The sequence below is a fragment of the Protomyctophum bolini genome (genome assembly GCF_963924005.1).
Source record: "Protomyctophum bolini genome assembly, chromosome: 3".
Taxonomy (NCBI): domain Eukaryota; kingdom Metazoa; phylum Chordata; class Actinopteri; order Myctophiformes; family Myctophidae; genus Protomyctophum; species Protomyctophum bolini.
The window spans coordinates 51302004-51374092 of record NC_137864.1 but is presented as its reverse complement, the minus strand read 5'-3'; the positions used below and the strand labels follow the sequence as shown (position 1 = coordinate 51374092).

The window sequence follows — 72089 nt, the reverse complement described above, 5'->3', positions numbered from 1 at the left end:
CCGGGTGACTAAAATGTGACTAAAACTAAGTGAAAACTATTCAAGAGACAAAGACTAAAACTAAAATAGAAATGTGCTGCCAAAAACAACACTGCGTAGAATAGAGCGTTATTAAAGGAAACACTGAGGAAAACCGCTTGAATCGTGACACATTTCTATAGCAGGGCTAATCATGCTTATAGCCTTCACTGCTCGCACCATGTGGAAAGTAACTATAGGTACACATTTACTTACAGGCAGGGGTGGACTGGCCATATAGTACGTATGTACGGGGCATATTCCCGCATATTATTTTATTTTGTATTTCTTTTTGGACAGGCAGGCCAATATAGGCGGCAGGCAGGCCAACCGGGAAAGGTCCGGGCGTGCTGCCGTTCTGCCAACATGATAATTAATAATATATAATATCACTGTACTGTACTGTACTGTACTGTACTGTACTGTACTGTACTGTACTGTACTGTACTGTACTGTACTGTACTGTACTGTATCAGTATCAGTGAGTGACAAATAAACCCTCTTCTATCTTGAATCCTTTTGCCTGCATCATCATTCTTGTGAGAGCCACAAAGAGTTGTGTAGTTGTCTGTTGGTTTGTATCATTAATGTTGTTCTGTAAAAGTGGTGGTATTATTATTAGGGGCTTGTATGTTTGTGTGTGCCTCGACGGAGCGGCGGTAGAGTTTCTGCTATCTGTGCGCTGGTTGTGGACGGTGGGCGGATTAGGAATTTAAAAACCCTTTCATTTTTTTCCCAGTCTTGTTAATTACCTGGTCGGCCCCAGAACGGTCTCGACCTGTAACGTTTTAGCTGCAGGTCATACATCATTATCCACATTACAGGTCACAACGCGCTGATTAGCCCTCTTAGACCGGAGGACCATTCTACTAAATGTTTTATGAAAAACCTCATGTTTCTATATCAGTCGTTCTAAAAAACAAATCTTTTTTTCCATGACCTTTCATGTCAAGGACACCCCCAAGATTATAATGTAATTGGCCGCCGACCCCTATCTGAAAATATGTAGTTCCAGGGACCCCCCACCCCTCTCACCCCAGAAGCAAAGATTTCAGTAAAAAAAAAACGTTCGCTCTGAAAGAATATATATTCAAAGATTTTGCACTGTACATTTTCACGAGTTTTCCAAAAAAATAGCAGACATATACAAGCTCGTAGCACGGCACTCAGTGCCGCGCTACGAGCTTATAGATCTGCTATTTTTTCAATAGCTAAAGTATAACATATTAATGCTTTTAAAGGGGTTTCCTCCCGGCCTGAATGGTTTAACGCTCAAGGTGAGCTCGGCATTAATTTATAGAGGCCATCTCTCGCCGCCCGGCACCTCTTGGCCTTGTTATTATTGCAACGATGCGTTAGCAGCTTGTGTTTATCGCCTGTTAATTAATCGTTGTTTAAACCATTCAATCCTGGAACCCATCTGTGTCGCCTTTATAGCTTTTTTAAAAAAAAACACTTTAACTATTATTTTACACGTTAGCCGTTGAAAAATAGCAGGTCTACAAGCTTGTATAGATCGAGCTTGTAGATCATGCTATTTTTTTTTTTTTATCGTGAAAACGTGTGCAAATCTTTTGTATAATTATATTCTTTCACAGCAGATGTTTTTAACTCAAATATTTGCTGGAACAACATATTTTCAGATGGGGGTCGGCAGGGCCAAATACATTGAGAACCACTGATATAGAAACCTATGTTTTTTTTAAGAAAACTGCCAGGATTTTGAAGACATTTGTTGTAGAACCAGCATGGTCTACATCTAGACCTGGTCTACATCTAGACCTGGTCTCAGGTCTAGATGTTTTAACGTGTGGGAAGAAGGAAGAAGGAAGGAGGGGGGGGGGGGGGGTGCGCTTGCTTGCAGTGATGTTTTTTTTCACCCCCAGACGACCGAGGCAAACATCTACATAGGTGGGCAGATTGTGTGGGATCCCCGACAAAGCACAGCTCGGGTGGTGGTGTGGTGTGGGCCCCCAGCCCGGCCCCCAGGAGGAGGACAATGCCCTTGGGGACCAGGACTGCATGCAGCCCAGGTAGTGTGGTGTGGTGTGGGGCCCAGCCCGGCCCCCAGAGGAGCATGCAGCCCGTGTGGTGTGTGGGGCCCGGTGTGGGGCCCGGCCCCCAGAGGAGCATGCAGCCCAGGTAGTGTGCATGGTGTGGGGCCCGGGGCCCCCAGGAGGAGGACAGTGCCCTTGGGGACAGCCAGGACTGCATGCAGCCCAGCCTGCAGGCCAGGATGGATGGCTGCATTCACATCCATAAATTCAACTGCTTTCTAACTATCTCATTCATCATGCACGTATACAGGCTGGCTCCTCTGCATCTAGAATATCCCCCACACACCCCCACCCCCCCACACACACACACACACACACACACACACACACACACACACACACACACACCCCACCCACACACACACACACACACATACACACACACACACTCCCACCCACCCACACACACACACACACACACTCCCACCCACCAACAACACCACCCACGCTCTCTCTCTCTCTCTCTCTTTCACACACACACACACACACACACACACACACACACACACACACACACACACACACACACACACACACACACACACACACACACTTCCTACCTCCCTGGTTTGCCCTAGTAAATAAGGCATGCACACACAGACAGAGATAGGGCAGTGTGTGTGTGTGTGTGTGTGTGTGTGTGTGTGGGGGGGGGGATACAGGAGATAAGTGCCTTTGCTCTGTATCTGTGAAATGACCATATGACAGCCGTACAGCAGCCCTCTATTTCACCTTGGAATGTGTGAGCAGCGTCCTCGTCAGCAGGGAGACATGTTAAAGCATCCACCACCTCATCCCTCTTCAACAGATAGCCTACATTTTCATATCTTTTCCCCCGCATGCATGCAGGCAGGCAGGCAGGCAGGCAGGCAGGCAGGCAGGCAGCAGCGCTGGGATGTTCTCCGCTGGTCAACCTTTATTCTAGAATCTCCACTGGGTCTTTAGATCTATAGGAGGACTGCCTGCCGAAGCAGCTGCACTATAGGTGGTCAAATAAATGACATGTCTATCCCATCCTATCCTATCCTGCACATACTCCCATCCGGGCAGCACCTGCTGCAACATGAAATGATAAATCTACTGGACTTGAATCAGCTGGTTATGAAATGTTGTGTCCTGCATTTTGATGTTGGGACATAAAAAAGGCCTTTTGGATGTACTGGGATGTGTGGACGTGATTTGGGCATTGATTTATTTGACTCTTTGCGTCCACTATAACAGAGGAACTTTGTGTTTGCTACAAGAACAAGACAAGAATAAAAATATACACTATATTTGAAGCAACCACTTCAAATATAAAAGTACGCTTTAAAAAAGCTAAATCTATGTGGGCGTAACGTAACTAGTATAAGGCATATAAGCTAAATATGTATTTTCTGTTCATCGTTGGTATACAAGAAGCACAACACTACAGAGAATCAGTTTTCCCATTATGCTATTGTTCCTGTTTTTGTTTTTTTCTGTTCCTTTTTTTCCCTTTCTTCTATTATTTGAATCAGTAATAAGGTGGGCATAATAAGCTTCGGCTTTTCAGTTAAACTGTAATTCTGAAACCCTCATTCTGAAATGTACTGTACTGTAAATGACTGAGATAAATAAACTAACTAACTAACTACATGGCCTGCCTGTCCCGTTGTAAAGGGATGTTGTGTATTTGTATTATATCCAGGTGTTATTTTGTGCAAAAGTGCATTATTGGCTATTTCCCCTAATATAAGCCCTCAATGGGGGTTTGTGCTAATTTGCTTATTTCCATTTAAATAAGTAGTGAAGTGTGCCGCTTGGGATACTATTTACATTATGAAGAGAAGATACATAAAAAATATGATTTTTGAGCGATGGAAATAAGCGAATTAGCACAAAACCCCATTGCCCCATTCAATTCAATGCAATTCAATTCAATACAATTCAATTCAATACAATTCAATGCAATTCATTGAGGGCTTATGGTAGGGGAAATAGCCAATAATGTGCTTTTACAAAATAACACGTGGACCTCTTTGATGGGGACGTAACAACTACACATAAAGGTAAGAAAGCCTTCTAGCATGGAATTCTCCTTTAATGTTAAAGTTTTTATGCATGGGCAGAACTACAACTGGACGCATCGATGCAGAAATACAACTGGACACACCGACGCAGAACTACAACTGGACACACCGACGCAGAACTACAACTGGACGCACCGACGCAGAACTACAACTGGACACACCGACGCAGAACTACAACTGGACACACCGATGCAGAACTACAACTGGACACACCGACGCAGAACTACAACTGGACGCACCGAAGCAGAACTACAACTGGATGCACCGACGCAGAACTACAACTGGACACACCGACGCAGAACTACAACTGGACACACCGACGCAGAACTACAACTGGACACACCGACGCAGAACTACAACTGGACGCACCAATGCAGAACTACAACTGGACACACCGACGCAGAACTACAACTGGACGCACCGATGCAGAACTACAACTGGACGCAGAACTACAACTGGACACACCGATGCAGAACTACAACTGGACACAGAACTACAACTGGACGCACCAATGCAGAACTACAACTGGACACACCGATGCAGAACTACAACTGGACGCGCTGACGCAGAACTACAACTGGACACACCGATGCAGAACTACAACTGGACGCGCTGACGCAGAACTACAACTGGACACACCGATGCAGAACTACAACTGGACACACCGATGCAGAACTACAACTGGACACACCGACGCAGAACTACAACTGGACGCGCTGACGCAGAACTACAACTGGACACACCAATGCAGAACTACAACTGGACACACCGATGCAGAACTACAACTGGACGCGCTGACGCAGAACTACAACTGGACACACCAATGCAGAACTACAACTGGACACACCGATGCAGAACTACAACTGGACGCGCTGACGCAGAACTACAACTGGACACACCGACGCAGAACTACAACTGGACACACCGACGCAGAACTACAACTGGACACACCGATGCAGAACTACAACTGGACGCACCGAAGCAGAACTACAACTGGACGCACCGATGCAGAACTACAACTGGACGCAGAACTACAACTGGACACACCGACGCAGAACTACAACTGGACACACCGATGCAGAACTACAACTGGACGCGCTGACGCAGAACTACAACTGGACACACCGACGCAGAAGTCAAGTCTGCTCCGATTCCACTTTTCTTTTCTTTCACGTCGCCGACTGTCAAATGATTTATGGGGACAGAAGCCCGTCTGCAATGAAGGTGAACAACCTTTTCATGTTCTCATTGCAGACAGAGAGCATGCAGGGACGTCTGACTGACCGCACTGATCACTGAAAGGTCCTGTACTCTAATGAATGTACCGGGAAAAGTACTAAGTAAAAGTATCAATGCTGCAATATATAAATTATACTGTTACAAAAGTGTGTTTTTTGGTATTCAGACAGCCAGCAATGAGTACAACACTCTGTGACACGAAATCACAGATTTACTGTCTAAAACAATCTTGACTAAATTGACTAAATTCTTTTCGCTCCTATGCCAACAAAATGTGGAACGCCCTACCAACAGTCATAAAGACATGTGAATCCCTTGACTCCTTCAAAACCGCTCTCAAAGGGCACCTATACGGACGGCTGCAATTCGAAACTGGCCTCTGTAAAATCTGAATCCCCCCCCCCCCCCTTTTCCCCTCACTGTATATGTATCTTTTCCCTTTTTGCTTCCTATATGATGAATTCCTGTTCTGTTCTTTAACTACATAGAAGTGTCTATTTGTCTCTAAATGTTTTGATGAATTGAACAATGTGGACCCTGTTGTAAACAAGTGTAATGCTTAATTGGGTCGTCCACTCACAGTTAACAGTCTTTGTATTGAGTTTGTGCTTGAAATGTTACTGTAATTCTACAAACTGTTAATAAATATTTCAATCAATCAAAAAACACATCTAGGAGCCACAATCTGCATTCAAAGATTCTCCTAGAAGTCATTGGTTGAAAAAGAAAATTACTAACCAATCATGAATTACAGGCATATCGACCAATGACAAAGCTTCTACCCATTGCTGGCTGTAATACAAAAAAAAAGTAATTAAAATTGACACATTGTTGCTTATTGCTGTGTATAAGTTAGCTTATAACTTTAAAGTAATAAAAGTACTCATATTGCAGAATGTCCCTTTTCACAAGTTCCAAATGTAGTACTAGTCGATGTGGTTAATTATTAATGTACCTTTTCTAATCTACATAGTAATTAGTAACAAATAATTGTAGTGTGTAGAGTAAAAGTACAATATTTGGACCTGAGATGTAGTGGAGTAGAAGTAAAAGTATATCAAATATTACAGTAAAGTAAAAAAAAGTTCACAATTGTACTTGGGTTAACCCTAACCCTAACCCAAAAGTACTTAACCCATTTTGTGCGGGAACCCCTTTTGGTGTTAGCATTGTGTTCTGCTTTAGCTATTGAAAAATAGCAGATCTACAAGCTCATAGCGCGCCACCGAGTGGCGAGCTATGAGCTTGTAGGTCTGCTATTTTTTTTAAATCGAAGAACGACTGACATAGAAACATGGCTTTTTCAGAAAACTGTCAGGATGTAGAAGAACATTTTTAGAATCTGATCTCAGGCCTAAATGGGTTAATTAGAAGTACAGTACTTAAGTAAATGTACTTAGTTACTTTCCACCACTGTAAGGCAGCTATACTAACAATAGTCCACAATTTTTGAAGTCACGTTTCTCTTCTCCTTGGGATTCTCTTTGTTTTCGTTATTTCACAGTGACCTGCAAATTGATTCATGGTCGTTGGCGGAAGACAATGCAGAGGGAAAAAAAAGACATTTCTCTCTTACAGTACAATTCACATTTCAAGCTTTTTTTTGCTACTATTTCATTATTAATTGTGTTATCTCTGAATCCATCATAATTAGTCTCGCAGTCAGCGAACAAAAAGGAGTTGAATAGAAGGGCCAGTTGTATAATATCAGGACAACTGTATGACGGTGTAGACAGCGTTACACTACTGCCCTCAAGTGTCCACTGTGTGAACTACACATTTTTACAGAGGCCTTTTCTTCTTTTGTATACTATTGAAATAGTTTTGTGGAAGAAATGCTGCTATTTGTCCCAAAATAACAGCAATAGATTATAGATTGCTGATATTATTTGTATGAAAAAGCTTCATATCCTGTCTGTATAACAAGTATATAACGAATACATATGCAATGTGACAACTCCGTTTTACTCAATGCTCAAAGTCTGCTCCCTCCTTAGAGGCCTTTAAGTCTTTACTCAAAACCCATTTCTTCTCCCTGGCTTTCAATGTTTGACCTAATGTAACCTGTGTACTTTTTGTGTTGCTTTGATTTTGTTTTACTGTGTTACTTGTGTCATGTTTCCTGTACAGCACTTTGGTTGGCCTCCTGGTCTTTGAAAATGTGCTCTATAAATAAATTTTGATTTGATTTGATTTGAACGCTGTGTCCCATCACTTGCTTTGGCACTACAGCGTAAACATGTTTTCTTATGCCAATAAAAAGCTCCTGAGTTTAACTAGTGCGGTCCCAAAACTCATACTGCATCACAGTGAAAATCAGCTCAGCATTGCATGGATTTCACTATTTCTTCCGTGTTACTTCTGACATTCACTCCTACCCCACAAGGCAAAGAGATCATTTTGTATTACCCTATTGTCGCACGTCAAATGTAGAGGCCCTCATCTATGGAACTCCCTATAGATGCTTCACTTAAATCCTCATTATCCTTGCCAATATTAAAAAAACCTCTAAAGAAATATCTTATTTCTTCCTCTCTGTAGATTACATGTTTTATTTTGATGCGTTATATTTTCTTTTGTGTGTTTGTTGTTGTATTGTTTATTTCAGTTTTTTGTCCAGTCTGTGTTTTTATTTCTTTACTGCACAGCTGCCCCCCTTTGACAACTTGTAGATTTATGTATTGTTCTTTATGAACTTTTAATCTGTTTAAACCAATGACCTCTTCCTACAGGAAAGGATTCCATATAAGCCTTCTGGCTTCTTCCTTTCCTTGCATTGTATTTTTGTTTCTTTGATATGTTATTGTCTATTTTTTGTACTACATGCTAAATAAATAAATCTAAACCTAAATGGATAAAATAGTCTTTTTCAAATGTCACACATTAAAAAAGGCACATGATAAATTAAATATAGACTATCACAAAAAGGGAACCTGACCTGACTTTGCGTCAGTTAATTGTTGGTGGGGTTGTTGTCACTGTAAATACACATAATCGTTGTTTCCATGTTGAAAGATGTTCACTTCATAGTTTAAAAAGCTTACGCTTCACTTTTTTACAATTTATGAAAACGTCAGTTTTTGTTTTGTTTTTAGAAGTTGAATTCTTGTCATGTTTTTTGTCCATTCAAAACCAGGATAAACTAGACTACTCCTAAACGCTATACATTATGCATAAATACATTGCACTTCAGCCATTATAGACTCCAAAAAGCAACAATAAACTCAGACATTAGGTGAGAACGGCCTCAAAGATTGCCGGAGTTAATTTCAGTAGTCTAGACCAAGTATTTAAAAATCAGTCCATTTGTACGGACAACTCCCGTCCCCTCAGCTCTGAGTTCAAGCTGCTTCCCTCTGGCATTCGCCTAAAAGTCCCAGGGGCCAAAGGCAACAGCTATAAGTTCTCCTTCGTGCCTGTAGCTATCAAGGCTCTAAATGCTGATAGGAGGTAAATTGTATTTGTATTAATTGTATACATTTTTTATACAACTTTCTGGAAAAGTTATGAATTGTAATGTTACACTGATACCTTGAACTGCCATCCTGTTTTAAATGTTCTATGTGTATTATGTGCCTATTTGCTGTGTTTTTGTGTTTCATGTTACCTGCCTGTGTTATGCCTTGCGGTAAACCAAATCGCCCCACGGGGACAAACAAATACATTAACCTGAACCTGAAAGTGCCCTGCCAGTTCAATCCTAAATTAAACCCTTTTTTATAACATAAATATTTAGTCCTTAAGTTATGTTAAGGATGTACAGCAGTGGCTCCCAGACATTTTCATGTCAAGGACCCCCAAAATGGACACTAATTATGCCGCAGACCCCCATTTGAAAAGACATGGCATGGACCCCCATAAGAGAAGATTTTAAGGGCTCTAGCAGTGATTCTCGACCCGTTTAATTTCAAGGCCCCTCTGCAGTTTGACATGCATTAGTCTACGGACCCCCATTTAATGGTGTTTCTATCTCTGACCCGCCAATGTATATTGTACAATCAATGTTAATTTAACTCTGAGAGTGTACAAATGGACCCGTTAGTTACCGAGTTACAGACCCTTCCATTTGGGTTCCAAGCTATCATTTAGCTGGGCAACCCCTGGAAGTCCCTCAAGGACCCCTGTGAGGGTCCCCGGACCCCACTCTGAGGAACCACTGATGTACAGTACAGTCATACGGCTGGTAAAGGCATTATATTCCCAGGCAGGGCTTCAAAACGTAGCAGAAGCATATTAATTTAAAGTGTTTTTCCTTTACAAGGAGGTAACACTTCAGCGCTGTGAAGCCATGAGGGAGTGCAAGACAGACTCTCTGTGCACTTAGCCTACATACAGTAAGTACAGCACTATGGATGGACAGTCTGAAACCTCCTCAACCAGTCCGATATGAACTGGACTCTTAGCCTACATACAGTAAGTACAGCACTATGGATGGACAGTCTGAAACCTCCTCCTCAACCAGTCCGATATGAACTGGACTCTTAGCCTACATACAGTAAGTACAGCACTATGGATGGACAGTCTGAAACCTCCTCAACCAGTCCGATATGAACTGGACTCTTAGCCTACATACAGTAAGTACAGCACTATGGATGGACAGTCTGAACCCTCCTCCTCAACCAGTCCGATATGAACTGGACTCCTAGCCTACATACAGTAAGTACAGCACTATGGATGGACAGTCTGTGAAACCTCCTCTAACAGTCCGATATGAACTGGACTCTTAGCCTACATACAGTAAGTACAGCACTATGGATGGACAGTCTGAAACCTCCTCCTCAACCAGTCCGATATGAACTGGACTCTTAGCCTACATACAGTAAGTACAGCACTATGGATGGACAGTCTGAAACCTCCTCCTCAACCAGTCCGATATGAACTGGACTCTTAGCCTACATACAGTAAAATACACCACTATGGATGGACAGTCTGTGCCTGAAACCTTTCCTCCTCAACCAGTCCGATATGAACTGGACTCTCTGGTGTGGTTTCAATAAAGAGCTTTAAGACATACATACAAAAAAAACCAATTCTTCTAAATTTTGAAATACCCGTTTCTGTATCAGTGGTGCTCAATATTTCATGTCCAGGACCCCAACAATGATATGTAATTAATTGGCTGCCGACAGCCATCTGAAAATATGTTCTTCCAGGGACCACAGAATACAAAATATATATATTCCAAATTTGCGCCACATTTTCACAATGTTTCAAAAATAGCACTTACAATGAGCTTGTAGATCTGCTATTTTTCAATAGCTAAATTATAACATGTTTAAAAGACCAAAAGGGGTTCCTGCCCAAAATGGGTTAAGATTAAAAGGGGACAGAAAGCCAGGCTTTTAACAAGTGTGTGACCGTGTACAGTACAGTACAGTAGCAAAGGCTTAGCTTTTTAATAGACTGGGCATCAAACTGAAAATACCCCAAACGGTCATAACCCATGCCTTGACCCGAGAAAAGATTCTACAAATGTATAAATCATGAGTTTTCTGACATACTTCACGTTTCTGTATCAGTGATGCTAAATATTTCATGTCAAGGACCACAAAAATGATATGTAATAATTGGCCACCGACACCCATCTGAAAATATGTTGTTCCAGGAACCAACCCCTCAGAAGCAAAGATTTTTAGTTAAAAAGGTTTCGCTCTGAAATAATATACGTTCAAGGATTTGAGCCACATTCAAGATTTTTCAAAAATAGCATACCTACTACAAGCTCATGATGTGCTATTTTTAAATAGCTACAGCATAACAATGCAAAAGACCAAAAGGGGTTCCCGGCCAGAATGAGTTAATGTAACTGTACACAAGACGTTAAAAAGTACAACCTTGAACCTGAATAATAATCATGTGCAAAATGTAATTCAGCAATTTAGCATCATGTCAACGTTATCTTCCAGCCATGCCTTAAAGAATCAGAGCTCATTAATTGTGCCCAGCGCTCTCTAGACGGGACGCCAAAACACATTTCCCCATTCACAAAAAACGCATGAGAAATGGCGATTAGGCTTTTAAGATGTAATAGGGCTTGAAGAGCGGTAATGCAGAGTAGCTGTGGGAGTGTTCCCTATAGCTTTCCCTCCCCGTGCACCAGAGATTCTAAATGATTCGGTTAAACATTTGTCAAATGCCAAGTCTACCAGCAACTAGGGGTGCAACGGTTCAGTTAGACCACGGTTCGGTTCGAACCTCGGTATGGGGGCCACGGTTTCGGTTCGGTTTCGGTACAGTAAAAAAAAATACCCCCTTGTGAAGTGACCCCCAGGAACGCGCCCTACTGTACCCTCTACTGTACTGTACTGTACTAGTGTCACTGTACTGGCACACACGAAATCATCATATATACAGTTAATAATGTGCGTGTGTGTTAGGTTGTGCACAGGTGGTGAAAAACAACCACGCTGTTTTCATGCTCATACCCAGCCAGCCAGCCAGGCAGTGGCTTGCACCACTCAAAAAAGTTTATTTATAGCATTTTCTTTTCTTCTCTTTTTTTAGCATATATTATTTTATTAGGCATTTCTGCCTTTTCATTATTTTAAAGGGGGAAAAAAACCTTATATTGCTATTTTAATGTGCCTCATCATTATTTCTAAGGGGAAATAAATGCACCTATGCGCTCACACGGGGCACATGCAGGAAAGAGGAGAGGAGAGTGTCTCCTGGGAGGGGAGTCATTCACAGTGAATGCGTCGTGTCTCAGAAAAATAGCCTACAAAAGTTTACAATAAGTCTACATGAGGATTTAAGGATATTATGCTTATATTATTAGAAGAAGGGCTTCTATCTACAGTCATGGATTGGACATGGGAGTATTTTGTTGGTACTTTTCTGACGGAATGAATGTCCTGCTGCGGGTTGTTTTTGCTCTCACTCTCCCTCTTAATTAGCACTCAAACAGCGAGTGCAGATGCAGAATCAGATCTGAACAAACTTACAACGACCGTGCTTAGAAGCCTGTTGGCGCGAGGTTACTCCGCTGTGTGTGTCTGTGTATGACGATCAATAATTATTCCAAGAACGACGTTTAAAGACGAGTGCTGGATTCTCCTCATCATGCCGTCTCTCTCTCTGTGTGTGTGTGTGTGTGTGTGTGTGTGTGTGTGTGTAGGGGGTGGGCCGACAGAGTGCTACACTTCTGTGACCGAAAGAGTGCTAGACTTCTTAGTAGGACGGTGTGTGACCGATAGAGTGCTAGACTTCTAAGTAGGCCAGTGTGTGACCGAGAAATACATTCTTCGCAGCTGTAATAAATTAATTAATGCAAACCGAAATAGCGCGGTTCATTAGAGCGCATTGAACCGTGTATGTGGAACCGAACGGTTCGGTTTTCGGTTGAAAACCGTTGCACCCCTACCAGCAACAGTAAAGGCTGCTGCAAATTGTGGAGAACACACTATTGGAAATCAAAAGGGCATTTTTTTTTTTTTTAGACTGTGGTAAAGACACTTTAACCCATTCTGTGCGGGGAAACCCTTTTGGTGTTTTAAACATTATGTTGTAAATTAGCTATTGAAAAATAGCAGAACTACAAGCTCAAGCTACGAGCTTGTAGGTCTGCTATTTTTTTGAAAAATCGCAAAGATATTTATTTCAGAAAACTGGAGGATTTAGAAGATTTTGTTTTTTTTTAATGTTGATGTTAGGTCTAAATGGGTTAAACCACTAAATGGAGGGGACAAAAGTATAGCTTGCTCACACAGCCATGTCATCTAATCATTACTGGATACTCTTTATGAAATAAGACAAAGCAGACGATAACAGTTCCCCTGGTTTTTTCTGATTTATTTTAACAGTTCTTAACACATTTTTTAGAAAAAGAATCCCAGGATCTTGCCTCCTGTGTGTTTCCTCCTGGCCTCTTCATGGTCCATGATGCCAGCAGAGGTGGTCAACACAATGTATCTGCAAAGAGATCACAGGGAAACGGAACCCGTTAGGACCCCCCAATATCAAATTAACCCATTAGGACCCCCAGATCACAGGGAAACGGAACCCATTAGGACCCCCAAGATCAAATTAAATAAAATCTTCTAAATCCTATCCTATGTTTCTATATCGGTGGTTTCTGAAAAGAGAAGGGAACCCTCACTCATAATTATGCTCCAAAAGATTAATTGTTATTGACGAGGTTTGGAGCCAAGGCTCTTCATCTGGTCAAAACAGAAGAGCCTTGGCTCGGAACGTCGTCAATAACAATTACTTTTTGAACCCAGCACCTCCACGAAGTATTTTACTACAGGTTCTCAGACTATTTGATGTCAAGGACCCCAAAAACTCTGTAATTGGCCTCCGACCCCCATCTGAAAATGTGTTGTTCCAGGAGCTAAACATGTGCTATGAAAGATATTATATATAAATATATACACACTCAAAGATTTGCATTACTTTTACCATGTTTTTTCCTTCCAAAAGTAGCAAACCTACAAGCTCTGTGCCACGCTATGAGCTTGTAGATCTGCTATTTTCCAATAGCTAAAGTCTAAAAATAATGGTTAAAAAGCTACGGTGACACAGATGCATTCCAGGACTGAATAAATGGGTCATGGTCCACTTCCACATTTCCTTTGATCAAAGTCACATTATTCAGTAGACTCTACACTCTACGATCTGTAGACTCATGGACCACCAAAAACAGCCATCTAGAAACTCTACAATCAGCCGTTTTGGGTGCATGACATGACGCTCAAAACCAACCAGTATGAATCAGACTTTTACACAAAGTGTAAATGTTTTACCCAAATTAACCTTCCCCTGCATGTCTCTCATCTTCTTGCTGCAATATCCCATCGAGCTGAATTAACAATTCTGGCATGATGTGCCATTTTAATTAAAGTCGAAGTTCTTAGTCCTGTCAAAAACACTGCATTCTGCAATACCTCAACGCAGCGTACATGTCAACAAGCCAAGTGGTCGCTGTAATGGAACAGTGGCTTTTGATTGTCATGGTTGCAATAGCTGCAAATATTTTAGTTCACCGAGATATCTGGCTGTTTGTCCATCACGTACTTCATTTATAGCATACTAATGTTGGGCATGTATGTACACTAAATTCCAATGAACCCATTCAGGACGGGAATGAATGCCGCTCTACGAGCTTGTAGATCTGCTATTTATTGAAAAAGTGGTGCAAATCTTTGAATATATAGTCTATCAGAGCGAACATCTTTAGCTCAAATCTTTGCTTCCGGGTGGGGGGGGGGGGGGGGGGCCTGGAACAACATATTTTCAGATGGGGGTCGGCTGACAAATACAGATATTTTTTGGGCTCCAGGATTCAAGACATTTTGTAGAATCTGGTCTTATGTCTAATGTGTAACAAACACCCAACCAACGAATCATACACGTAACGTTTTGTTGCAAATACAGAGCTATGGAATTTACAACTGACCCTGTTGAAATGTATGTAGAATGCAAAGCAATAGTTGTGTTTTCCGCCATTAATTATAGACTCCAAAAAGAAACCTCAAAAATTAGTATAGCCTTGCTTTGCGACCAGTTCAATCTAATGAAACCTTTGAGGCACCAATAAAATGTGTTTTGTCCTGAAGGTATGTTAAAGATGTGATGGGAACGTTTTCCTACTGCAGAGAGTCTCGAGTTCATTCCTGGGTACCCAGAAAACAGAGTTCTACACATCCCATAATTATCACCTGAACCAGACCTACTAGACAGCGACGGCAGGAGAATAAAATAATGCTTAACCCATTCTGACCTGAGATCAGATTCCAAAAAATGTCTTCTACATCCTGACAGTTTTCTGAAAAAGCTACGTTTCTGTCAGTCGTTCAATTTTTCAAAAATAGCAGATCTACAAGCTCATAGCGCGCCACTCGGTGGCGCGCTATGAGCTCAATAGCTTAAGCATGACATGATGCTATAACACCAAAAGGGGTTCCCTCCCAGAATGGGATAAGTGCTGAAGCATAGTCTCTCAATAGCCCATCATTTTGCCTTAAAAGGACTTCTCAATCTCTCTTCATATAATTGGTCGACACTAAATGTTCATGATTAAATGACACCATTTTTTCCCCCTCTACCTTCGTGCAATCATGCAATAATGGAAGCCACCGTTCTCAATACAAATCTTAAGTATATAAAATAAGAAATCTTGTTTAACGATGGGACTTGTGGACAGGTTTCTGGACTGTCCACAGACCACAAAACCTAAACTAAACTGCATGACAGACTGACATGACTTGACCAACTGAGGACAACCACCACAGGCCACAGGCTTTGACTGACCAGCCAGAGATTCAGCTTCCCTTCCCTTCCCTTGGGCCCATTTGAATATCAATGAAATTGGTTCAACATCACGATTACATATTAATCATCTTCCATTGAAGCAGCCAGCCAGGTAAACAAACACAATGCCACCCTAGTGACCCCACAATGTTACGGCGTCTCACCCAAACTGTCTTGAGGGCAACAGGTTGTTCTGCCACTTCTCCAGGTCTTTCAGCTGGAGGTCGAAGCGTGGGCTGATCACCCCACACTGGGAACGCACAAACACATTATACTGGATTACACACATGTTTAAAAAATAAAATAAAAATAGAGCTTTAAGTTTAGCCGTAGAAAAGAACCCGTGGCTGGAAAGTGCATATTCCAGTCATCCTGTTAAATTGAATCATACTCTCGTTGGCTAATTTATGTGATATGTGAATATCTGCATGAATTGGGTGAATGTAACTCAAAGTGCCCACCAGATTGGCATAACTTTTACTAGGGCACTGTTGCAAAGCTATCCCCCAAAGTGCACTTTCACCATGTAACAATGAACATGAAACTACATTTGCAATCGCTAGCTAAAACAAATTAACACTGATTTTTATTTTATTCTATTCTTTTTTAAATAGAATGCTTGAAAAGCAAAGCTTTTGCACACCTACAGGCGACAGGTGCGTAGGAGAGGGTACGGTGCCCCAAAAATGAAGGAAAACAACGGCACACTGTCTTTAAATGCAGTGACCAACTTTTATTTACAGGGAAATAGCAACGTTTGGGCCTTCATCAGGCTATCTTTACATAAAGACAGCCTGATGAAGGCTGCATAGGCCCAAACGTTGCTATTTCCCTGTAAATAAAAGTTGGTCACTGCATTTGAAGACAGTGTGCGGTTGTTTTTTCCTTGTTCAACTTAGAATGCTTTGAAACCATGCTGCCAACAATCACACTATAATGTCCGTACCTTGTTAAGTCTGCCTGTGAGATTGACCACAATTTTCCCGGCTCTGTGGTCGTCGATGATCTCGAACTCTCCAATGTATCCTAGTTGGAAGAAACAAAACAAAAGCTCAGAACGCTGAAAGACGACATTCAGTGACAGCCGGCAGATTACCACGGACCACTGTGTGGTGGACATTTGTCAAAATTGTATTTTTTGCCATGGACATTCAAATATCACCAGACAGGGCTAGCCGTAATTGTGCGGACCGTTACAGGTCTGAGTGTACAGATGGAACCAAATAGGTTTCGAGCAGCGGTGGCCCTAAATGTTAGAGGAGCGCACTTGTTGCCGAAAGGTTGCCGGTTTGATTCCCCCGGACAGGCTTGAAAAATCTGGGTTGGCAAGTGATTGGTCATCACTCACCCAACAGCGCTGAAGTGCCCTTGAGCAATAAGGCACTGAACCCCCCCAACTGCACCAGTGGAACTGCTTAGTGGCCAACAGTATCAGACTGAGGTTGTACTGTTCAGATCCAAAGGTATGTGCAGGGCGTTGCTGAGAACATTGTTTGACCCGTAAGGTCCATTTGGTTCCATTTGTACACTTCAGAGTTGAGAAAATAGGACCACTGCCCTGGCATAGTGTCGCAGTAGATCTAAATAGATATTGCGACGAAAACCTGCAGACGTGACATTCAATAACCGGGTCTTATGTTCAAAATAAGAACATTATGATTTACTGTAAATAAATAAAAACAAAGTAACAAAATTGCCACAGGTAAGGTGTTTTAAGCATTGTTATACTTTCGCTACTGAAAAACAGCAGATCTACAAGCTGAACATCTGCCATTTCCTCCAAATCTTTGAATATATATTCTTTCAGAGCGAACGTTTTTAACTCAAATCTTTGCTTCTGTTGTCCCTGGAACAACATATTCTCAGGTGAGGAACGACAGCCTCGACATGAAATAGTTTGAGAACCACTGACATAGAAACATAGGGTTTTTCTTAAAACTGTCAGACATTTTGCAAAATCGACCTCAGGTCTAAATAAATGGCCTAAAAGCTTCCGGTCCATAACAAGTCTTACCAAGCTTCACCAAAAGGAACCCCTCTTTTGGTGTTGGCATTATGTTATGCTTTAGCTATTGAAAAATAGCAGATCTACAAGTGGCGCGCTACGAGCTTGTAGGTCTGCTATTTTTGAAGAATCGTGAAAAGTGACATGAAAGTGTTTGAGAACGACTGACATACAGAAACATAGCTTTTTCAAGAAAACAGTCAGGATTTAGAAGACATTTTTGCAGAATGGTTCCCAGGTTCAAAATGGGTCAAAGACGAGTCTCACCGTGCTTCATCATGACGGTCAGGAAACGAACGATGACCTTAGAACACGGCCTGATGAGGACCTGGCGTTTCCCACGTTTCTCTGCATTGTTGATGCTTTTGAGCGCATCGGCGAGAACGTTCATGCGCACCATGATTGATGCCTGTGGACACAAAGATAAAAGATATTCAGAGTGAGTCCTCAGGCGAATAATTAACTAAGACATACCGTTAACTATATATATATATTTTTTTAAATGTCCTTAATTTAAAGCAGTGGGTTTTCAACTAGTAGGTCCTTGAGGGGGTTCCAAGGTGGTCCCCAGCTAAATGATTAAAGGAGTTGGTAATCAAATTGACCCATTTGATTTTGCACACTCCGTTTAAATTGTTAAACATCTGCATTAATTAATTTACAATTATACAACTTACTAGACCATAAAATAATTATTTTGATCAAGGTTAGCCTGTTCTCTCTCCGTAATGGTAACAACGTCAATACACCATTGAATTATGGACACAATCACATCCAAGCATAACTAAATATTTATCTTTTTTTTTGTAGTCTGAGGCTAAATATCAAATGGTGGTCGTGGCTCAAATGCATTATAATAATTATAATGGACATTGATGTGAAATAAAGGTTGAAAACCACTGACATAGCATGACCAAATTGCTCGTACATTCTAAAAGGTTCTCTTGTTGATAGCATGTTGGTTGTTCAGATAAGATGCTGAAGGTTTAATGTTTACCGGCTGTCCTAGTTAGAATGCAGCATAAGAAAAATAAAGACAAAATATGAGCTTTGGTTCTGTAAACGAGGCGATAAATTTGACACCAAAAACATAATGTTAAGACGCAGCAGAGCAAGCATGGTCATTTGACCAGAAATAAGCTAGTTTCTGCCTGGCTACGGCTAAGCTACATCGTTAGCATTCGCCAGTCAAGACGAGAATATTACCACAAAACGGAACATTTAGCAGACACCGGGGCAAAAAAAATGCACTTTAAACTAAAACTCTGTACCCGAAATAATATATGTGAAGAAGCGTTTTTGCTTGCGTTGGAAGCGTGGTTTTCACAGTGAGCCCCGACGGTAAGCTATATGAGCGCCCAGAGAGACGTCCCAAGGCCGGGGAGATGAAGAGCAGCTTTGCAGCCCAAAATATCGAACTCTATATTTCCGTGAGCACGGTAATAACGACCCAGACGCGTTACTGTACAGTTGTGCTTTGATTTGAGACGATAAACGTGCCGGTAGACACACCGATGACTTAGATATGTAACAGATTAGACCATGAAGGTCCAGAAAACGGACCTTACCGGTTCTGCAATATGGCGGAAAGAGGAAGTGGAAGGACCTCGCGCGGTGCAATATGGGAGAAAAAAAGCCGCATCCAAGAGTCGTCAAGGCTGGGATTTGTAGTTCATTCGTGCCGAGAAATGATTTTTTTATTTTATTTTATTTTATTCACGCAGTAAAGTTTTACTTATATGATTTGGTCGATCATATGTATCAATTTAAAAAATAAAATAAAAATACAATAAATACATGAGCCAAACGTATGAGCCATATTATACAACTGAATTGTATAATAGCCTATAGCATAGCTTTGGATTGATTGAAATATGTATTAACAGTTTGCAGAATTACAGTACATTTCAAGCTGTTAACTGTGAGTGGACGACACCATACAACATTACACTTGTTTACAAGAGGGTCCACCGTGTTCAATTCATCATAACATTTAGAGACATACAAATAAACACTTCTATAGGCTATAGCCCAAAACAGGAAATTATCATAAAGACATATACAGTGAGGGGGATTCAGATTTTAAGGGGGCCAGTTTCGGATTGCAGCCGTCCGTAGGTGCCCTTTGAGAGCGGTCAAGGAGTCAAGGGATTCACATGTCTTAATGACTGTTGGTAGGGCGTTCCACATTTTGGTGGCATAGGAGCGAAATTAATTTAGTCCCTGGTTTGTGCTGAATCTGGGTCGCACATGGTTCCCTTCCCCTCAAAGTGGGCAGGGGTGAGGTGGGTGAGGCTGAGGCCCAGTAGTAGCTTGACCTGACAAGTCATGTACTGTATATTATTAGCCTATATAATATTATTAGGTCTGCCACACAAAATACCTTAGTATAAGTATCAATAATGCCATGTAGAGCAGGGGTTTTCAACCTTTTCCGCCCAAATGCTACTCACATTTCGAGTTTTCAAATGTGTAAAAATCCTTTGAAAACAGCAGATCTACAAGCTCACAATGTGTCACGATTCACAAACTCGCGATGTGATGCATTCTGAGCTTGTAGATCGGCAATTGTCAAATGGCAGAAATGCACTGTATACAGGGCTGAAATGGTTAATGTAGGCTATGTTTTATATTAATAATAATCAAAATCTACAAAGTAACTAAAGTTGTCAAAGAATTGTAGTGTAGTAAAAGTTATATATTTGCCTCTGAGTTGTAATGGAATAGAAGTAAAAGAACTGCAAATTGGAAATACAAATAAAAATACCTCAGCATTGTACTGAAGTACAGACAGCCAGCAATGAGTAAAATTCTCTACAAAATGTAGAGAATGTGAAAGTTATTTTGGGCTAATAAATTAATAATGGCATGCATGCCAAAACAAACACATGAGTTTGCTACTAAACAATAACAAAAAAAATATAGCCAGACAAGTACATCTTCTCGTTGTAACATTTATTATGCCATTAAAAATGTATTAATTTCATACGATAATAAACGTAATCCAATGTTTTATTGCAATCGTCAACATGTGCAACAACTCAAACTCAGGAGAGAAAGTACAGTTCACAGTACGTCTCACTGGTTGTAAACACTATATATTTTTATTGCATGACATTTAAATGTTGGCAAAGACCAAGACCTCAAATACATATATTTTCTATATTGTGTCATTGCAAATCGTCACATAATAGTAATGTTAATATATAATATTAATATTAATTTTAAAACAAAGACACACACACACACACACACACACACACAGCTGAGCAGTGATAACTGCAGCGTTAAAGAAAAACAAAAGCAAAAGTCAGTTATCAAAATAATCAACTTTGCCTTGACTTACATGCCCAACACACACACACACACACACACACACACACACACACACACACACACACACACACACACACACACACACACACACACAGCTAATCGCCAACATCGCCCAATCTAAATATTTTGAGACGGTAACAATATATTTTTTTAAATAATCGCCATAATTGTCAATCATTAAAAATGTCAATACATTTTCCAAAACTTCAACAATAGTGGAAATAGCAGTTCTACAAGCTCAAAAAAGTTTTGAGCTGGATGAAAATTGAGCTAAAAAAAGTTTTGAGCTTGTATATCAGCTAATTCCACTGTTAAAGCTGCTATAAGCAAAAATATGCCAACATTTTAATAACTTCCCCCCCGCCAGACAGCCAGCAATGCAGCATGAATACCAAAAAATAAAAAAATAAAAGCTCATTAACATTTTTGACATATTGCTTATAGCAGCTTAAATGTTTATCTTTAAGTATAATGGTCATTAAATATGTGTTACTTAATATCGTCATATCTGCCCTGTGCAACTTTCGCTTTAACAAAGGCTAAATGCCCATGCAAAGAGTAATGTCATTTTGATCCACCATGTTCCAAATAATGACAGAAACATGCAATTAAATCGCTAATCGCAATTATTCGAGTGACAATTAATCGGCGAGTAAAATGTCATAATCGTGACAGTCTGACAAGACAGCCCTACGGACGATAACGCTATGAGTCAGAGGCTGAAACAGTAATGGTCATCATGCCATGATGAATGAGGCCTCTTCTAAAGCAGAACAACAAAAATAATTCAACTCCACCATTATGCTCTGAAGCTGAACGTCTGTGAAGAGGGTGAGGAAGGGGATGAAATGTGTGTGCTGCTGAACAACAAGTACAGTACGGTTGATATCTGTTAATATCTACAAGAAGAGGTGGAATTAAACTTCAATCAGGTACACCAGCCAGCCAGGCAACACTTCACATCACATGAACCAACCAGAGCTCTATCCCCTACGTGTCCACCAGAGGTCGCCAGGAGTCAAACCATTCAGACCCAGATCTAGTCTAGTATGACCCACCGGTCCTGTCTGTATGTCTGTCCTCTAAATCTGTCTGTCTGTCTGTCTGTCTGTCTGTCCTCTAAAGTAAGAGTGGCATTGAAAGGACAATCAATGGAATGCTGAGCGGCAAAAAAAAAAAATCAGTAACCAAAGATTTTCACTTCCCATGGTTACATCACAACTTTCCAACATGTAGTTATTCTCTTTGCTATAAAAGCCTTTGTATCTCTTCACCATGCAGTCTTAATTAACCACCCTGGCCACTGCTGCTGCTGAGCACAGCGACGCTGGCCAGGGAGCCGGCGTCTCTCTGGGGGTCCAGGCCCAGCCTCTGGAGGTCCACGCCCATGGCCACCAGCATCTGGACCAGCGTGAGCTCCCGCCGCGTGGCCTGGTGCACCAGCGCGGGGCAGGTGGGGTTGCAGTGTGGCGACAGGCAGGTGTCCAGCAGGTGGAACGGGCAGCCCTTCAGCACCGTGCGGTTAGTGGTGGCGCTGGCGGCCGCGGCGGCGCTGCGGTTAGCCTCCTGCAGGGAGAGGCTGCGGTCCCAGCACTGCAGCGCCCGCGGCAGGGACGTCCCGCGGACTTGGAACGTCAGCCAGTTGCTGTTGGAAAAAGATTGTACAATTTTACAATTCAGGCATTTAATTTAACCCATTCTGACCTGAGATCAGATTTTTTTTTAAATGTCTGTTTGAAAATGACAGTTTTTCTGAAAAAGCTATGTTAGTGTAGTCGGTCGTTCTTCGATTTTTCAAAAATAGCTAAAGCATAACGTAATGCTACTGTAACACCAAAAGGGGTTCCCGCCTAAAATGGGTTTTAATAATAATATCTACCGCCAATTACAATTTAGGCATTCATCAGACGCTCTTAATCCAGAGCGATTTACAATAAGCAAGAACAAAAAAGCATGGCAATTACATCACATACATAAAAAGTGGTTCATCATGAAACATGCATAAGCTAAGAACGTAAACAGCACCCAGGATTACATTAGATAATTGACACTGCGTGGAAAAAAATGGGTTGCAAAATCAGAGAATGTTCTCGCTCCTTTCTGGTTTGCAGGAAGGGAAAGGGTGGAAGGGTATTACAGGTGTAAAGACAGTAAAGGAACAAGGAATATAATATCTCCCTGCTGTTATAACAAGGAATATAATATCTCCCTGCTGCTGGCTGGCGTTACCGTTTAACTTGCCTTAATTAGTTTCCCATTGCAGCTGCACCACCTGGCTGCCCCCCCCCCCCCCCCCATAACCAACATTGTGTGGATTAGATTACAAAACTGTGAAATGACCTCACCGTCGTTGGCTAGGCCCCCCCCCCCCCCCACCTTAACCCTGTCCTTTAAACATAGCGGAGACCCCCCCATGGCATTGACCCAGCCATGTCCATCTGGATGGGGGTGTGTGTATGTGTGTGTGTGTGTGTGTGCGTGCCTGTGTGCATACCTGTGTGTGCGTGCGTGCCTGTGTGCATACCTGTGTGTGCATATCTGTGTGTGCATGTGTGCGTGCGTGCGTGCCTGTGTGCATACCTGTGTGTGCGTGCGTGCGTGCATACCTGTGTGTGCGTGCGTGCGTGCCTGTGTGCATACCTGTGTGTGCGTGCGTGCGTGCATACCTGTGTGTGTGTGCGTGCGTGCGTGTGTGCGTGCGTGCGTGCCTGTGTGTGTTTGAGGGTATCTCAGTGAAAGTGTGAAATGGCATTCAGTGACACGCAGAATGCTGCCTGATGGACGACCCAGCAGAATGAGAACCATGACCTCACTGGGGAGACATGGGATGGATGGAGGGATGGATGGATGGAGGGATGCATGGAGGAGCATGTGTCCTTCTCCTTACCTTTTAGTGATCAGTGTGTGGGACAGGCAGGAGGGGGCGAAGACGGCCCTGCATAGAAAACACACAACACCACTCCTCAGAGACACATGGCGTATGTACAGTGGTGTACTATACCATACGTACATAACAGTTTTCACTCAACAGATGCATCTTTGAATTGCAAAACGTCACTTTTCTTTTTAGTCAATGCTAAATTGCTACTCACTACTCATCCTTACTATAGCGTGTTATAAGTTACTGCTGGGCTAGCTGGTAATAATAGTGTGACCGATTTGACTGAGAGCAAATTCCCGCTTTAAAAAAAAATGAGTTAATAGCACAGACCAGACTCTTCACACACTAGAGCATGTCTGAAATAAGTGTCAGAGCTGAAATGTAAATATGAAATAAGTGTCGGAGCTGAAATGTAAATATGAAATAAGTGAACCTTGAAGTGAACCTTTTCAAGCCTGTTTTCTCAACTCACCATATATGATTCCCTGCTTTCATATGACATGGAAAAAAAACTTCAAATAAATCCAATGGCAGTCTCTCAGTAAAATTTGGTCACTACACGTTATCATTAACAAATTGACCTTTTTCACAGACATGTAACTGGCAAGCTGAAGGTCACATTAATATTATGTACCGTCTAGTCTGTCTCTGTGTGCCAGTTGACTGTACAGGAGTTGTCCATGCAGGTAAACCATTAAAATTAACTGTAAACTAATAAATAAAATCACCCTCCTTTGTTTGCTTTTGTATACGTCACAGGGGGGACATGCTTAAAGGAAACATAAAGTCCATAGGACGTCACAGGGGGGACATGCTTAAAGAAAACATAAAGTCCATAGGACGTCACAGGGGGGACATGCTTAAAGAAAACATAAAGTCCATAGACTTGGCTGCCACATGACGTACTGGGAGGGAATGCAGATCTTTAGGGTGGCTTGCTGTTTTTGGTGGGGGGGGCATTGATAAGGCAAACATTAAAAGTCCATAGACTTGGCTGCCACATGACCGTCATGTGTCACAGCCAGACGTTGGGATGAGTGAGCGGCCCTCAAATAAACACGCCATGCAGGGACTGATAATGGCTGGGTTTCCCAAAGGACAGCAGTATGCCAACACCACCCCTTCATATCTATGTTCACACTGTGAACATAGATATTCCGTGCATAGATGTGCCACGCAATGGTAGGCCTGAGGCCTGACCGATTAATAAATAAAAGAATGCTGAATGAACTAGATAAATATAGGCCTATACAAGGAGGTTAAATGGGACGCTATTGTGCAGTCAAAGTTACCAAATCTATGCACGGAATATTTATGTTCACAGTGAAAAGGGGGTGTTTTTGAGAAGAACCACACGTATATACTCCCTATACGCATAATGAAACCCAGCCAATATACCCTCATATAGCCCATGTGTGGAGAAAAGGTTCTGTCGGTTCAGAATAACCGTAATGGCTGTAATACATACGTGACGTCTCGGAGGGAGCTCTTGATCTCCCGGCCCAGGTTCCTCATGTAGGTCCACTGCTCCTCCGACAGGCTCTGAGCTCCCAGGTAGATGTTCTCCACTCTCAGCTGCTCCTCGTCGAACAGCCACTGCACCACGAACAGCGGAGCTACAGGCAGAAATAAAGGGGTGGCAAAAATATATATTTCTAAAATTGTGAAAATACTACAAGCTCTCAACGTGTCACCATGAGCGATGAGAGCATTGAGAGCAGCGTTGAGAGGTTTTTTTGTAAGACTGTCGAGTGATATCTAACGAGCACTTCCAAACTGCAACACTTAATAAATACATTTAAATAATAATAATAAATACAGTGGATTTCTATGAAACTCTTTGAGGATAGAAAGAGAATAATTCAAGGTTTCCGTACAGCTGCAATGTTGGTGAGTTTGACGTTTAATACAATCAGATATAGGACTTTTCTGCGTGAATATCTAAATTATAACGGGTGTCACATCATGTAGATGGACGTGCGTTGATTGTTATGAAATCAGATTCATCATGATAAAAACTATTCAGAGTCGGTGGACAGTATAGAAATAACTGAATTTAAGGTTAAATGTGAATTAGGGAGTGGCAATTGCCAAAAATGTATGTAATGTATGGGCTGTCAGCCCATACATCCAAACAGAAAAGTCCAATCTGATTGCATATTAAGCCCTTTCATTCTTTCAAAATGGCAAACCCAGTGTGCCCACTTTTAGACCCACCTTTTGATATTTAAAAAAATATATATACAGTATATATTTTTTACCAAGACGTCCACAGACTTCCTGGGCACTACATGTGGTAATTCATAGGACGTCTATGGACGTTTTGGGCACACAATGTGTTCAACGACATTTAACTCACTTTATGCATGGGCATACCGTCTATTGAATAACCTCTCGAATTAAATGATAATGATGCATTCTGTCATATAATGTCCGGGAGTTAATTATTTCAGCTTGTGGGTAAATTAAGTAAATGACAGTCAATAGTTATTATATGCGTTTTTGTAGAACATTAATCAGTGACAACGTCGATCCATCGTTCAATGCATTCAAAGACAAAAATATGTTACTTTCGGCATGATGCTATCATCAGCTCTATAGCTGGCGGTCACTCACAGGTTAAGGTAAGGTCAGGAAAGGTCACTCACAGGTCAGGTAAGGTCAGGTAAGGTCACTCACAGGTCAGGTAAGGTCAGGTAAGGTCAGGTCACTCACAGGTTAAGGTCAGGTAAGGTCAGGTCACTCACAGGTTAAGGTAAGGTCAGGTAAGGTCACTCACAGGTCAGGTAAGGTCAGGTAAGGTCAGGTCACTCACAGGTCAGGTAAGGTCAGGTAAGGTCAGGTCACTCACAGGTCAGGTAAGGTCAGGTAAGGTCAGGTCACTCACAGGTCAGGTAAGGTCAGGTAAGGTCAGGTCACTCACAGGTCAAGGTAAGGTAAGGTCAGGTCACTCACAGGTCAAGGTAAGGTCAGGTAAGGTAAGGTAAGGTCACTCACAGGTCAAGGTGGAGTACAGCCGGTGTCCAAAGAAGCACTGCCACTCCTCTCCTCTCTTGTAGAGCTGACGACACCTGTTGGGCACCACCCCGTTCCATAGCCTGAGAGGACAGTAACAAAACAACACCTGTTGGGTACCACGCCGTTCCATAGCCTGAGAGAACAGTAACAATAGAATAGAATAGAATAGAATAGAATAGACTTTTATTTGTCATTGCAAACAAAGCATACACTGAGCATACAACAGAATTTCTAGGGAGCTCCCACATAACCGTAGTACATAAAAACACTAACATAACACGTAACATACAACACAGAGTAAAGTGCATGGTGAAATTTAAAGTGCATGATGGATGAAAAGGGAACCAATAAGTTATCACAGTCCAGAGTCAGAGTGCATGATGCATGTGAGGGGACAGTCAATGCTCATCTAGTGATCCATCGTTTAGCAGTCTGACTGCGTAGGGGGAAAAGCTGTTTGTCAATCTTGAGCTACTAGCCCGGATGGACTGGTATCTCCTCCCTGAGGGAAGGAGGTGAAAGAGGTGACATGGATGGACTGGTATCTCCTCCCTGAGGGAAGGAGGTGAAAGAGGTGACATGCTGGGTGTGACTGCATGGTCTCTGATGATACGGTGGGAGAGGCCGAGGCAGCGGGAGGTGAAGACGGAGGTGATAGATGGCAGAGGGGACCCGATGATCCTACCTGCCGCCTTCACCACCCTCTGTAGGGCCGCCTGCTCTGCCTTTGTGCAGCTGGGGACCCACACAGACACACAGTAAGTCAGTACGCACAAACCACATGGAATCGATTAAACCTTTTGGGCACCACCCCGTTCCATAGTCTGAGAGGACAGTAACAAAACAACACCTGTTGGGTACCACGCCGTTCCATAGTCTGAGAGGACAGTAACAAAACAACACCTGTTGGGCACCACCCCGTTCCATTGTCTGAGAGGACAGTAACAAAACAACACCTGTTGGGCACCACCCCGTTCGTTCCATAGTCTGAGAGAACAGTAACAAAACAACACCTGTTGGGCACCACCCCGTTCCATAGTCTGAGAGGACAGTAACAAAACAACACCTGTTGGGCACCACCCCGTTCCATAGTCTGAGAGAACAGTAACAAAACAACACCTGTTGGGCACAACCCCGTTCCATAGTCTGAGAGAACAGTAACAAACAACACCTGTTGGGCACCACCCCGTTCCATAGTCTGAGAGAACAGTATAACAAACAAGATGGATGACAAGATTACATACTGTAGCACTCAACTAGTGCAGTGGTTTTCAACCAGTGGTCCTTGAGGGGGTTCCAGGTGGTAACCTTATAGATCCTTACCGGGTCCATTTGGTTCATTTTACTCTCTCAAGAGTTAAATTATTGTTACACATCAGCATTACTTAATTCATAAGAAGTCTACACAATTAGAGAATGTAGAAGAATTGGTATTTTGACCAACATTTGCCTTCAGTTCACAAGCTGAACTGAAGGAGACAGATTGCGAGGACACACTGTAAGCTCTCCTTCCTTTTCCTACTTTATCATTCATTATGAACTATAACTTTAAAGGACAACTTTAGTTTCTTTCAACCAAGGTTCATGTTTTAGGTTGTTGAGTGTTAAATCTTTTTCATTTGCTGCTTTCTTTTGTTTTAGGGATTTTAGGGGGCATTCGAGCATGGGGCTAAATATGTATTTTTGTACAACATTTTATGGCGATTTATTATTTTATTATTTACTATAGTCGTAATAAACCCCAGGAAATTACATCTGGCCACAAAATAAATCACAGGATCAACTGAATGTAAAGGTGGCCTACTTGGGAAGGCTTATACTGTGTGTATATAGGCTCAATATGTCAGTTTGTCACATTCAGTAGATCCTGTGATCTTTTGTGGCCAGATGTAATTTATTGGGGTTTATTAGGACTATAGTAAATAAAAAAATAAAAAAAAATCGCCATAACATTTTGTGAAAAAATAGTACTTATTTAGCCCCATAGTTCAAAAAGCTGATCTACAAGTTCACAATGTGTCCATGTATGTAGATCGGCTATTTGAAGTATTTTAAAATGTTGCAAATAAGTTTAGGGATAAGGGGAGAATAGGGCTCTATGTGTGTCATGTACTGTATATGCACTTTTTACAATGCACTGAGGTACTGTACTGTACTGTGTACAACTGTACATACATTGTTTTGATTGTATTGTTCCACTTTTTGCTTTGGCAATGTAAACAACGTATGTTTTCTCATGCCAATAAAGGCTTTAGCATTGAATTAGCCCTTCACTAAAATCAATCAATCAATCAATCAAGTCCAATCAATCAATGCCAATCCTAATAGTTTAGCAACGGTTGCTATGCAGGTCAAGGCTTTCTTCGATTGCCAACGTGTCTATTGGACAAGGATGGGTTGGGGGAGGGACTTAGTGAAGGGCGAATTGAATTGAATTGAATTGAATAGAGCACCGAAGTCCTGACGTAACTCGCTCATCCTGACGATTCCCCTGGTTCGCAGAAGTAATTTCTCTATGGAGAATAACATGGGGTGATCTTAATATCGTCTACTATAAGCGTTGTGGTCCAGAAATAAACAAGCTGTCTCGGCGTTATTGTCAGGGAGGTGTCTCTGTATCGTTTGCAACAGTCAGTCACTCATATATGATACAGTCTGCTTCTAGCGAAAATCTAACTAATTCAGCAGCAGTAACATTAGCGTTTTCTCTCAGTCAGTTGATTCTTCATATCCATATGAGTGAAGCGGCCAGGGTGACATGTTTATTTTTCAAACACAGTTGTTATATGAGGCGATCTAAAATCGCCTCAATGGGGATTTCAATGCAACTAAACAAATACATGAACCTGGGGACTGACGCCCTCTACTGAATGTGACGTCAGACTTCGGTGCTCTATTGAATGAAGTTCTGTTGTCTTCTTACCGGAGTCCCTTCTTGATGGCGTCCTCTGGCGAACAGGAGACGGAGGCGGGGCAGCCCGGCGCTCTCTGCCTCTTGCTCTCCAGGAACCAGCCGGAGTCCACCAGGCCTCGGACCTGAGCCTCGGCACCGAGCTGCTGCAGCTGAGTGGACACCTTCTCTATGTTCAGCAGGACTCCGGTTCCGCCCGCACTGCAGGCAGACAATGTTGGCATTTAGCACCAAACATGCGTAAGCGTAGGGAGTGCAACAAACCATGTACAACCCAGATTCGGCACAAAACAAGGGACTAAATTATTTTCGCTCCTATATGCCACCAAAATGTGGAACGCCCTACCAACAGTCATTAAGACATGTGAATCCCTTGACTCCTTCCAAACTGCACCTACGGTTAATAGAATGTTGGACATTGCAGGGCATTAAGGCCCGTTAATAGAATGTTGGGACATTGCAGGGCAAGGCCCGTTAATAGAATGTTGGACATTGCAGGGCAAGGCCCGTTAATAGAACTTATGTCATTGTCCAGGTTGATGATGGTAAACATCTCACTAGTTGGCAGCAGCAGGATGTGCCTGAAATAGACGGAGCGTCTCTGCATTTAGACGCTCAGGAGAGGGATGGAATGGAGCCAGAAACTGGGTTATGGGTGAGAGGTATTCTAGGTCTGGGAGTCAGCTGTGTGCAGGAGAGAGAGAGAGAGAGAGAGAGAGAGAGAGAGAGAGAGAGAGAGAGAGAGAGAGAGAGAGAGAGAGAGAGAGAGAGAGAGAGAGAGAGAGAGACAGAGGGAGGGAGAGAGAGGGGGACATCACTCACCTGGTGCCAGCCAGCATTACAACCTTGGCCAGCTTGATTCCTTTGGGGATGAGGTCTTGGATGACTTCATGGATGATGAGAGATCCCATGAACGTGTATTCAACTAAGATGTGGAGGGAAAAAAAACAATAACACAGACATCAACTACTAAACACAGGAAAGATGCGATACACATTGTTGAAATATGTGTTATTTTTTTGCTGAAGGACTCCATGATGTCTCAATGCACAAAACACAGGCCTCTTACTTGATCCACTAGCATCTCTCTGTTTCTCCTTGTCTCTTCCTTGGCGCTGTCGTGGAGGGGTGGGAGAAGGTCCTGTGCCGCTCCACACGTCACTAGAGCAGTATGGAATGAATCTGAGGAACACATGGAGGCATTCGCTTGACTGTCAGCACGGTTCATCAATATATGTCCAACCTTATGGACAAATGACTTGACATGTCAGCACGGTGCATCAATATTATGTGATGTCCAACCGTACACGGACAAAATGTGTCCGTGGCAAAGACTGGGTCTTGTCCGTGGGAAACCTTTATCGCAAAGGCAGATGAAGGTTGGCTACACGAGGCTAGTGATGATTCCTGCTAGTCAGTCCATCGACAGCTACTTTCAGCACAACACAAAGTGGAGCCTGCAGGTTGTGACTATGAAGCATGCAGACATGCATGGAGTTATATACTGTACTTAGTACTTACACAATGTCTGTGTTGTGACTATGAAGCATGCAGACATGCATGGAGTTATATACTGTACTTAGTACTTACACAATGTCTGTGTTGTGACTATGAAGCATGCAGACATGCATGGAGTTACTGTATATACTGTACTTACACTATGTTTGTGTTGTGCCAGTGGGGGTTTTCCTCAGCTTGGGATGACAAGATTCCACTTCCTGTGAATCAAATAATCGAGAGGTTGAAACTTTCATAAGTGACTTTAAAAGGGCTGTATTTTGCGTGTCTTAAGTACCAGGTCTTATTACTTAACTTGCGTGGTCAATGCTCTTTGAATAGCCAAATGGCATTGATCACGCCTCCAGGTCTTAAGTTAAGTAATAAGACCTGGTACTTCAAGACACGCAAAATACAGCCCTTTGTGTTATTGGTCATTTCATTAGGCACAAACTATTCTAAACTAGAACTGCACTCTGCCGAGTGCATACTTGCTTGTTGCACACTAGTAGGCCATAAATGGCCTACTAGTGCGCAAGCAGAGCGCGCAAGTACTTTCGACCGCTGGAAAGTATCACATCTCAGTATCTCTGTGAAGGAACGTTTGAAATGTATAATCATTACGTGTAACTATTTGCTACCTAACTACTTTTTTACAGAAAAATGAATCATTGATATGTGATGAAAAAAAGGTATATAAACTGAATTAAAATATATTATACAGTATAATTATTTTATTACTTATTGTAAATTGTCAATTGTTTTAAATGTATTTCATTTTGTACTATAGTGATATTAATACTAAATCATGATCAGAGTAATATGTGTCTCTAACTTCAATTTCTGTAATAATACTTTCAAATTTGTTGAAATATACATGATCTAAAATACTTCCGAAATCTGTAGTTGGATTTGTATTTAATTGTTTAAAGCCTAATCTTGACATGAAGGTCTTTATATTTATATCTTTTTCAGTATAATGGTCTTCATTGAAATCTCCTATTATCATAATTGTGGAAGTCGGAGATGATAGATACTTTACCATTTTCTTGAGAAATGTGTTTAATTCCGTAAGGTTTGTTTTAGGTGATCTGTACACATTTTGTGCAATCCAGATCAAATAACCGTGTGTCTTTATCTTTTCTACTTTCTTCTGCCTTTATATGAAAAATAGTAATAGTAAATAGTAAGTGATGACGTAAGAGATATGGTCATCTGTGTAGTCTGGTCCCAGCAGACCAGGCACAGATTTACAAATTACAAATCACATTACAACTACATACAGAGTATGTAGTTGTAATACTATCTTCTGCCTTTATATGAAAAATAGTAATAGTAAATAGTAAGTGATGACGTAAGAGATATGGTCATCTGTGTAGTCTGGTCCCAGCAGACCAGGCACAGATTTACAAATTACAAATCACATTACAACTACATACAGAGTATGTAGTTGTAATTTGATTAGCAGTATACCGTGGTTACTTGGTTCCAAAAAGTGAAGCCAAGTTTTTTTCAACCGTAAGTCTGTGCCTGGTTTGCTGGGACCAGTTACAACATTACGTCATCGTTGAGAACTGGGACCAGAGTACATGGTGTGTGTATATGTATGACTAGCTCTCAGTGATGACGTAAGAGATATGGTCATCTGTGTAGTCTGTTCCCAGCAGACCAGGCACAGATTTACAAATTACAAATCACATTACAACTACATACAGAGTATGTAGTTGTAATTTGATTAGCAGTATACTGTGGTTACTTGGTTCCAAAAAGTGAAGCCAAGTTTTTTTCAACCGTAAGTCTGTGCCTGGTTTGCTGGGACCAGTTACAACATTACGTCATCGTTGAGAACTGGGACCAGAGTACATGGTGTGTATATGACGTAATGTTGTAACTTGTAACTTGTAACTAGTCCCAGCAAACCAGGCACAGACTTACGGTTGAAGAAAACTTGGCTTCACTTCGAAGAGACCAAGCGAAATGATTACTTGCGCGCTCTGCTTGCGCAAGTAATGACATGATGTAATCTACAGTATATATATGAGCACTTCTTGGGGAAATTATGGCACATTCTGAAGAGTCTGGCGAGCCCTACCTGTTCTGGTCTGGGGCCACGCAGATGAGCTCATGAGTCGAGGTATATTCTGGTACCTGGAATCACAGGTCTCTCTGTTGTAGCAGCACCAACCACCTACAGAATAATAATAATAATAATAATATTAATAATAATCACAGGTCTCTCTGTTGTAGCAGCACCAACCACCTACAGAACAATAATAATAATAATAATATTAATAATAATCACAGGTCTCTCTGTTGTAGCAGCACCAACCACCTACAGAATAATATTAATAATTATAATATTAATAATAATAATCACAGGTCTCTCTGTTGTAGCAGCACCAACCACCTACAGAATAATAATAATAATAATAATCACAGGTCTCTCTGTTGTAGCAGCACCAACCACCTACAGAATAATAATAATAATAATCACAGGTCTCTCTGTTGTAGCAGCACCAACCACCTACAGAATAATAATAATAATAATAATCACAGGTCTCTCTGTTGTAGCAGCACCAACCACCTACAGAATAATAATAATAATAATAATCACAGGTCTCTCCGTTGTAGCAGCACCAACCACCTACAGAATAATAATAATAATATTAATAATAATAATAATCACAGGTCTCTCTGTTGTAGCAGCACCAACCACCTACAGAATAATAATAATAATCACAGGTCTCTCTGTTGTAGCAGCACCAACCACCTACAGAATAATAATAATAATATTAATAATAATAATAATCACAGGTCTCTCTGTTGTAGCAGCACCAACCACCTACAGAATAATAATAATAATCACAGGTCTCTCTGTTGTAGCAGCACCAACCACCTACAGAATAATAATAATAATATTAATAATAATAATAATCACAGGTCTCTCTGTTGTAGCAGCACCAACCACCTACAGAATAATAATAATAATATTAATAATAATAATAATCACAGGTCTCTCTGTTGTAGCAGCACCAACCACCTACAGAATAATAATAATAATATTAATAATAATAATAATCACAGGTCTCTCTGTTGTAGCAGCACCAACCACCTACAGAATAATATTAATAATAATAATAATAATCACAGGTCTCTCTGTTGTAGCAGCACCAACCACCTACAGAATAATAATAATAATAATATTAATAATCACAGGTCTCTCTGTTGTAGCAGCACCAACCACCTACAGAATAATAATAATAATAATAATAATAATAATATTAATAATCACAGGTCTCTCTGTTGTAGCAGCACCAACCACCTACAGAATAATAATAATAATAATAATATTAATAATAATAATCACAGGTCTCTCTGTTGTAGCAGCACCAACCACCTACAGAATAATAGTAATAATAATAATATTAATAATAATAATCACAGGTCTCTCTGTTGTAGCAGCACCAACCACCTACAGAACAAACACAACACTAATATTAACCCTGGAATCACAGGTCTCTCTGTTGTAGCAGCACCAACCACCTACAGAATAATAATAATAATAATAATAATCACAGGTCTCTCTGTTGTAGCAGCACCAACCACCTACAGAATAATAATAATAATAATAATCACAGGTCTCTCTGTTGTAGCAGCACCAACCACCTACAGAATAATAATAATAATAATAATAATAATCACAGGTCTCTCTGTTGTAGCAGCACCAACCACCTACAGAATAATAATAATAATAATAATAATCACAGGTCTCTCTGTTGTAGCAGCACCAACCACCTACAGAATAATAATAATAATAATCACAGGTCTCTCTGTTGTAGCAGCACCAACCACCTACAGAATAATAATAATAATAATAATCACAGGTCTCTCTGTTGTAGCAGCACCAACCACCTACAGAATAATAATAATAATAATCACAGGTCTCTCTGTTGTAGCAGCACCAACCACCTACATAATAATAATAATAATCACAGGTCTCTCTGTTGTAGCAGCACCAACCACCTACAGAATAATAATAATAATAATAATAATCACAGGTCTCTCTGTTGTAGCAGCACCAACCACCTACATAATAATAATAATAATCACAGGTCTCTCTGTTGTAGCAGCACCAACCACCTACATAATAATAATAATAATAATAATAATAATCATCACAGGTCTCTCTGTTGTAGCAGCACCAACCACCTACAGAATAATAATAATAATAATAATAATAATAATAATCACAGGTCTCTCTGTTGTAGCAGCACCAACCACCTACAGAATAATAATAATAATAATCACAGGTCTCTCTGTTGTAGCAGCACCAACCACCTACAGAACAATAATAATAATAATCACAGGTCTCTCTGTTGTAGCAGCACCAACCACCTACAGAATAATAATAATAATAATAATAATCACAGGTCTCTCTGTTGTAGCAGCACCAACCACCTACAGAATAATAATAATAATAATAATAATCACAGGTCTCTCTGTTGTAGCAGCACCAACCACCTACAGAATAATAATAATAATAATAATAATCACAGGTCTCTCTGTTGTAGCAGCACCAACCACCTACAGAATAATAATAATAATAATAATAATAATAATCACAGGTCTCTCTGTTGTAGCAGCACCAACCACCTACAGAATAATAATAATAATAATAATAATAATAATAATAATAATAATAATAATCACAGGTCTCTCTGTTGTAGCAGCACCAACCACCTACAGAATAATAATAATAATAATCACAGGTCTCTCTGTTGTAGCAGCACCAACCACCTACAGAATAATAATAATAATAATAATCACAGGTCTCTCTGTTGTAGCAGCACTAACCACCTACAGAATAATAATAATAATAATAATCACAGGTCTCTCTGTTGTAGCAGCACCAACCACCTACAGAACAAACACAACACTAATATTAACAGAGAGAGAGAGAGGGAGACGTCCTCCTTGTTACAGTAGCTCATTGTGTATGTTTATGAGAAACATGTCGAAAGGATTGAAGGTACAGAACACACCTGTAGCCAATTACCAACTGATTTATAACGTGGCAAATTGTTTGTGATCCAAACCAAAATGCAAGATGTTTGATTATAACTTGGCAAAAAGGGTTTCTGTGGAGCCTGCGAGTCGATGAGCGCTGATGGGGCGCTTGTTTTACAGGTTAGGGTTAGGCAGTTTGTGTGAGGTTATATAACCCCGCCCTACTAGTAGCAGGCGGCGCTGTAAAACAAGCGCCCATGGACTCCCCAGGAAGGTTGTGCGAATCCCTTGGCAAAAGACCCTTAAAAGCAGTCAAATTGTGTATTACTATGAAGTAATACGCAACAGAAGTCTCCGCTCAGAAAGGGAGGTGTTTTGCAGAGATGCTGTGATACTGTCTCCTCTCACAGACTCCTAATGCATCGTGTTCATTAGAGCAGTGACAGGCAAAAAACTATAAAAAAGTTTAAAAAAACAAGCTGACCACCGTTCAAAATGCTAGAGATATATCACATAGACATATATCACGTCAAAAACAAGCTGACCACAAGGACCCAATAGAGGCTGATGGTTTTTAAAACATGCTGACCACAAGGACCCAATAGAGGCTGATGGTTTTTAAAACAAGCTGACCACAAGGACCCAATAGAGGCTGATGGTTTTTAAATAAAACATGCTGACCACAAGGACCCAATAGAGGCTGATGGTTTTTAAATAAAACATGCTGACCACAAGGACCCAATAGAGGCTGATGGTTTTTAAATAAAACATGCTGACCACAAGGACCCAATAGAGGCTGATGGTTTTTAAATAAAACATGCTGACCACAAGGACCCAATAGAGGCTGATGGTTTTTAAATAAAACATGCTGACCACAAGGACCCAATAGAGGCTGATGGTTTTTAAATAAAACAAGCTGACCACAAGGACCCAATAGAGGCTGATGGTATTTAAAACATGCTGACCACAAGGACCCAATAGAGGCTGATGGTTTTTAAAACAAGCTGACCACAAGGACCCAATAGAGGCTGATGGTTTTTAAAACAAGCTGACCACAAGGACCCAATAGAGACTGATGGTTTTTAAAACATGCTGACCACAAGGACCCAATAGAGGCTGATGGTTTTTAAATAAAACATGCTGACCACAAGGACCCAATAGAGGCTGATGGTTTTTAAATAAAACATGCTGACCACAAGGACCCAATAGAGGCTGATGGTTTTTAAATAAAACATGCTGACCACAAGGACCCAATAGAGGCTGATGGTTTTTAAATACAGTAAATACACACCCTCCAGAAATATGATCCATCGTCTGCTTCCTCTGAACTCCTTTAGGTAGAACCTGCAGAAACACAAACAGGAATGTATGGTAAATATACTGTAAATATACTGTATATCACAGAGAAAACACCTCAGGTAAATATACTGTATATCACAGAGAAAACACCTCAGCTGGTTGTAAATATACTGTATATCACAGAGAAAACACCTCAGCTGGTTGTAAATATACTGTATATCACAGAGAAAACACCTCAGCTGGTTGTAAATATACTGTATATCACAGAGAAAACACCTCAGCTGGTTGTAAATATACTGTATATCACAGAGAAAACACCTCAGGTAAATATACTGTATATCACAGAGAAAACTCCTCAGCTGGTTGTAAATATACTGTATATCACAGAGAAAACACCTCAGCTGGTTGTAAATATACTGTATATCACAGAGAAAACTCCTCAGCTGGTTGTAAATATACTGTATATCACAGAGAAAACTCCTCAGCTGGTTGTAAATATACTGTATATCACAGAGAAAACTCCTCAGCTGGTTGTAAATATACTGTATATCACAGAGAAAACTCCTCAGCTGGTTGTAAATATACTGTATATCACAGAGAAAACACCTCAGGTAAATATACTGTATATCACAGAGAAAACTCCTCAGCTGGTTGTAAATATACTGTATATCACAGAGAAAACTCCTCAGCTGGTTGTAAATATACTGTATATCACAGAGAAAACTCCTCAGCTGGTTGTAAATATACTGTATATCACAGAGAAAACTCCTCAGGTAAATATACTGTATATCACAGAGAAAACACCTCAGCTGGTTGTAAATATACTGTATATCACAGAGAAAACTCCTCAGCTGGTTGTAAATATACTGTATATCACAGAGAAAACACCTCAGGTAAATATACTGTATATCACAGAGAAAACACCTCAGCTGGTTGTAAATATACTGTATATCACAGAGAAAACTCCTCAGCTGGTTGTAAATATACTGTATATCACAGAGAAAACTCCTCAGCTGGTTGTAAATATACTGTATATCACAGAGAAACACCTCAGCTGGTTGTAAATATACTGTATATCACAGAGAAAACTCCTCAGGTAAATATACTGTATATCACAGAGAAAACACCTCAGGTAAATATACTGTATATCACAGAGTAAATATACTGTATATCACAGAGAAAACACCTCAGCTGGTTGTAAATATACTGTATATCACAGAGAAAACTCCTCAGCTGGTTGTAAATATACTGTATATCACAGAGAAAACACCTCAGCTGGTTGTAAATATACTGTATATCACAGAGAAAACACCTCAGCTGGTTGTAAATATACTGTATATCACAGAGAAAACACCTCAGCTGGTTGTAAATATACTGTATATCACAGAGAAAACTCCTCAGCTGGTTGTAAATATACTGTATATCACAGAGAAAACTCCTCAGCTGGTTGTAAATATACTGTATATCACAGAGAAAACTCCTCAGCTGGTTGTAAATATACTGTATATCACAGAGAAAACTCCTCAGCTGGTTGTAAATATACTGTATATCACAGAGAAAACACCTCAGCTGGTTGTAAATATACTGTATATCACAGAGAAAACTCCTCAGCTGGTTGTAAATATACTGTATATCACAGAGAAAACACCTCAGCTGGTTGTAAATATACTGTATATCACAGAGAAAACTCCTCAGCTGGTTGTAAATATACTGTATATCACAGAGAAAACTCCTCAGGTAAATATACTGTATATCACAGAGTAAATATACTGTATATCACAGAGAAAACTCCTCAGGTAAATATACTGTATATCACAGAGTAAATATACTGTATATCACAGAGAAAACTCCTCAGGTAAATATACTGTATATCACAGAGAAAACACCTCAGCTGGTTGTAAATATACTGTATATCACAGAGAAAACTCCTCAGCTGGTTGTAAATATACTGTATATCACAGAGAAAACTCCTCAGGTAAATATACTGTATATCACAGAGTAAATATACTGTATATCACAGAGAAAACTCCTCAGGTAAATATACTGTATATCACAGAGTAAATATACTGTATATCACAGAGAAAACTCCTCAGGTAAATATACTGTATATCACAGAGAAAACACCTCAGCTGGTTGTAAATATACTGTATATCACAGAGAAAACTCCTCAGCTGGTTGTAAATATACTGTATATCACAGAGAAAACTCCTCAGGTAAATATACTGTATATCACAGAGTAAACTCCTCAGGTAAATATACTGTATATCACAGAGTAAATATACTGTATATCACAGAGAAAACTCCTCAGGTAAATATACTGTATATCACAGACTCAGGTAAATATACTGTATATCACAGAGAAAACACCTCAGGTAAATATACTGTATATCACAGAGAAAACTCCTCAGCTGGTTGTAAATATACTGTATATCACAGAGAAAACTCCTCAGCTGGTTGTAAATATACTGTATATCACAGAGAAAACTCCTCAGCTGGTTGTAAATATACTGTATATCACAGAGAAAACACCTCAGCTGGTTGTAAATATACTGTATATCACAGAGAAAACTCCTCAGCTGGTTGTAAATATACTGTATATCACAGAGAAAACACCTCAGGTAAATATACTGTATATCACAGACTCAGGTAAATATACTGTATATCACAGACTCAGGTAAATATACTGTATATCACAGAGAAAACACCTCAGGTAAATATACTGTATATCACAGAGAAAACACCTCAGGTAAATATACTGTATATCACAGACTCAGGTAAATATACTGTATATCACAGAGAAAACACCTCAGGTAAATATACTGTATATCACAGAGTAAATATACTGTATATCACAGAGAAAACTCCTCAGGTAAATATACTGTATATCACAGAGAAAACTCCTCAGGTAAATATACTGTATATCACAGAGTAAATATACTGTATATCACAGAGAAAACTCCTCAGGTAAATATACTGTATATCACAGAGTAAATATACTGTATATCACAGAGAAAACACCTCAGGTAAATATACTGTATATCACAGAGTAAATATACTGTATATCACAGAGAAAACTCCTCAGGTAAATATACTGTATATCACAGAGAAAACACTACAGGTAAATATACTGTATATCACAGAGAAAACTGGTTCATTCAGAAAGTTTACAAAGGGAGCAAATAGATCGGAGGTGGATTCTAAAAACGCCTTCTATATAAACCTAACTTACTGTATTATTATTCAAAAAATATATACAAAAAAATTTAATCATTTGAAGTGATACATGCTGAAAAGGGAGGGAGGGGGCTGCTTAAAGGACAACTTTAGTTTTTTTCAACCAAGGTTCATGTTTTAGGTTGTTATTGGAGAAAGTAAAAGATGAGTGTTAATTATTTTTAATTTGCTGCTTCCTTTCGTTTTAGGGATTTTAGGAGTTTTTGACAGGGGGCGGGGGCATTCGAGCATGGGGCTAAATATGTATTTTTTTTACAAAATGTTATAGCGATTTATCTTTTTATTATTTACTATAGTTTTACTAGACCCCAGGAAATTACATCTGGCCACAAAAGATCACAGGATCTGTTGAATGTGTCAAACTGACATATTGAGCCTATGACACACACAGGGCTTAAAGCCAAAAACAATCCCAAGACTGAAAATGTTTTTTTGCAAATCTGGACTGATCTCATTAAATGACTCCTATGAGATCCTCAGGACTGAAATCAGTCCCCAGGACTGAGAACTTTAAGCCCTGCACACAGTGTGGCTTCCCCCCAGTAGGCTACCTTCATATTCAGTAGATCCTATCATCTTCTGTGGCCAGATGTAATTTCCTGGGGTCTAGTAGGACTATAGTAAATAATAAAAAAAGAAATCGCTATAAAATGTTGTACAAAAATACATATTTAGCCCCGTGCTCTAATGCCCCCTCCCTGTCAAAAACAGCTAAAATCCCTAAAACGAAAGGAAGCAGCAAATAAACACTCACCTTTTAGTTTCTCTAATAACAACCTAAAACATGAACCTTGGTTGAAAAAAACTAAAGTTGTGCTTTAAGACAAAGTAAAGATCTCGTTACCCGGCGGCCGTTCCGTCGTTGCAGGTGACCTGCGTGTTCTTGAGGAAGTGCAGTCTCATGTCCTGATTGGACTGCTGCTGTTGTCCGGCGGGCCGAGCCGCTGCGACGGGGTTCTGGTTCTGGCCGTCCCTTCCTCCTCCCGCTCCTTCGGCCCGGGCTCCGGCGGGGACAGGAGGGCCGCCTTCGGGGCGAGCAGCTCCGGGGAAGGCGGGGCCGGGGCCTTCCCGTCCTGAAGACAGAACAGAAGACGTGCCTTCCCGTTCCCTCCCTGCGTCCGCGGACCGAGCCGCTGGGACAGAGCTGCTCCCTTCCCTTCCCGAGAGAAGGACAGAACCGCCTGCTGCTGCCGCTTCGGGTCGAGGCCTCCCTGCTTCAGCGGACCGAGCCGCAGGGACAGAGCTTCCCGAGGGAAGGACAGAACCGCCTGCTGCTGCCGCTTCGGGTCGAGGCTTCCCTGCTTCAGCGGACCGAGCCGCAGGGACAGAGCTTCCCGAGGGAAGGACAGAACCGCCTGCTGCTGCCGCTTCGGGTCGAGGCTTCCCTGCTTCAGGCGTTCCTTCGGGTCGAGAGTTGTCCTCTGAGGCTGAAGGCCGCTGAAGCACTGAAGCGTCTGCTGGCTGGCTGACCACTCTCCTAGAGGGCCTGTCCTCTGAGGATGAAGGCTGAACCACAGTGTCCGCTCCCTGGCTGACCACCCTCTTAGAGGGCCTGTCCTCTGAGGATGAAGGCTGAACCACAGTGTCCGCTCCCTGGCTGACCACCCTCTTAGAGGGCCTGTCCTCTGAGGATGAAGGCTGAACCACAGTGTCCGCTCCCTGGCTGACCACCCTCCTAGAAGGCCTGTCCTCTGAGGATGAAGGCTGAACCACCGTAGTGTCCGCTCCCTGGCTGACCACCCTCTTAGAGGGCCTGTCCTCTGAGGATGAAGGCTGAACCACAGTGTCCGCTCCCTGGCTGACCACCCTCCTAGAAGGCCTGTCCTCTGAGGATGAAGGCTGAACCACAGTGTCCGCTCCCTGGCTCACCACCCTCCTGGAGGGCTTATTGCTGCTGGACTTGGCATTACGGCTGACATTGTTCTGGCAACAGACGGCCCCCATCAACAAAAGCAGGAAGAAAGCTACCTGGCCCAAAACCTTCATGTTTGCCTGCCTGGGGAGGATATTAAAGGAGACACCATATATTTCAGTAATCACGTTCTCAAAATGACACGGAATGAACCAGGTTGTAAATAAAAAAACGGCAGGTCCATGCATAATGAGATTGAATGTGAGATTGGAGACAATTAAGAGTTACAACACATGTGTGAGAAAATATGCATATAGTGACACAACACACTAAAGTGTTCTCATAACCCCTGGTGGATCTATTCAGTTCAATAAGTGTTATAGATCAAGTCCAGCGATTATTATTGAATCACAAACCAAACCACCCTACCTCGTTTAGAAGAAGTCAGCTCCAACAAGAAGGGGCTTCCTCTGGATGGTGACGGCTGGGTCAAGGTGAGAAGCAGCAGCCGCTGAGGAGCGTGTGGAGCGGGGGAACGTCCTGCGAGGCCAGCGAGGAGACGAGAGGAGGAGGAGGAGGAGGAGGAGGAGAAGGTGGTGGTGGACCAGCCAGGCTCAGGGTGATGAAGTCCTGTGAATCGGCGGCGGGCTTTATAGTACCACCGTATGGATCATATTTCCCTCCCTCTGCCCGTCTGGTGTCTGAGACGCTGCCAGGCCGTGGCGTGAAGAAGATACGTTGTTGTCTTGTCTTGACGAGTCGCGGTGGAAGGAGGAGGAGGGAGGAGGGAACTGGACTGAGGAGGAGAAAAGATAACACACGCTTCTGCTCAACATATTTCAAGTCTTCACACACACACACACACACACACACACACACACACATACACACGTGCGCACGCACACACACACACACACACACACACCGCCAGGCACCTACCCAGCCTGGGCCTAACAACAAAACTCTCCCTCCCTCCCCCCAGCCAGCCAGCCCAGCCTCCCTCCTCTCCCCTCCTCTCCTCTCCCCTCCCATCCTACTCCTTCTCCTGATTGCCAGTGTTTTGATTTAAACACCTACATGGCTGGCATACCCACCTTAGCCCCCTTCGTGTGGTATGTGACCTCCGGGGTCATTGGAGCACGCACCTCAAAGACTCTCCCGACATGCAGGGCAATGAATAGTCCTCCTAAAGTTCCCCCACTGGTCAACAATTTAGCAGACACCCTCAAGGTAGGTGGTGGACCGGACAGCACTCTAGTTTGGTCTATAGAGGCTTATTTATTTATAAGACCCCTAAAATGATAAGAGAGCAAAGCAATGTCCTACTTTTCATGAGCAGATAAAAATAAAAATAAAAACGATACAGATGAGAAAATAGAATTACGTCCTCTCTTTAAAATCTACAAGTTATACTGTCCAAACAATATTAAAGTGTGTGTATTTATTCTATATGTACGCACGTATGGCTGCATGCACTGTATGTATGCAGGTATGTATATGATAATCATAACGCAAAGACATGCGAACACCATTATGCAAGTCTTTAGACTTGTTTAGTCTTTACCAATAATTGATTCGGTTATACTGTAACATTTATCACGCGTTACAGGCGCATATTATACGTAGGTTAGATTAACGTTAGAATAAGCCAGATTTGTGTACAGAAGCAGAATCAAAAAGATGTATTAATGAGTAGGCTGTCTTTTTTTTTATTACCTGCTTTTGGTTTCTACATGGATCAGCGTGGCTTCTCCAGACTCCAGGTTTAGGGTTAGCGTTTGCCTCTCTGGTGAAGAGGAGAGAGGGTCTTTAAAACAGACCTCTCTCTCTCTCTCTCTCTCTCTCTCTCTCCCTCTCTCCCCCCTGGGATACCTCTGGGGTGACGTTACCACCGATCACTGAGGGATCACGAGCCAGGCCAGGCCTCTGAACGCCTCATCAATGAAATGCACACCATCCTGACATGTCAATCAAAGCCACCATCCTGACATGTCAATCAAAGCCAATAATGATCTGCAGGGGCCCGGGGGGGCCACACATGGTACATGGCTGCCCAAAGTGGGGTCCAGGGACCCCCCAGGGGTCCTTGAGGGAGTTCCAGGGGGGGGGGGGGGGTCCTGCAGCTAAATGATAGTTTGGAACCAAATGGAGCCTTATGGGTCTGTAACTCAGAGTGTACAAATGGAACCAAATGGACCCGTTCCATTTGTACACTCTCAGAGTTAAATTAACATTGATATAAATTGGGGGTCTCAGAGATATGAATGCCATTAAATGGGGGTCCGTAGAACTAATGCATGTCAAACTGGGGGTCCTTGAAATTAAACGGGTTGAGAATCACTGCTAGAGGCATGTCATTTCAAATGGGGGCTAATTAGTGTCAATTTGGGGGTCCTTGACGTGAAAGGGTCTGCAGGGAACCACGGACGTACAGAGTCTGCTGCTGCTGCCATGATTGTGATTGAAAAGTCAAAGCAGAAAGTAAAATCACACTCGTGTCAATTAAGTGACGGGCGCCTGCCTCACTTCTGTTAACAAACATTGCTTTAAAGTGCTCGCCTCGAAACAAAAAATGAAAGTCCATAGATTTGGCTGCCACATGAAAGCCAGACGTTGGAGGGGAGAGTGCCCCTAAAAAGGAATCATTTAATTTGGTATAGCTACAGTATTTCATGTGCAGATCCTTCTGTTGAGCTCTATGAGGAGAATGCATTAATAATCCATTGTCATCCATATTGAGGAAGGGAGATTTATCAAGAATCGTCTCATTATTTTGGCAAAAAATAATCAAAAGTGTATTTTAGTCTCATCGAGGCTATTTTTGGATATACTTTCAACCGAGTCCAGAACCAGAAGAGAACGTATGCGCCGCCGCCTACGCGTGATAAAAAAGAAATAAAAGAAATCTAATGACATCGACTATACCGAATTTGATCTACCGAGCTGAACAATTCCTCATTCCTGCAGTGGTCTTGAAGGCATTCACTCCACCATCTGTGTTCCCAGAAATCAATGCAGCAGAATCTGTTTAGCAGATACCTCGAATAGCTGTTGCTGTAAATCCATCACCTTTTTGCCAGAACGTCAGAACGTACATGCAGAGAAATGCCATTGCTGCTATTTTGTTTTTCTTTGATTTCGGGATTCATTTTCAACTCGAATGATACGTATTGTTTTTCAGCAGTTAACAAACGGGCCTCGACGGACCGACGGATTGAAGTGCATTTGTGTTCTCCACTGTTATCCGCACGCACGCACACACACGCGCGCACGCACGCATGCACGCACGCATGCACACACGCACGCACGCACACGCACGCACACGCACGCATGCACACGCACACGCACGCACGCATGCACGCACGCACGCACGCGACGCGCTCCTGGTCATTGTGCATGTCTATTTCGTCGGTTACGTAGACAGCACTATAATTGCATTTTATGTATAGTTGCGAACGCAGTGAGCACTTACTATGAGACCTAGCAGATCATGTCTGTCTGTGCGTGCATGCGTGCGTGTGTCCCCCCCTTGTGCCCATATATGGAGCTGAGTGATTTGTTTGTGATTGATGCAACACACTCCATATTTGGACGTATAGCTGCTTTGGGGACTCCTTATATGGTTATGGCTGAGTCATGGTGACATGAGACTTAAAAAAATAATAACTTAAAAATAAATCTTAAAAGAACCCAAAAATGTATGAGCTGCGTTCGCTTCCCGCGTTTGCGCGTCTTACTGGTCATAGCACTTTATAGTACACATGCATATTGTATAATATATAATATAGTATAGTATGTATAGTTGACATATGTAGATACTCCACCGTTACATTCTTAGTTTATACATGATTCATGATAACTAACTTTTTATATATTATGTGATGTATGACATGCTTTTGTTTTTGCTTAATGTAAGTCGCTCTGGATCAAGAGCGTCTGATAAATGCCTAAAATGTAAATTGTCGGGCTCTTTCTTTCACTTTGCAAAGAAACCAACTTTTTGCATAACCTGACGGAGCGAGAATTCTCTTCCAAGGGGGGAGGGGGGGGGGGGGGGGGGCACCGCACACCACCGAGACCTGTTGAACTTGACCCTGACAGGGAGGGGGGGGGGAGAAAACAGCTTTGACCCTTTGGGAGGCATGCTTATCCCATTTTGGGCGGGAACCCCTTTTGGTGTTATAGCATTACGTCACGCTTTAGCCATTTAAAAATAGCAGACCTACAAGCTCGTAGCGCGCCACCAAGTGGCGCGCTACGAGCTTGTAGGTCTTTAAAAACATCTCTTTAAAAACATGTCTTTAAAAACATCGAAGAATGACTGACATAGAGAAACATAAGCTTCTTTAGAAAACTGTCATTTTCAAACCAGACATTTTTATAGAATCTGATCTCAGGTCAGAATGGGTTATTTCCCCCCGGTGGGTGTTGTTGTTCCTCTCACAGTTCCAAGGTCAGCCCACAGACACCTTAACCCATTCTGACCTGAGATCAGATTCATACGAGGTTTCCACTGGACACACACTGGTCTGATTAACCCATTCTGACCTGAGATCAAGATTCTAAAAATGTCAGTCGTTCTTCGATTTTTCAAAAATAGCAGACCTATTTTTCAATAGCTAAAGCATAACATGATGCCGACACCAACATGGGTTCCCGTTCAGAACGGGCTAAAGCCCGGGTGGTCCATCAGACAGCATGTTGTGTCACCACCAAGCCCTCCCAAGACCCCCGAGGCGGGGCTACAACAGCTACAGCAGCCGGGCCGGCCGTGAGAGAGAGAATGTTCTGATGGCCGCTTCAAAGAACCAACGCGCCAGAGAGAACAATCATACACCGGATTCTTCCACACGCGCCGCAACACACAAAAGGTCGCGACCCCATTGGATTATACGACCTCACGACGTCCCTTAAGCGCCCGAACGAACACGAGCGGAGAGAACATGACAATGATATTATTTTGACTGAACAATAATTTCGCCCATCTTTGTTTTTTTTGCGCTTGCCTGGAGTTTAATTCCCTGATTTTTTTTTAACGTGTCGTTTTTCCAGTTTAGTTATTTTGTTCGTTTGTCTCTCTTCTCTGTCAATTGTTTTGTATTGTATGTTTAGAGTCTTTAGGCTCCTCCTGGAAACGAGATGCTGTATCTCAAGGGGTTATTTCTAATAAAATAATTTCGACACACAACACACAAGCAATAAATGTGCACTTTACCAGAGTTTAGTTAGTGGGTCTCTTGAATAGCTTTCATTTAGTTTTAGTCATCTGGAATGTCTTATAGTGTTAGTCTAGTTTTAGTCTACATTTGATTTAGTCGACGGAAATGTACTTTGATGCCGTCATAACTCATAATCACAACGCGTCGCAGTGTGCCGCGTTGTGAGCTTGTAGAGCGGCTGTTTTCTAGCACGCAACCAAGAGTAAAATAACATCCTAACATTTTATCAATTGTCAATATATTTAGTTTTAGTCATCATGTAGCTTAGTTTTCATTTAGTGAAAAAAGGTAGTCGACGAAGATATTATGTCATAGTATTAGTCGACGAAATGAACACACTGTATATTATCTATATGGGAAAGGAAAGGTACTATGTTTACCCAGGGTAACTGGACTAAGGAAAGGAAAGGTACTATGTTTACCCAGGGTAACTGGACTAAGGAAAGGAAAGGTACTGTGTTTACCCAGGGTAACTGGACTAAGGAAAGGAAAGGTACTATGTTTACCCAGGGTAACTGGACTAAGGAAAGGAAAGGTACTATGTTTACCCAGGGTAACTGGACTAAGGAAAGGAAAGGTACTGTGTTTACCCAGGGTAACTGGACTAAGGAAAGGAAAGGTACTATGTTTACCCAGGGTAACTGGACTAAGGAAAGGAAAGGTACTATGTTTACCCAGGGTAACTGGACTAAGGAAAGGAAAGGTACTATGTTTACCCAGGGTAACTGGACTAAGGAAAGGAAAGGTACTGTGTTTACCCAGGGTAACTGGACTAAGGAAAGGAAAGGTACTATGTTTACCCAGGGTAACTGGACTAAGGAAAGGAAAGGTACTATGTTTACCCAGGGTAACTGGACTAAGGAAAGGAAAGGTACTGTGTTTACCCAGGGTAACTGGACTAAGGAAAGGAAAGGTACTATGTTTACCCAGGGTAACTGGACTAAGGAAAGGAAAGGTACTATGTTTACCCAGGGTAACTGGACTAAGGAAAGGAAAGGTACTATGTTTACCCAGGGTACATGGACTAAGGAAAGGAAAGGTACCATGTTTACCCAGGGTAACTGGACTAAGGAAAGGAAAGGTACTATGTTTACCCAGGGTAACTGGACTAAGGAAAGGAAAGGTACCATGTTTACCCAGGGTAACTGGACTAAGGAAAGGAAAGGTACCATGTTTACCCAGGGTAACTGGACTAAGCTCAATAACTTGTTTACAGCCAGGCCCTGCTCATAGAACATTTCATGGTAGGGGTTCAATGCCTTGCTCAAGGGCACTTCAGCGGTGGTAATTTTAACGTGCCGGTCCGGGGATACGAACTATAGCGACCTTCCGATACACTACACTGTACTCTATCCATACGGGTGTTACTGTACAATGCAGACCGTTCCAGGGGGACTACACATATGGAATATGAATATGAACTCGCATTATGGAACATACAATGCAATGAACACTACACTATCCACTACAGTGACACTATCCATACGGGTGTCACTGTACAATGCAGACCGTTCCAGGGGGATAAGTACCATGTAGTGACAAGAACGAAATGCAAAACCCATCTGTGAGACTCTGGGGGGTAACACAAACCCACGCCCGCTGCCACCGTTTGCCGCGTTGCGTGTAATTCGACAATCTGCCACGGCATCACCCCGAATCTGGGTTGTCACCGAGCAGGCCGTGAGTAATGGGCCGGAGAGTAATGGGCAGGAGTAATGAGTAATGAGTAATGAGTAATGGGCCGGAGAGTGGCATCTTTACGAGCTGTGTGAAAGCCCGGATCACGGGGAGAGAGATACGAGGGCACCGGAGCAGCGCGCTCTCTGTTCAATCAGCCAAGACGACAGCCCGGTCTTAGTGGGATTTGTGCAAAAAGAACGCTGGACGTGCCACTAAAGGGGACTAGCAGGTGGACACAGCTGGCCCTGATGCAAGGTGTTGGGAGGCCTTATACGTGGTAACCTTTCACACTATACCAATAGGTGGACACAGCTAGCCCTGAAGCAAGGTGTTGGGAGGCCTTACGTGGTAACCTTTCGCACTATACCAATAGGTGGACACAGCTAGCCCTGAAGCAAGGTGTTGGGAGGCCTTACGTGGTAACCTTTCACACTATACCAATAGGTGGACACAGCTAGCCCTGAAGGAAGGTGTTGGGAGGCCTTATACGTGGTAACCTTTCACACTATACCAATAGGTGGACACAGCTAGCCCTGAAGCAAGGTGTTGGGAGGCCTTATACGTGGTAACCTTTCACACTATACCAATAGGTGGACACAGCTAGCCCTGAAGCAAGGTGTTGGGAGGCCTTACGTGGTAACCTTTCGCACTATACCAAGTCATCAGGGTGACAGATTGAGACGGCTGACGGCAGGAATTACAGTACGCGGCATTTGGACGGGTGATGTAACCCGGGTAGCTGACATGACAAGTGAATAATTTTGTTCTGGGGACGAGGGGGTCGCATTCCGCTGCACGCTTCTCACAATCAGCCATCCAGCGTGGCCTGACTCACTGACATGCCAGAGGAACATTCACCACATTCACACACACCGTAGAGGAGGCTACGAGCCGACCGTTGTACAGCACGGTGGAATCAGAAAAGGTGTTACGGAGAGCTTAGCGAAATGTCATCGTGAAAACCTGGAAAGTACGACGGTTAGCTGTCGCATACTGAGCGAGATACGACGTACAGAGTGAAGTGCCCGGCCCCTGCTGATCACCACATCGCCTCCAATGTGTGTCTAAGTACAGTACGCCTTGATGAGCCTATCTTTAGATTAGATTAGATTACATTACATTTATTGTCACTGCACATAGTATACAGATACTTTGACAATTAAATTAATAGTGGCGTCTAGCCAGAGTGCAATACAGTTGCATGGTAATGGGAATGAATACACTTGTTGAATGTACAGTATGTACAGTAGTATATAAAATAGAAGAAAAAGAATGAGGCCATGAGGCATATTGATGTACAAGTACTCCGGACTCAGGGCGGACATTCTAACCACAAGGCCAATGTGTGTCTAAAGACCAGTTCATACCATCGCACGACACGGCCGATCTACCAGCTCACGCTGCGTTAGGGACGCCATGCATCGTGGACTTGTAGATTTCGTAAATGTGTTTGCACGACAGACAAGAGCATGTTAACCTGGGAGTTGTCCTTACAGGCATTCTCCCCGTCCTAACCTCCGTGGCGGAGCGGCGATACACATACCTTTAGTGAATAGCTCGGAGTGTCTTTTAGGGGCTCATGATGACACAGCGGAGCAGCCGTCCCTGGAGTCATGCTGGAAGCCTGCAGGCCGGCTGCTGTCAGTCACTGCCCTGATGGATCATATCGGAGAGGGAAAGGGTCACCCAAATGCTCAGCATGGCACAATTTACAATTTACAATTTAGGAATTTAGCAGACGCTCTTAATCCAGAGCGATTTACATTAAGCAAGAACAAAAAAGCATGGGAATACATCACATAAAAACATTTATCATGAAACATGCGTAAGCTAAGAAAGTAACAGTGGAATATCTATATACAGCACTCAGAGGTGGAGGTCCTCACCATCTCTCTACATGTAGAGGTCTGATCCACATGCAGCGCTCCGGTCCGGTTCGGTTCTGTACCATCATCACACCACTCCGCAGTGGTCTGGGAAAAAAAACAGTACCTGCGTGTTTTACTTAATAAGTGAAAGTATCAATGCCGCGATACAGAAATACACTAGTAATACACTAGTTAAAAAGCCAAATTCCAAATTCCAAAATGTGCTCGAGTACTTAAAGTACCAAAAGTAGAAAGTTCTCATTATGTAGAAAGTCCAGTTTGAAAAAGAAAAATCTTCTTTTGAAAATAGCAGATCATCGTCAGCAGCTTATTGTAGATCAGCTATTAGATCAGCTTGTAGATCAGCTATTAGATCAGCTTGTAGATCAGCTATTAGATCAGCTTGTAGATCAGCTATTAGATCAGCTTGTAGATCAGCTATTAGATCAGCTTGTAGATCAGCTATTTTCAAATGGCTGAATTCTATATAGGGGCTGAAGTGGGTAATGCATGTATCGTAATAATAATAATCCAAATCCAGTCATTTGTAACTAGAAGTTTTCAAATACATGTAGTGGAGTAAAAGTACAACTTTGGATCCGAGATGTGGAGTGGAGTAGAAGTAAAAGTATTATATAAATTGGAAATACCTCAAAATTGTACAAACAAATGTACTAGCCTCTCCACCTGATCATGGGCGGCGGTGGCTCAGGGGTAGAGTGCCTGGATGGGAACCGCAAGGTTGCCAGTTCGAACCCGGGCTCCCCCAGAGTTACTGTCGAAGTGTCCTTGAGCAAGACACTGAACCCCTAATTGCTCCCGATGTGCTAGTTGGTGCCTTGCATGGTTTCCGCTGCCATCGGTGTGTGAATGGGTGAATGTAATGCACAATCTATGTAAAGCGCCTTGGATAAAGGCGCTATATAAATGCACCATTTACCATTTACCATTTATCCAAATGCAGCTGCAGCGCCACCTAGCGCTGGAGGAACGCCACACATACAGCAGTCACCGTAATAACGTAGTTATGGGCCTGGGCTGTGGCTCAGCGGTCCAGGCACCTTGGCTGGTATGGTCCAGTCTGGCAGTGTGCCGCGGGTTCGAATCCCGATCCCGACGGCCTTCACTGCATCTCTCTCCCCATATCCTGTCAGCCTTACTGTCTGTCCCTTTATAAAAAATATATAAAATAAAGGTGAAAGCCGCAAAAAATGTATAAATAATAATAATGTAGTTATCCACTGAATGTCATCATCGCTAAATAACATACAGTGGGAAATAGAAAAGTATAAACTAATCTATTTGCATGTACAGTACGGTACGGTATCGTTGGAAGTCACAATACAATCTACAATCTATAGGCATTTAGCAGACGCTCTTAAAGGGACACTTCACCCTTTTTGCAAAAATATACATGTTAATGATGTTTAGAAGCTTTAGAACACTTTCCTGGGGGTCTTTATGTGTGTAATATGTGTTTTTTGCTATTTTAGATTGTAGCAGTGAGCACAGTGTCTCTGATGTCATGGACATTGGTCTCACTACCTTCCTGGACTACAATTCCCATAATTCTGCTCCTCCTTGTGGATAGGGGGGGAGATCTGTCTTACTGAGACAACATGTAGTCCAGGAAGGAAGTGAGCCCAGTGTCCATGACATCAGAGACACCGGGCTCACTGCTACAATCTAAAATATCTAAAACCACATATTACACTCATAAAGACCCCCAGGAAAGTGTTCTTAAAAGCTTCTTAACGTCATTAACATATATGTTTTTGCAAAAACGGTGAAGTGTCCCTTTAATCCAGAGGCCTTTACAGTAAGCAAGTACAACACATGGTGGCAATACATCAAATACATAGAAAGCGTCATCGAGGATCATACAGTAAACCAAGAACACACTGTATACACTAGAATGCCAGATCCATAATGACCTGTCAGGCTATCTAAATTACATAAGTTGAGCCTTTGCACGACAAGCCTGCAAGGTCGTCAAGGCTAGGGCAAGTGCTACGGGGCTAAAGGCGAGTTTTCAGACTACGGCGGAAGATTGGGACGATATATACAGTAGCATGCAAATTAATGTTCCTCAAATACACTTTCTGTTGACTCTTTTCATAAACTCACCACGGCACCAATTGCGCCTTTTGACCCCTATTTTCATTATGTTTCTCCACGCCTTTTAACGTATTTTTTATATAAATTGATTACGGTTCACAACCGTGTCCTGTACGCGCTCAAGAAGTTTAGGGACAAGGGGTTTAGCACAATGGAGCCCAGGGTGTTTTACTGCACAAGCGTCCATTTCATTTAAGTGATCAGAGTCAATATTTGCATGCAGAGATTAAGATTTAGGCCTGACAACATCATAAATATTTTCATGATTTAAAAAAAAAATAGACCTACAAGCTCGTGGCGCGCTACGAGCTTGTAGATCTGATATTTTTCAATAGCTAAAGCATAACATAATGTTTAAAACACCAATAGGGCAATATTCCTATAACCATGCAATGCTTTCGTCATGGTTATAACAAGACATGTTAATCGACATTCATTATTGGCTATGGCTTAAATATTGTCATGGTTTCAGAGGCACAAATGTTTAGTGCAAAAGTGGTTGTCCCCTAAAAAAGGGTGTGTGGTCGGTCATATAAAGCTGGATATAACAATTATATTATATAAATTATATAAGTGGGGGGGGGGGGGGGGGGGGAAGCTAAACATTGAGTCAACCTTTTTTTTTATTTTTTACGTGAATTCTACTTTCTTGAATTCAAAATGAGTTAAATGTCCTCAAAGAAGCTGACCTTGGGACGGGCCAGTGTTTTCTCCGGTAGGGGGCGGTCGGTCTCGGTCTCAGCCCCCCCCCACCCCCCCCCCCCTCCACCCAGCTGGGGCAGGGGGGGGGGGAGAACATCAATCAAAGGATTCCTGCGGAGGTGATGTCAGTGTTTTGACATCATGTGTTGTGGCTTCACGCCGTGAGCGAGGAGGAACACGTGGTTACAGGCGCTCCGCTGCGGAGATTTATTGGAGGAGACGAGGTAGTCAGATGGTTTCGGACATACTGTATGACTAGGCAGCACATAATATATCATATCATATCTTTCGGAATAGCTAAAACGCTCTGCAAGCATTCGATCGGTTTCGCTCGTTGGTGTGGATTTGAAAACGTGAAGTCCTTATTTAACCCATTTTGTACGGGAACCCCTTTTGGTGTTAGCATTACGTTATGCTTTAGCTATTTAAAAATAGCAGATCTACAAGCTCATAGCGCGCCACCGAGTGGCGCGCTACGAGCTTGTAGGTCTGCTATTTTTGAAACATCGAAGAACGACCGACATAGAAACATAGCTTTTTCACAAAACTGTCAGGATGTGGAAGACATTTTTAGAAGCTGATCTCAGGTCAGAATGGGTTAAGGAACCAAACTACTGCAGTATGTATTTTAAGCACATAAACAATGACATCACCACTGCTAGGGTATTTGTGTACTGTGTGTGTGTGTGTGTGTGTGTGTGTGTGTGTGTGTGTGTACTGCACACGGTTAAAAATGTTTAGCGTTTTACTATTTATGGAGTTGCCTGTCTGGGTGTCAGCAGTGGTGGGAGAAAAGGTACTCACATTCTTTACTGTACTTGAGTAAAAGTATTAATACTGCAATGTAGGGAATACTCTGTTACAAGTAGGAGTCCGGTATTAAAAATGTACTTCAGTAAACGTGCAAAAAGTATTGGGATGTACAACAGTGGAAAGTACTCATTATGCAGAATGTATAAAATGTATAAAAATGTATTTAAAGAGCCGATGTACAAGATCAGCTCACAATGCATTGCATTGCACTGTGAGCTTGTAGTTCTTGTAGTTCTTGTAGTTCTTGTAGTTCTTGTAGTTCGGCTATTTTCGAATGGCCGAAATCATGGAAATGCATAATTATAGGGCTGAAGTGTAAAATGTATGTTTTTTTTTTTTTTTTTTAATTTTTATCCCACGATTTTGTAACCCAATTTTCTTTTCACCCAGTGCCAATTATCTAATGTAATCCTGGTTATAATAATAGTAATAGTAATAATAATAAGCAAAATCTACAAAGTATAACTATTTCTTCAAATAAATGTAGGGGAACTAAAAAGTATACTGTTTGCTCAAATTGTAAATGCTCAAGTATAAGCTATGCAAACACCTGAATATTTTTACTTAAGCACAATACTGGAGTAAATGTACTTGTGTTACTTTACACCAGCTCTAGGATAGCTGTGACCTGGATAACCAGGGATAGTTCAGATTATTTTAACTTAAGCTGCATGAAATACTTGCCATTAATATAGTGGTTGCAACTATGATTGCCCGAGTCCCGTGGTGGGAGTTCTGCTCTGGTTCTGATTGGTCGAGTCCCGTGGTGGGAGTTCTGCTCTGGTTCTGATTGGTCGAGTCCCGTGGTGGGAGTTCTGCTCTGGTTGTGGTGAAATATTAAGTATTACTTGCGCAAGCAGAGCGCGCAAGTAATCGTTTCGCTTGGTCTCTTCGAAGTGAAGCCAAGTTTTCTTCAACGGTAAATCTGTGCCTGGTTTGCTGGGACTAGTTACAACATTACGTCATCCTTGAGAGAGTACATGGTGTGTATATGACGTAATGTTACAAGTTACAAGTTACAAGTTACAACATTACGTCATATACACACCATGTACTCTCTCAAGGATGACGTAATGTTGTAACTAGTCCCAGCAAACCAGGCACAGATTTACCGTTGAAGAAAACTTGTCTTCACTTTTTGGAACCAAGTAACCACAGTATACTGCTAATCAAATTACAACTACATACTCTGTATGTAGTTGTAACTAGAACAACTACATACAGTCTGTGCCTGGTTTGCTGGGACTAGTTACAAGTTACAACATTACGTCATATACACACCATGTACTCTGGTCCCAGTTCACAACGATGACGTAATGTTGTAACTGGTCCCAGCAAACCAGGCACAAACCTACGGTTGAAAAAAACTTGGCTTCACTTTTTGGAACCAAGTAACCACAGTATACTGCTAATCAAATTACAACTACATACTCTGTATGTAGTTGTAATGTGATTTGTAATTACTTGCGCAAGCAGAGCGCGCAAGTAATCATTTCGCTTGGTCTCTTCAAAGTGAAGCCAAGTTTTCTTCAACCGTAAGTCTGTGCCTGGTTTGCTGGGACTAGTTACAAGTTACAACATTACGTCATATACACACCATGTACTCTGGTCCCAGTTCTCAACGATGACGTAATGTTGTAACTGGTCCCAGCAAACCAGGCACAGACTTACGGTTGAAAAAAACTTGGCTTCACTTTTTGGAACCAAGTAACCACAGTATACTGCTAATCAAATTACAACTACATACTCTGTATGTAGTTGTAATGTGATTTGTAATTTGTAAATCTGTGCCTGGTCTGCTGGGACCAGACTACACAGATGACCATATCTCTTACGTCATCACTGAGAGCTAGTCATACATATACACACCATGTACTCTGGTCCCAGTTCTCAACGATGACGTAATGTTGTAACTGGTCCCAGCAAACCAGGCACAGACTTACGGTTGAAAAAAACTTGGCTTCACTTTTTGGAACCAAGTAACCACGGTATACTGCTAATCAAATTACAACTACATACTCTGTAGTTAGAGACACATATTACTCTGATCATGATTTAGTATTAATATCACTATAGTACAAAATGAAATACATTTAAAACAATTGACAATTTACAATAAGTAATAAAATAATTATACTGTATAATATATTTTAATTCAGTTTATATACCTTTTTTTTCATCACATATCAATGATTCATTTTTCTGTAAAAAAGTAGTTAGGTAGCAAATAGTTACACGTAATGATTATACATTTCAAACGTTCCTTCACAGAGATACTGAGATGTGATACTTTCCAGCGGTCGAAAGTACTTGCGCGCTCTGCTTGCGCACTAGTAGGCCATTTATGGCCTACTAGTGTGCAACAAGCAAGTATGCACTCGGCAGAGTGCAGTTCTAGTTAAGTATTAAGTTGTAAGTATGCACGTGACATCATCATCAAACCCCGAAGTTATGCAGGAGTGCCTACTGAGTGGCAAAAAACTACTTCCTGGCCTTGACAGGCCATATACATCCAAACAGAAAAGTCCTGTCTGATCGCATTAAACAATGTTAAACAATGTTAAACTCACTTTGCATGTTGCTTTGCCACTCGATGTGCCACTCACTTTAAGCATGTGCATACCCTGCCATAGTTCCGGTCATTTTGTGGGGGGGGGGGGGGGGGGGGCACAGGGGCCAGATGTCCAGATGTCCCTCTTTGCGTGTTAAAGCCTGTTAAAATAGCATACAAATAAAAAATAAAGTATGATTTTAAAACAAAATGTGAGACACCAGAGAAGTTTATAAATGATAGCCAATAGGCCTATTATGGTCGAATATGACATCAAGGCAATTAATAGCAACTCAAGTAGTAAATTGCAAACCTGGAACTCCAGTATCGCTTGTACTTCTGTCCCTCAAATGAACAATTTGGATCTGGTCAACCTAGGCCACGCATTAAAAGTAACCGGAACTACTTAATATTGACCAAACCCAGAGCAGAACTCCCACCACAGACAATCAATTAATACACTATATAAAACCACTATATTAATGGCAACATTGGCAAGTATTTCATACAGCTTATAGTGGCAACATTGGCAAGTATTTCATAAAGCTTATAGTGGCAACATTGGCAAGTATTTCATACAGCTTATAGTGGCAACATTGGCAAGTATTTCATACAGCTTATAGTGGCAACATTGGCAAGTATTTCATAAAGCTTATAGTGGCAACATTGGCAAGTATTTCATACAGCTTATAGTGGCAACATTGGCAAGTATTTCATACAGCTTATAGTGGCAACATTGGCAAGTATTTCATACAGCTTATAGTGGCAACATTGGCAAGTATTTCATACAGCTTATAGTGGCAACATTGGCAAGTATTTCATACAGCTTAAGTTCCAAAAATGTGAACTATAAAAGCTGCGGCGGGTCAGTTCATCCTAACTGGTATCTCTCTGACATGACTGGTCATAAAAAGCTCCTCTCCTCTCACACACACACACACACACACACACACACACACACACACACACACACACACTCTGTTATTACGATGACACTGAGCATGTGTGTGTGTGTGTGTGTCTGTTATTACGATGACACTGAGCATGTGTGTGTGTGTGTGTGTGTGTGTCTGTTATTACGATGACACTGAGCATGTGTGTGTGTGTGTCTGTTATTACGATGACACTGAGCATGTGTGTGTGTGTCTGTTATTACGATGACACTGAGCATGTGTGTGTGTGTCTGTTATTACGAGGACACTGAGCATGTGTGTGTGTGTCTGTTATTACGAGGACACTGAGCATGTGTGTGTGTCTGTTATTACAGCGGAGTCATCGTAGAATAGGACGACCTCATCATGAGCGAAAAGTGTGTTCAGAAACAATATATAGGCCGTGCGTAAATGGATCTCGCCAAGGTTATATATTTCCCTACTCTCGAGGCCTTTTGAGCTTGTAGATCAGCTGAAAATAGATGTCCTTTTTTTGGAGGCTCCTATGTCCAGCTTTTGGTGTGTAACTCAAACATTGTCCTATAACACAAACATTAAATGCCATTGACAGTAAATGGACAATTCTGAGTGTTTGTGTAAACACAAACATTGCGTAAAACAAACGCAAATTGTTATTGGCCGGAATGAGATGATGTATTATGATGTACAATATCTTATCACAATTATGATGTGATAAGAGCGTCTGTATGTATTTATTTATTCGATTTTTGAGGGGCGCTTTGATTAGTCCAATTCAAAAAATACGTGCACACCTACAGTAGCTGCATGAGTTTTCGGATGAAGGTGCAGGAGTTAGTTTTTTGCACAGTGTCTACTGTCTAGTGCAACGTTCAACACTACAGTGTCTACCGTCTAGTGCAACGTTCAACACTAGTGTCTACTGTCTAGTGCAACGTTCAACACTAGTGTCTACTGTCTAGTGCAACGTTCAACACTACAGTGTCTACCGTCTAGTGCAACGTTCAACACTAGTGTCTACTGTCTAGTGCAACGTTCAACACTACAGTGTCTACCGTCTAGTGCAACGTTCAACACTAGTGTCTACTGTCTAGTGCAACGTTCAACACTAGTGTCTACTGTCTAGTGCAACGTTCAACACTAGTGTCTACTGTCTAGTCACTAGACACTAGACTCTAGTGCAACGTTCAACACTAGTGTCTACTGTCTAGTCACTAGACACTAGACTCTAGTGCAACGTTCAACACTACAGAGGCGTGGAGGGAATATCATTCTTGTGGAGTCAGTGAGTGGACCAATGACTTCACCATGAAGATATGTGATGGAAGTACGAGTCCACTATGTTTCAGCTACTATGCATCCCAGAACCGGCCCACGGGTCTCCACGGAAGCCAAGAAACAATATGATCTGCATCCGAAAGCTTTTACGTCTCATAAGGATTTATTTATTGTCCGTGCCCTTCGAAATTTACTGCCCCGATTATTCACGGCCAGCAAAGATATGGTCACACTTTGAGCTTTCACTGCTCTTTTCAAATTCTTGTTGTCGATTTCTCAGTCGATAAAAATATATCAGATTCCTTTCGGGGTGATTTTAGGCGAAGAAACATGCATTTTTTTCATTTTTTTCTGCGGGAAAATAGTTTGGTAACATTATTGTAAAATATCAAATTTATGTTTTATCCGAGTTGGATTTCTTACTCTTAACCCATTCTGAACGGGAACCTCTTTTGGTGTTTTAAAGCATTATGTTATACTTTAGCTATTGAAAAAGCTACGAGCTTGTAGATCTGCTATTTTTGAAAGATTGTGTAAATGTGGCGCAATTCTTTGAATATATATTCTTTCAGAGTGAATGTTTTTAACTCAAATCATTACTTTGGGGGTCCCTGGAACAGGTGGCGGTCGGATGGGGGTCGGCGGCCAATTACACATAACTCTGGGGGTCCTTGACATGAAATATTGAGAACGACTGAAATAGAAACATGAGGTTTTTCAGAAAACTGTCTGTATGATTTAGAAGACATTTGTAGAATCGTCCTCAGGTCGAAATTGGTTAAATGCAACAACAAGAAAATAGATATATTCACGGTTAAACATGGCAGCTAATTTAGACGTACGCTTATGGTTTCTAATGTAACCCCTGTAACCTACAGTAACATCATCACACATGGATGCATTTATTAATTTGGTCATCAGACACAATGCACCTGGACTGTGGACTCGCTGTAAAAGCTGTCAGAAATAAACTACTGTACGACGACCTGTCTTTAATTTGAAAGGCCTCTCACGGTCCACACACACATTTGAATTCTTTTATTTGGATCTGCACAAGTGGCGTATACAGAATAGACCCAAACACTGGTCAGAATAAGGTTATACATTATATGGTCCAACCAAGCTGCTGCACATGCTTAACACACAGAGGGAAAAGAAGAGAAAAAAAAATATATATATATATATAGCACATTGTTGACATACATACTTGATACTACTAGACAGGATGTTTGTTTTGGGTTTTTTAAGCCACCTAGGGATAAATGAAACAACGCCTTCTCCAGACAGACAGACTGCCCATATAGTAGCTGAGACAGAACAGTATTTAGCCAACGTTTTTGCATTTGTTTTTAGCAATCCGCCCAATTGCAAACCCCTGAGCACAAGTTTGTGGACATGGCCCAGACTTCCAAATACAAGGACAATAAGTTGACAGTTATATCCCAAGGCCATAATACGTTCCACCAGAAGCTGATATTTCATAAGTTTGGATGTAAAACAAACACACACACACACACACACACACACACACACACACACACACACTTATGTTGGGAATATATCATCAAAAAAAGTCTGCGACCCATTTAGACCCGAGGTAAAAACATTCACTTTGAAAGAGTATATTCAAAGATTTGCGACACATTTTTACGATTTTTCAAAAATAGCAGACCTACAAGCTCGTAGCTTGTAGATCTGCTATTTTTCCAATAGCTAAATTATAACATAATGTTTAAAACACCAAAAGGGATTCAGACATTTTTTAAAGTCCATAGACTCGGCAGCCTCATGACATCACATAATCTTCGAAAGCCATGCATTGGAGGGGCTAGTAGTGGCCCTCAACATGAGTGGGTCAAGGGTAAACAGACCCCCCCCCCATTCTCAACGAAGTAGGTGTAAGTGGTTAAAGCTCAAAGATTTTAACCCATTTAGGCCTGGAAAACGTCTTCTACGTAAATCCCAAAAGTTTTCTGAAAAGCCTATGTTTCTATGTCAGTGGTACTCAACCTTTTTCATTTCAAGGACCACCAGAATTACCCGTATTTGGCCCCAGAACCCCATCTGAAAATATGCTGCTCCAGGGACTCCCCCCAGAAGCAAAGATTTGAGTTAAAAACATTCACTCTGAAAGAATATATATATTCAAACATTTACGCCACATTTTCACGATTTTTCAAAAATAGCAGACCTACAAGCTCGTAGTGCCATGTGCTATGAGCTTGTAGATCTGCTATTTTCCCCAATAGCTAAAGCATAACGTAATGAACACTAGAACACTTTAAAGGGTTTCCCGCCCGAAGCGGGTTAAGCTAGGGTCAAGGGAAAGAAGCCTGTACTGGATTCCAACACACAGCATGGCAAGAAGCAAAGCCTGTACTGGATTCCAACACACAGCATGGCAAGAAGCAAAGCCTGTACTGGATTCCAACGCACAGCATGGCAAGAAGAAAGAAGCAAAGCCTGTACTGGATTCCAACACAGCATGGCAAGAAGAAAGAAGCAAAGCCTGTACTGGATTCCAACGCACAGCATGGCAAGAAGCACATACACACACACACACACACCAACCATGTGTCTTCTCCTCGGTGCGCTGGTATGCGGCGCGCAGCGTCTGAACACGCCACAGGGGGGCTTCAGATCAATAGCTGGAATGAGTGCTTCTCTCACCTCTGTTGTTGAAAGGGCCTAATAGATGGAGGGCCCCCGAAGGGCCCCCTAATAGATGGAGGGCCCCCGAAGGGCCCCCTAATAGATGGAGGGCCCCCCGGGTAAGCCCCCCGTTGTCAATCCGTCTTTCTCAGTAACCTGAATGTACCTTGAACAGCTGTGTGTGAGCGGCACTTAGCCGTTAAGGCCAGGATGACAGGCCATTGTTCAGCCTGATGTAGAACCCGCAACGTGTGAAAGAGGAGTTTGTTGAAAGGCAGGGTGGCACAGAGTATGGCAGGGTGGCACGGGGTGGCACGGGGTGGCACGGGGTGCCCCCCCCCCCCCCAGGAAGCAGGAAGCAGGCACAGCAATACCCCTCAGTTTCTGGCGCCCCCTACTGGTATTATTAAGTCACATACTCGTGCTCATGACAACATGTACACAGGTACACACACAGGTACACAGACATTGCTGGTTGTAGGAGTGGTTGCACCACTGAAGTCTGAAACATCCTTGACATTCTTTCTTCTTGAGAAGCATGTTTATCAAATAACATCTAGTCAAACTTAGGGCCGATTCATACTCCTATTTTACCGCCGTTTCGGCGCTGTAGTGCCGAAATGATTTCGGCTTGTCAGAAATTTTCAGCAGCACTGAAGAGTCGACTTTAGGACGGTACCCGCCCCCCGAACCTCAAATGACGTCACATTGTAGGCTCTACAGAGCCCAAATGACGTCACATTGTAGGCTCTACAGAGCCAAATGACGTCACATTGTAGGCTCTACAGAGCCAAATGACGTCGCATTGTAGTCTCTACAGAGCCAAATGACGTCACATTGTAGTCTCTACAGAGCCAAATGACGTCACATTGTAGGCTCTACAGAGCCAAATGACGTCACATTGTAGGCTCTACAGAGCCAAATGACGTCACATTGTAGGCTCTACAGAGCCAAATGACGTCACATTGTAGGCTCTACAGAGCCAAATGACGTCACATTGTAGGCTCTACAGAGCCAAACCCACTTTTATTCGGCTCTAAAATAGGAGTATGAATCGGCCCTTAGTTTGATTTGCACAACAGCCTCTGAAAGTTAGGATGGACATTGTTTTATGGGACATTACACACTACAGTACAATAAATAATTCAATTAAGATCTGGTTGCTTTTTCAACAGTTAATTTCTGCATATAAATATTTTTATTTTGGCAAGGAATTTATTTTGTACAAAGTGCTTTATTATCAGTGAAGCAGTATGTCAATGAAATTGTTTGAATAATACCACACACTTATATCATTCTGGAAAAAGGGGGAATTCACATGAATAAAAAACACACAATTACACACGTTCAGAAATAAATATTGCAGCTTTGCAACCGAGCTGTATTGCATTCTTCAACAGCCAGTATCCAGGTACCTACAAGGAGAGAAGAATGGCAGGGTGTTATTTGCTAGGATCTGAGATTCTCCTGAGAATATCATATACATGTGTGACTAAATTTGACTGAGGGACTGCCATTGGATTTTTTTTAAATTTCGTTTAACCCACCAGTTTTGGAGATATGGCTTATAGAGAAATGTCTTGTAGAGAAACAGCGAGTTGAGAAAACGGGATTGAAAGGTTCACTTCTGTGGTCTCTAACATTACACCTAGCTACATGTTTAAGCATTTATTTCATATTTACATGTCTTCTGTGGTCTCTAACATTACACCTATAGCTACATGTTTAAGCATTTATTTCATATTTACATGTCCTCTGTGGACTCTAACATTACACCTAGCTATACATGTTTAAGCATTTATTTCATATTTACATGTCGATTTCAGCTCTGACACTTATTTCAGACATGCTCTAGTATGTGAAGAGTCTGCCTGTGCTATAAACTCATTTTGGGGGAACAAATAAAAAAATGTTTTTCTCCTCTGGTGAAAAGCTGGAATTTGCGCGATGGCAGTCTCTCAGTCAAATCTGGTCACATGTTCTAAGTCATCTGTGAAACATTGAGTCACTAAATATTGCAACAAACAAAAACACCACAGAATAATAAACAGTATTTAACAAGATCAAAACTAAGACAACACTGCTTAATTTAGATCCCTGGCTAATGAGACAAATATGCCTTAAAACATACCCTCTACGACTAAAATAAAAACACCGTTTTATTTCATAAATAGATAATCTTGATGATGTCAAATGTCCATTATGGTCTCTAGCCCTATGGAATGCAAAAGAAAAATAAATGAATAAAAAGCAATATTTTAAATACTTTTTAAGAACGTGCATTCCATACTGTATATCCCGGAACACACGTGGACATATGACATATCATTAACTTCATCATCATTAACAGGAGCAGTTCCTATTGAGAAAAATATTATTTATTCATGAAAGAAAATATCTAGGTTTATTTTTTTCTATTTTAGTTATAGAGGGCAAGTATAATGTTTTAAGGCACTCTTGTCTTATTAGCCAGGGATCATTTTAACTAAAACTATACTTCTCTAAGAGTTAATCTCATACACAAAGCATTAAGGTCATTACACACTGGCGAATTAGCGACGCGATGCGAATAAGCGATCTGAAAATGTGAAATATTGCATGTTGCAGTTCGCCTGCGAACCTCTGCAAAATACGACACCAGAGCGAACAAATAAAGAGCGAAAACGGTCGCATTTTCGCACATTCGCCACTGATGTGGAAGCTTGCATGGACTTCAATTGTTTGTTTTTTTTAAATACGAATTATTCGCACGAATATATCGCGTCGCCAATTCGCCAGTGTGTAATGACCTTTAGACTGCCGTCATGGTTTAACTACAGATCAAACTTACAGATTCAGCGTTATGCTCCAGTCCGGTATCGTGGTGCTCCAGCTCTTCGTCGCGGAATTCCTTTATTATCTTGCAAAATAAACCAAATGACCAGTTTTACCACTTATTGTCCAGAGTCCATCTTAACACAGTTTAATCCAGGTTACTGGCGCTGCTTTATACGACATTCCCGCCTTTTGTTTTATGCGTTTAATCCGCCGTATTGTAATAAATAAAAATAAACTCCGTCTTCGTCGCAGAGATAGAGACTAGAATGGTTTAGTTTTGATGACGAAACCGGAAATCGTCACATGCTGTGGTGCTGCTAGGGCTTCTGGGAAATTGAGGCCAATGCAAATGAACGGGGTACAACGCCTCATGGAGGCGGGTCTTGTGCTGCGTCTTCCGGGTGCACCAAGATGGCGGATGGTGCGATCGGTTCATAACAAACAGAGGAACCTTTTTTCGCTGGATTTTCACGGATCAAAAGCCCAAATAATTCAGCGTATGCTCTAAAGGTAATACAACAATCTCGGCAGCGTAGGGTAGTTGATTAAAATGCGGGTTACGCGTTTAAACCAGTCAAACTGTTTTAATTGATTAGACTTCTTATCTTGATTGATGAGATAAATTCCCCTTTCTTTCCCTCCCCACTCGGTGTCATTTGTCTAGTAGTGTAATCCTGGGCGCTACACTCCCTCTGCCAACCTGGGGAGAGCAACAAACCTACACCCACTACCCTGACACCGGCACCCCATAATATGAAGTGATATGAAGGACCACTTTGCATTTCAAAGTTCCAAATTGTTTCCACCCAGTTATAGCCGTTTAACACAGCCAGTGAATACATTTAGATTAGGGCTGCACGATTATGAAATGATGGCCGATATCCGATCTCAGATTATTTGTCGTATCTGCCGATACCGATTCTGACCGATATTATACGGTCTAGGACCACAATGGAAACAAGCCTATACACTGACACGACACAGCATATTCAGGCCGGAGTCACCACCCCCAGGGTAAGCTGTGATTGGCTCTCGTTCACTGCAATGCAATTTGCGGCATTTCCAAAACAATATTGCGCAGAGTAGCAGATTATCAAACGTATTTGCAATGCCATACGTTGAAAGATCTGTTGCCCGTCGTGGACAAGGCACGTTACCTCCGCAAGTTAGATATTATCGGCATAGATGTTTGTCCGTATACAGTATGTGATTAAGGATTGGAAAAAGTTTCATTGGCAGCCATAGAAAATTCCGCCCAGGGTAAAAAACCGGATGTGACGTTTTTGGGTGTTCCTGTCTTGCTCCGTGTCAGTGTATAGGCCCTATAGGGCCAAAGCCTGTTAATAAAGTATTCAATCAATCAATCAATAACATACACTATTTTCTATAAGTGTCTGTTTGCACAACTGAATGACACAAGAGTACACAAATTAAATGTAGATTTTATAATTGTTTTAGCTGGTGATTAAATAATCTGTATTATTTTTAGACTGTTCCGATACAGATATGACATTTTTCTGGCCGATATTATGGCCAATTCCGATGCTATACCGATTAATGGCACATCCCTAATTTAGATGATGTCACCAGAGCGGCATCAGTAGGCGGAGATCTCTGATTATCTGGTGCATCTGATCTCTGAGCTTGTAGATCTGCTATTTATTTTTTTTAATCGGGAAAACGTGGTGCAAATCTTTGAATATATATTCTTTCACAGCGAACGTTTTTTAACTCAAATCTTTGCTTCTGGGGGGGGGGGGGGGGGTCCCTGGAACAACATATTTTCAGATGGGGGTCCACAGCCAAATACAGATAAGTCTGGGGGTCCTTGACATGAAAAAGGTTGAGCACTATTGATATAGAAACAGTCCAGGGTTTTTTTTAGGAAAACTGATTTTAGAAAAACAAAATCGTCCTCAGGTCTAAATGTGTTAAAAGGGCTTTCCGTTTGTACCGCGGTCACGCATCCTGAATGGAAGACTTGTCTTGTGCATAGAAGAAAATAATTAGCATCAAAATTTATTTTTTAAATATTTTTTTATCCCACAATTTTTCACCCCTGTGTCAATCATCTACACACCCTCCACCAACCTAGTCCCCATATATGGGGGACAAGGGGAGAGCAACGGACTTGAACTCATGCTTCCTTCATGCCTGAGTGTCCAAGTTGCTCTTTTACACCTGACGGGGGGGGGGGGGGATATTCCACTGTTACTTTCTTAGCTTACGCATGTTTCATGATAAATGTTTTTATGTGATGTATTCCCATGCTTTTCTTGTTCTTGCTTAATGTAAATCGCTCTGGATTAAGAGCGTCTGCTAAATGCCTAAATTGTAAATTAGCATCATAATGTAAGTGAATAAAACTCACTGTGAGGAGTTGAGTGTATCGTTCTGGGTCCTCCTCCATCAGAGCTCTGATCTGACTGTTGTAGTGCGCTGCGATGGTCTCCTCTACGGCCACGGTGCACGCCATGGCCGCCTCCTTCCCCAGCAGGGCTGTAGACGCACCTGGACAACAACAACAACACGCTGGACTCAATATGGTTTTCAACCCTTTTCATAACCCATTCCATCCTTAGGACGTCATGCCACACGTCATAGGGACCCCCACCGACGCGTACATAGGACGTCTGAGGACGTTTTTTGTCAGTTCGCCTTTCGGCTACCGTATGCTACGCTCTGGGCTCATATTAGCGTACCGTTGACTTACATGTTAGCGTGGCGGAAAGAATGACTCGTCTCTCCTAATCCAGGGCGCTCTCCGTGGTTTTGAACGGATCGATATGCTGGCGCTTCATTTCTGCTCCTCATCCGTCTCTCTCCCGCAAAATATGAACGCTTTTTGGATCATATATCGTATAAATTAAAACGATCGCAATGTAAGCTAGCAATGTAAAGTAGACTTTTTTTTTAGTAGATCGTTTCCGGGTCGTGGGTTTCAGAGTAAAAGCGACCAGACGCACTCTGGCACCCCAGAGCTCCTATTTTGAAGAACTTCCGGCACCGATTGTTAGAGCCGCTATAAGCAATAATATGTCAACATTTTAATGACCTTTTTTGGTATTCAGACAGCCAGCAACGGGTAGAACGTCTGTGACACATCTAGGGGGCCGCAATCTGCATTCAAAGATGTTCCAAGAAGCTTTGTCATTGGTCAAAAAAGAACCTAGTCGCAATGACTAACCAATCAGGAAGCAGACAGGTCAAATTTGACCAATGACAGAGCTTTAGGAACATCTTTGAATGCAGATTGCAGCCCCTAGATGTGTCACTACATTTTTTTGGGAGCGTTCTACCCGTTGCTGGCTGTCTGAATAAAACAAAAATGTATTATAAATATACATATTATTGATTATAGCAGCTTTAAGTCCCATTATTTATTGATTATTTGAGCCATGGACCACCGTTGACATTTAGCCTTTGCAGACCCAAAACTAAAGAATATGTCCACAATAGAGCGTCGCAGTCCCTCCCCCTTTCAGAACAACGAGTGGCCCAGGAAATGAAACCCCAATGCATTCTCCCATAGGATTTTCTTAAAGTATTTATTTAAAGACGGTTACGCCACGGACAAAGCCAACTCGGATCGTGACAAATCATGACAATGAACACAATGTTTTGGGCCGATCAAATCATTAGAAAGAAGAAAATAAAGGCAGGAGACAACACTATTTGTTTTGTTTTTCTTCTAAATTATTTGATCGGCCCAAACATTGTGTTCCTCGTCATGATTTGTCACGATCCGAGTTTCCTGGGCCACTCGTCGTTCTGAAAGGGGGAGGGACTGCGACGCTCTATTCCATGCTGTATTGATGTTGGTACCATTAGGAGAGATACAGTAACAGGCAAACGTTGACCAAAGTAACAATGCTTCTACATTCTTCTTCATTGTGTAGACTTCTTGTTTAACAATCAATTTAACTAAAATGGAACCAAATGGACCCATATAAGGGCTCCATTTGGTTTCATTTTACACTCAATTGCACACAATTATACACAATTGAATTGCTTTACTCTAATAATAATAGCCAATAGCTCAGATTTATATAGCGCCTTTCTGAATACCCAAAGCGCTTTACATAGGAACACTAGGAACGGTAGTGTATCAGAAGGTAAGTGTATCAGATATTGTGTGGCTTCACCAACCTAATAGAAATCCAGTGACGTTCCATATGGGTAATAATATTACTCTAAAGTGTATCACATATTGTGTGGCTTTACCAACCCAATAGAAATCCAGTGACGTTCCATATGGGTAATAACTTTACCAACCCAATAGAAATCCAGTGACGTTCCATATGGGTAATAATATTACTCTAAAGTGTATCACATATTGTGTGGCTTCACCAACCCAATAGAAATCCAGTGACGTTCCACATGGGTAATAACTTTACCAACCTAATAGAAATCCCGTGACGTTCCATACAGGTAACAACATCGTTGGGCGAACTCTGTTCTCCGCCAGGATTTCATTGAATTTGGCGAGATGTTTCTTTTCTTGGTCCCACATGTGCTACATAGAAACAACAAGGACAACAAACAATAACTTGGGAGTACAGTACGGTAATAATAATAATAGCTGATAACTGATTTAAAGGGTTAGTTTAGATTTTTGAACTTAAAGCTATGAGAAATATTTGCCATTAATATAGTGGTTGCAAAAGTATTCATTGATTGCCCGAGTCCAATGGTGGGAGTTCTGCTCTGGTGTTGGTGAATAATAACCCCTTTTGGTGTTATCATGTTATGCTTTAGCTATTGAAAAATAGCAGATCTACAAGCTCGTAGCGCACCACCGAGTGGCACGCTACGAGCTTATAGATCTGGCATTTTTGAAAAATCGAAGGACGACATTTTTTTAATCTGATCTCAGGTCTAAACCCTCTAAGACCTGCATTAATTTCTACTTGCAAAAAATAGATTTCAAACTTTGTACTACGAGGACTAAGACTAAAAAAAATGTTAAAAAAATAAATAAAAATAAAGTTTGATGAAAAATACCTGGATAAGAGGTCCCATCTGATCTCAGGTCTGTGTGTAGTGAACTGTGCCCATACCTGGATAAGAGGTCCCATCTGATCTCAGGTCTGTGTGTAGTGAACTGTGCCCATACCTGGATAAGAGGTCCCATCTGATCTCAGGTCTGTGTGTAGTGAACTGTGCCCATACCTGGCTAAGAGGTCCCATCTGATCTCAGGTCTGTGTGTAGTGAACTGTGCCCATACCTGGATAAGAGGTCCCATCTGATCTCAGGTCTGTGTGTAGTGAACTGTGCCCATACCTGGATAAGAGGTCCCATCTGATCTCAGGTCTGTGTGTAGTGAACTGTGCCCATACCTGGATAAGAGGTCCCATCTGAGATCGTCCCAACACGGCCATCTGGCCAGCGTAAATGCGGTTGGCACCGTATTCCCCTGCAATATTATAGATGTACTCTGTTACAGGTAAAAGTACTCTGTTACAGGTAAAGGTCTTCATGCAGTCAATCCAAAATGTGCTTGAGTAAAAGTACAAAAGGATTGGCATCAAAAAAGTACTGTGGCATCAAAATGTACTTAACCCATTTAGGCCTGACGTCGAAATTAACACAAAATAAATCACAATTTCTTTCAAAAATAGCAGACCTGCAAGCTCGTAGCTTTTTCAATAGCAAAATTATAATTATATTAATGGGTTAAAAGTATGAAAAGCAATCATTTGCATAATTTGCATCGCGACACATTGTGAGCTTGTAGATCTGCTATTTTCAATTGGCCAAAATGTATATATACTGTAGGCCTGAAGTGGTATTGTAATAATATATTACATATAAATCCACAAAGTAACTAAAGCTGTCAAATAAGTGCAGTGAAGAGTCAACAATATTTGGATCCGACATGTAGTGGAGTAGAAGTAAAAGTATTGGAAACCAGAGATAACCATGTAAAATACTTATGGCAGAGATTAAAACAGGGTGCATTTTGCATCCCAAAATGCAGTTTATAGTTAAAATAGGGTGCATTTTGCATCCCAAAATGCAGTTTATAGTTAAAATAGGGTGCATTTTGCATCCCAAAATGCAGTTTATAGTTAAAATAGGGTGCATTTTGCATCCCAAAATGCAGTTTATAGTTAAAATAGGGTGCATTTTGCATCCCAAAATGCAGTTTATAGTTAAAATAGGGTGCATTTTGCATCCCAAAATGCAGTTTATAGTTAAAACAGGGTGCATTTTGCATCCCAAAATGCAGTTTATAGTTAAGGGACACAATAAAACAACGACCTCTGCATCCACTACATCTACTTGTCCAAAACTCTTTCAAACTCAGATCAAATGCTTGGTTACGCTACGTCGTAACGTCGTGCCCCCAACTAAATCTGAGGCTGGGGAAAAAAGCATTGCTTATTTGGGACCCTGGTCTTGGAATGACCTTATACAGTCCAGACTCAAACTGAACCCTGGTCTTGGAATGACCTTACAGACTCAAACTGGCTGCTGTGATTCCCCTAGTGAGCTTTAAAAGGATTGCCATCATGGGCACACTTCCCATACACTGCTCCTGCTGTGACGTATAGCAACTGTCTGCTTACTTTTTAGTCAACTAGCAATTTCCGTTGCTTAGTTTTTTTTAGTCCTTATTGGTCGCGTTCCTGTTCTCCCTTTAAGCTTCTTCGGTAGTGGGTATATTGTATTTATGAGCATTGTATGTCTGTCCTGTTTTTTTGTTGTGTATTTTTTGTTACTGGCAGAGTTGTGTCACTTATTGCCTCTTGTCTTGGCCAGTTCACACTGTGTAAAAGAGACTTCAGTCTCAATGTGGTTTTTACTGGTTAAATAAGGT

At 41.7% G+C, this 72089-nt stretch overlaps 3 protein-coding genes across 4 annotated transcripts in view; all 3 read right to left on the bottom strand.

The window, feature by feature from the left end:
• Positions 1–13131: 13131 nt before the first annotated feature.
• LOC308312640 (small ribosomal subunit protein uS8) lies at positions 13132–19222 on the bottom strand. Of its 2 annotated transcripts, none has more exons than XM_080759302.1 (5): positions 19190–19222; positions 17889–18030; positions 16563–16642; positions 15781–15866; positions 13132–13276 (listed from the first exon to the last, which is right to left on the bottom strand). In XM_080759302.1, exons 2-5 carry the CDS (start codon positions 18019–18021, stop codon positions 13183–13185), a joined length of 393 nt encoding a protein of 130 aa, XP_080615428.1. In that variant the 5' UTR covers positions 18022–18030; positions 19190–19222; the 3' UTR covers positions 13132–13182. The 2 variants fall into 2 exon arrangements, with proteins under 2 accessions (XP_080615428.1, XP_080615429.1); XM_080759303.1 differs by having other exon boundaries at positions 19185–19202.
• Positions 19223–22244: 3022 nt separating this feature from the next.
• LOC308312515 (carboxylesterase notum2-like) lies at positions 22245–42790 on the bottom strand (the record flags this gene model as incomplete). Its single annotated transcript, XM_080759125.1, has 11 exons — positions 22245–22602; positions 23845–23892; positions 25307–25454; positions 26836–26936; positions 29780–29968; positions 30590–30692; positions 30837–30949; positions 31425–31485; positions 33357–33452; positions 37563–37615; positions 41649–42790. 11 exons carry the CDS (start codon positions 42788–42790, stop codon positions 22245–22247), a joined length of 2412 nt encoding a protein of 803 aa, XP_080615251.1.
• A 20818-nt stretch (positions 42791–63608) lies between these two features.
• The window catches only part of LOC308312662 (5-demethoxyubiquinone hydroxylase, mitochondrial-like), an 11210-nt gene continuing 2729 nt past the window's right edge, over positions 63609–72089 (bottom strand). Inside the window, exons 3-7 of the mRNA XM_080759327.1 lie at positions 70606–70682; positions 69667–69781; positions 67637–67776; positions 65279–65347; positions 63609–63863 (exon numbers count right to left, since the gene is read on the bottom strand). Of these exons, the coding sequence (XP_080615453.1) occupies positions 63786–63863; positions 65279–65347; positions 67637–67776; positions 69667–69781; positions 70606–70682 (479 nt within the window). The 3' untranslated portion in view covers positions 63609–63785. The remainder of the gene's footprint in view (positions 63864–65278; positions 65348–67636; positions 67777–69666; positions 69782–70605; positions 70683–72089) is intronic.

What these genes read in the sequence shown, in the direction of transcription:
- LOC308312640 (XM_080759302.1), bottom strand. Translation starts at nt 18,021, where the DNA reads ATGGTGCGCATGAACGTTCTCGCCGATGCGCTCAAAAGCATCAACAAT. An exon ending in TCACAGGCAGACTTAACAAG is followed by an intron (nt 15,867 to 16,562) that starts GTACGGACATTA and finishes GTGCGTTCCCAG; the next exon opens with TGTGGGGTGATCAGCCCACG. An exon ending in TTGCCCTCAAGACAGTTTGG is followed by an intron (nt 13,277 to 15,780) that starts GTGAGACGCCGT and finishes ATCTCTTTGCAG; the next exon opens with ATACATTGTGTTGACCACCT.